This window comes from Aethalodelphis obliquidens, unplaced genomic scaffold, assembly GCF_003676395.1.
Source record: "Aethalodelphis obliquidens isolate GAN/ISIS:26980383/991018 unplaced genomic scaffold, ASM367639v1 scaffold46, whole genome shotgun sequence".
Lineage (NCBI taxonomy): Eukaryota > Metazoa > Chordata > Mammalia > Artiodactyla > Delphinidae > Aethalodelphis > Aethalodelphis obliquidens.
In genome coordinates this window covers 10,644,819-10,716,907 of record NW_020837990.1, presented here as the reverse complement: position 1 = coordinate 10,716,907, position 72,089 = coordinate 10,644,819, and the positions used below count along the sequence as shown (strand labels likewise).

The 72,089-nt window shown below is 45.3% G+C and overlaps 1 protein-coding gene across 2 annotated transcripts; it reads left to right on the top strand.

Moving 5' to 3' along the window:
• The first annotated feature begins 24,978 nt into the window (after window positions 1–24,978).
• TTC12 (tetratricopeptide repeat domain 12) lies at window positions 24,979–71,436 on the top strand. 2 transcript variants are annotated; one of them, XM_027082280.1, is made up of 21 exons: window positions 24,979–25,049; window positions 31,082–31,245; window positions 31,809–31,830; window positions 32,469–32,546; window positions 33,376–33,497; window positions 37,787–37,846; window positions 42,142–42,213; window positions 47,152–47,212; window positions 47,642–47,830; window positions 48,968–49,037; window positions 49,781–49,869; window positions 51,981–52,149; window positions 56,630–56,722; window positions 57,793–57,853; window positions 58,642–58,779; window positions 59,237–59,335; window positions 59,811–59,879; window positions 67,669–67,770; window positions 69,101–69,200; window positions 70,058–70,283; window positions 71,302–71,436. In XM_027082280.1, the coding sequence occupies exons 1-21, from the start codon at window positions 24,992–24,994 to the stop codon at window positions 71,375–71,377; spliced, it is 2,118 nt and encodes a 705-aa protein (XP_026938081.1). In that variant the 5' UTR covers window positions 24,979–24,991; the 3' UTR covers window positions 71,378–71,436. The 2 variants fall into 2 exon arrangements, with proteins under 2 accessions (XP_026938081.1, XP_026938080.1); XM_027082279.1 differs by having other exon boundaries at window positions 70,058–71,419.
• The last annotated feature ends 653 nt before the right edge of the window (window positions 71,437–72,089 follow it).

Below are 72,089 nucleotides of genomic sequence, written 5' to 3'. Positions count from 1 at the left end.
TGTCGAAGCCTTGCCGTTTGCTCAGGATCTTCCTCTCCCCTGGAGCTCCTCCGTCGCCCTGGCTGACTTCCGTGCTTTATGCAGACAGCCCTTCCAACACGCAGCTTGACCTCCTCGTCTCTGTTCCCTGGTCCAGCACGTCAACCACTCGTTCCCAAAATTCCAACACTCCTTCGCCTTGATGTTCTCACTTGGCGTCTCTCTTGAAAAACTCCAGCCCCAGAAAATCATCTGGCTGCCGGCTCTTTGCTCACCCCCGGACGGCTGGCCGCCTTTGGAGAGAAACCAGGTAATCAGTCACAATAGTACCACTAGGTAAGTCCCTCTCAACTAGACTCTGAGACTAGCTTTGCTGGACAATCTTACGGATACTTCTCAGCAACTCGTTGATAGGTTACAAAACGTCTTCACTTTCCCCAAACCAACCCCTCCCTCAGCCACGCCTTCCATCTCAGCTTATGGTCTTGCTTCCTTCTCCTAAAGGAAAAGTACAGTTGGCAGGAAGGAGCAACCTCAAGCACCCACACAAAACCTACAACCCCCCGTGCCCTTCCCCTCCCCCCCACCATCTCTTGGCTCCCGTATGAGGAAGCAGCATTTCCCCTTCCTAAAGGCTATCTCCATCCCTGGGTGCTGGCCCTTCTCTCCGCCTCTCATGGGGTCTTTCTTCATCCATTCGAGATCCATTCCACAAACGTCACTGAGCACTGGCCCCAAGGCCATGACTGTGGTAGATGCTGGGGAAACAATGACCCCCGTTTCACGGAGCTTACACCTAAATAAATATATGAGTCCAGGCTGAGTGCGGTAAGAAATATGCAGTGAGGAAAGGATGCCAGCAGGTCACGAAGGAGGAAGGGCTGTTTCATATGGATATCCTCAGGTCTCTGAGGATCTGGCATGAAGCAGAGACCTCAAAACATGAAGCAGCACGTGTTCCATGCACTCAGAGCCTTTCTCGGCTGGCAGGCTTGCGTCTTGGGTCAGACTCTCGAAAGAATATGAAATGAATTTTTTTTTCTAATGTTGAACTCAATTTCTCCTTCAATGTGCCATGCCATGGGGTGGTAGAGATGTAATCTCCAACAAACTAAGACCTCAGCCCTCTCAGTGCTGCTGACACGACCCCTAATCGTGTTAATCTCCAAGCCCATCACAGTGATTTTCCCTTCATGCTCCATGTGCCAGAGTTAGTGGAAAAAAATTGTATTTCCTTAATTATGCCAGGCTGTTTCTCACTTACGGGTCCTGGCATGTCCAAGCGTTTCTTACTTTCTCTGGAATCCCCTCCAGCACCCGCAATGCCCACTAATCCTTTACTTTGACTTCATCCTCAGGTCTCGGCTTAAATATCTCCTGATCAGGTAAGTCTCTCCTGACACCTGATCCAGGTTGCATACTCCCCTGTTCGATGTTCTCTCCAGGGCCAGTATACAGCTGGCACTCGCAAGCACAGTTGTATCAGGTTGTTAAAATATTGAAATGCTTCTTCGCTATTGTAAGCAGCTGCTGTCACCCAGCCCCTCACACAGGATCTTTCAGATGCCCCCAAGATCTCACAGCCCACGGGGTTGCACCTGACCCTGAAGAGGGTCTTCAGGGTTCTATTCTCGTGCTTTAGCTGGTGTCCATAGCTAACATAACCCCACACTTTTTTAAATCTCTAAGTTAATGCTTCTCTTTCCCTCTGGTTCTAAACTTCTCCAGGGCAGGTTCTGTGTATCTTATTCGCTACTTTATCTTGGCACCTCATAAAGCACCTGCCACAAAGTAGGAGGTTGGTACTGGTCTGCTTCACGAATCATGGAGTGAATGAATGCATGAATGAAGCGAACATATCTATATGGACACGAGCCATGGTTCCCTGCCCATGTTCGTGTGTATGTGAGTGTGTGTGTGTGTGTGTGTGTGTGTGTGTAAGTGCAGACAGGGTCTGTACCTGGCCAGGGAAGATGCCTTTGAACTTGAACCACACAGCAGTGCCACTCAGTCTTGAAGAAGTCCACCCTAGGGACCAGGGAAGTGTCTGGTCAAAGGGCTCACATGTGGCTGGAAAGGGTCTGATCTGCCTGTCCCAGTCCCTGATCACCTTCCTCCAGGTTGGTAACCAAGTCCAGCCAGTGAGCAGCCCCTCCACGATGGAGCCAGGCTGGGAAGACTCGGGTTAGGGGATCATGAAAGGCAAGAACATCGCAGCTGGGTCGACCCCATCCTGTTACTCAAACCCACGGTTATCTGACGGGCAGGACTGACCAAGCTAGCCCAGGAACCTCCTTCTGTGGAGTTTCCTCTAAGGGGAGAATCTCTGGGCTGGGAGGCTGGGAAGAGCAAACAGAAGGCTAGAGAACAGGCTGGTGTGGTCTGTGAAGGCCTCCCGGTCCCCAGGTCCGGGTGTCGGTGTGTTGGCCTGCCAGGGACAGCGCTGTGCAGTTGCGTCTTCCTGAGCAGGTGAGCCCAGGCGCTTGGCTGTCAAGCCTAGCCCAGAACAAGGAAAGCCACAGGGTTTGTCTGCTTAGAGCACTTCTTGTCACGATGGCCATCAGCAGCCTGCCGGAAGTGCGACAGTGAGCATGAGGAAGAAGCTTTGACGAGCTCTTGGGCTGAGAGGGGGTGAAATTTCTCAGGGGTCCAGACTTTGGAGCCCAGGGATCCAGCCCACAGGTCCCGCCATACTCTGTGTCTTCATGATGAAGGACGAAAGAAAGTGGGTCCGTAGAGACAAGGAGAGGGTCTTCCCCGGGCAGCCACCCCCGCCCCACCCCGTCCAGGCTGGGAGGTGAGTGGCGGCACTCGTCCGCAGCCACGCTTGGCCGAGCTCCTCCATCATCCCCTTGGACAGCCTTCTGGGTCTCCTGGGACACCGTATAAACTGCACATTACTGGATCCCAGATCCTGAGGCTGCAGGTCTGGAGTGGCGGGATTCCATTGTAGCTGGCCCTGAGACCGCAGGTGGAGAAAGGCTGGAAGGCGGGTGTCTGGGGACCATCTCGCTTCAACATCCCCGCCGTGGGCGCCTGGCCTGAGGGCCCAGCCCGTCCCGCTAAGGGCAGGGAGGAGCTTCTTCAGGAGGCTCTGCGGTATCGCAGGGACAGACAGGAAGGGCTGCAGACACAGTCGGGTGTCTGGAGTCAGCAAGACACTGCCCACGGCTCAGCACACTTCACACATGCTGGAAGGCAGAGTTAGCATCCCAGCAAGCCAGCCGTTTGAGACAAGGAGCAACCAACATGATGTCGTGTCCGAGGAATAGATGTGAACTCCTGCACACTCCCTGAAATCCAACTGCTGAAGCATGTGCTGACAGGATGGGGCTTAGCAGCAGAGCCTGTGTTTTGAGAAAGAAAGAAAAAGACAATGGATTTTTAATTGGCTATAAAGTCAGTATGAGAGGTGATGCAGTGTAGACATTCAACAATACTTGTGATATTGACACTGACTCTTATATTCGTTTTTGCTTTACACTTCTCGGACACTATGTCAGCTGCTGTTCTAATTAACTTAAATATTTACTCTGTTAGTCTTTATAATAATTCTATGAAGTAGATTTTATTGTTATAAACCCATTTTAAAAATGGAGAAACTGAGGCACAGAGAGGTTTCCTAACTTGCCCAAAGTCACACAGCCAGTAAAAAGCAGAGTCAGAATCTGAACCCAGTCATAAGGTACCCATAGCGAGGAACACGTGAGCCAACACTCCACCCGGCCCTGGGCAGACCACACTGGTGGTACAGCTTTCATACCACAAGGTCCCTCATCACATCCGAGAAGAAGCACAGGCCAGTGGGGTATGTCTAGGGCAGAACCACTGGGGGGGGGGAAGGAATGCAAATCCATGGCTGAGGAGGCGCATGCGGAGGAGGTGTATGTGTTTCACTTGAGGAAGAAAACCTGGGAGCAAGTGGGAGGGCGTGGGACTGAATACAGGAGACTTCAAGTGGCTGCCTTCACACATCTGAAGGCTTATCAATTAAAAAAGAGAATGGGGGCTTCCCTGGTGGCGCAGTGGTTGAGAGCCCACTTGCCGATGCAGGGGACGTGGGTTCATGCCCCGGTCTGGGAAGATCCCACATGCCGCGGAGCGGCTAGGCCCGTGAACCATGGCCGCTGAGCCTGCGCGTCCGGAGCCTGTGCTCCGCAACGGGAGAGGCCACAACAGTGAGAGGCCCGCATACCACAAAAAAAAAGAGAATGGGTCCTGGGCCTATAGCCAGAGAAAACTCTACTTTGAAAAGATACATGCACCCCAATGTTCACTGCAGCACTATTTACAATAGCCAGGACATGGAAGCAACCTATATGCCCATCAATAGATGAATGGATAAAGAAGATGTGGTGTATATATATATATATATTTATATTTATATTTATATTTATAAAATGGAATATTACTAAGCCATAAAAAAGAATGGAATAATGCCATTTGTAACAAAATGGATGGATCTAGAGATTATCATACTGAGTGAAGTAAGTCAGAGAAAGACAAATATCATATGATATTCCTTATATGTGGAATCTAAAAAAGTGATACAAATGAACTTATTTACAAAACAGAAATAAGCTCAGAGATATAGAAAACAAACTTATGGTTACCAAAGGGGATATCGGCCGTGGGGAGAGAGAAATCCCAAACTCTCCGTGGGGAGAGTTTGGGTTTAACATATGCATAACATTATATACAAAATAGGTAAACTAGTACCTACTGTATAGCATAGGGAACTGTACTCAATATATTGTAATAAACTGTAATGGAAAAGAATCTGAAAAAGAATATACGTGTGTGTGTGTACGTGTGTGTGTGTATAACTGAATCACTTTGCTATACACTTGAAACTAACACCACATTGGAAATTAGCTATACTTGAATTAAAATTTTTTTAATTAATTTTTTTAAAAAAACTAACAAGTAAAAGAAAGGGGGGGTGGAGTGGGCGTCACATGTGATACTCCTGTGGACTCAAGCAGAACCAGCATTATAGGGAACCTGGCTTTACAAACCAGAGGAACACTACTGTCTCAGAGTAGCCCTAGAAGTGGACAGTCAGGTCCTTAATAGAGGCTGGGCAGCCACTCCTCAGGCACGAGGAGAGAAGACTGATGCATCAGAGGCACAGATGATTCTGTTCAAATTCTCGATTCCTTTGATAGCAGCGACTCTGCGCTCCTGCCACCACTGAATGTGGAGGAAGCAAACTGTCAACGTGATCGCAGCCATCGTTCGAATTCACCTTTGGGGATAGACAGTTAAGTTCCAGATGGAGGAGAGGGGCTGGAGCCAGGAGGAGCCAGGGCTCTCAGGAGGGTTGAGACTTTCCAAGATAAGTTTCACCTGGCATTTTACCAGGACTTGTCTCCACCCCAAAGATGCTCCAAGCTCGACCACACTCCAAGAAAAAAGACTGTGGCATTTTCATTTACTCATTTGTTCAGTATTTATTAAGGTCGGATATTTATTGAGCACCTACTATGTGTCAGGCACTGAGCTGGGTACTGGAGGTACTGATAATGTCCCTGACCTGATGGCAAAGAGCCTGGCACAGTGGAAAGATCATGGACTCCAGAGACAAACATACCTTACATTGGACTGGAGGCTCTGGTATGTCCATGCTGTGTGAGCATGGGCAAAGCACTTAACCTCTCTGAGTATGTTTTGCTTATATCTATAAAATGAGAATTCCTACCTCATAGAAGTATTTGCAATTTAAAAGAGGTCTTGCAGTTGGCATGTGATACATCAGTGTTAGCACTTACATTAGTCTGGGTTCTTAGCTACAAGCAACTAAAGCTGATTCTGGTGGATTAATCTCAAACAGGATTTTACAAAAGGAGACTGAATGACTCACACCATTGTGGGAGGCCTGGAGAACAGGGCTTTAGACCAAGCTTCCAAAAGCAACGCCCGTAACGAAACTGCAGAGCTGGCCTGATGAGAAATCTGCCACTACCCACTCTCCCCTAAGCAATGCCACATCCAGGTCAGGCACCTGGCCTTCAGCTGCTACCATCTGCCCCCCCGTCTCACCCCCACCTCCAAGAGAAAGCCAACGCCTCTGTACTCTCTGCAAGAAAAATGGCAGAACTTCTCTCCTCATGCTGTTCTCATCTCCAGACTGGGTCTCACGTCCGTGAGTCTGGTCACAGGGCTCTGGGTCTCACGACCAGTTGGTAGCGACAAAGAAGCCTGGGGGTTGAGTTCTCAGGCTTCAACTTTTGGGCGGGTTAGGACTCAAGGCTAGACCTTCCTCCAATAGAGCAAGGATGCGCGACAAGTGCTTGGCAACCTGAACATGACAAACGTCCACTGGAGTCCCTTACCCAGGCTATTCACCAAATACACACCGAGCCTCTTTTTTTTTTTTTTTTTTTTGCGGTACGCGGTCCTCTCACCGCTGTGGCCTCTCCCGCTGCGGAGCACAGGCTCCGGACGCGCAGGCTCAGCGACCGTGGCTCACGGGCCCAGCCGCTGCGCGGCACGTGGGATCTTCCCGGACCGGGGCACGAACCCGTGTCCCCTGCATCGTCAGGCGGACTCTCAACCACTGCTTCACCAGGGAAGCCCCACACCCAGCCTCTTGCCAGTCCTGGGAACTCCTGGTGGAGATGCCCCCAATTCCCAAAGCTTCCCTGCCCTCACACTGCAGCCCTGACACACCAAGGAACCATAGAGATCCTTTGTGTGCATCGCATCTATGTACACGTGGCCGCCATCTCCAGCACAAGGGAGAGTCTCAAGCAGGAGGTTTGAGAAGGGCTGGGGACCCTGAGGTTCCCGGGAATGCCCAGATGAGCAGGCTAGTCAAACTGGGAAGGTGCTGGGAACGGGAGCAGTATGGGCTAAGGCTGCCACCAAGTGGCCATCCTGAGAACCACAGGAGGACCAGCCTTCCCTCCAACCCTGCTGCCCAGACAGAAAACCCCACCTCCCCTGGGGCATGGGAAAGGAGCCCTTCTGCTCTCCTCCGCTCCTGAACTGTCTAAACCCAAGAACTCCGAAGGAGATAATGACATCCAACATCGGTTTGGTACCCTGAAGTGTACAACATGCTTTCACGCAGCAATAATAATTACATGACAATATTATTGTTGTAGTAGCCATCATAACTGAGGGCTTACTACATGTCATAAACTTTAAAATATCATCTCTTGATCCTCACAACAAATCTGTAGTGAACAAATGTATCTGCCCAGCTGGCTTTCATTTTCCTTCCTTCTCTCAACGGCACCTTTTTGGGGATGGGGGCCGGAGTCAGAGGGAGGATTCCCCTCCTGCTCTCAGAACTTTCATTGAAACTACTGGCAAAAAGAAACTCTGTTCTCACTGAACCCATGAGAAAAGGTGCCACCTGAGGAGAAAGCTTGCCCGAGATGGAAACCAAAGCACAAGAAGCACAGCGAATCTCAGTGACATGTGAGCACCCTGGATCCAGCCGTACCTGAAAGAGTCCTGGACTTTTCCATTCCACGAACCAATATATTCCCCTTTACTTAAGTCTAAGTAAACAATTTTTTTTACTCTAAACCAAAAGAATTCTATTAATTCCTATTTAATAAAAGAAATCAGCATGTGGAAGTAGGGTGTTGTAACAGATCCAAAAATAAGGAATTGTCAAAGGCAAGGTAGTGAGGGACATTTATTCAACTCCATGTGCTACTCTGTTCTAGGTCCTGGATATCAAGTAGGCACCGGGACAGATAAGATCCATGCTCTCCTGAGCCACCTTTCTAGTGGGGAACTCCACAATAAACAAATTAGACAACAGCAGCTGGTAATACATGCCACCCAGAGAATTATAATGGGGTGATGTGACAGAGTAGGACCAGGTGAGAACTTTAGATTGGATGGTCAGAGGATGTCGTGATGGAAATGCTTTCTGTCCACTGGGTTACTGTTTCGCAGAACTCCCTTCTATATATAGTTCCAATTAGAGTTGGCCAAAAGAAGAACTTGTATGAGATTTGAAGGCAGAAGTGATGCAGTGCTCATTGCTTTATTGAGGACTTTTTGCCATCAGCTGCAGGGATGGACAAATGCAGAGAGGCTGGGCGAGTTCATCACGTCTTTTTTCTCCTCCACTCAAGTCCAGCTGACCGTCGGTGTCCTTCTGATCAACCACAGCCTCAAGCCCATTGCCTGACACTTGGCTGTAGGATACACAAAGGTAATAGCCTCCCATTGACCTCTCTATGAACACCTCCTTCACAGACCCACAGACGTGGTGGCTTGTATTAGAGAGGTGGTAGCAGTAATGGAAAGTGAACGGGTTTAACATCTGCTCCGGAGGTGGACTTGCTAGGACTTTCTGGCGGAGAGAAAGAGAGGAATCGGGATGACTCCTAGGCTTTTGCCTTAAGCAAGAGGGTGGATGTTTGGGGCCGTTTTCTGAGATAGGAGGGAGCATATCTAAGGAAATAAGAGTTCTATTTTGGACATTGTGGTACACTGAAAAAAAAAACAGCCATGATATTTTATTTGATTGAAAAAAATGGCCACAAAAAAATGGCTGCAAATTCTCCCAATCATAATCACAAACTTATACAGAAGTTACAAAGAACTTTCTCTTTACTGTAGCATTTGAAGATAAGCTTCTGACCCGTACCCCACTATCCGCATATATTTTACTATTTCTTACAATCAAGGACTTACCTTGCCACAATCAAAACAGAAATCAAGAAACGAATATTTATACAACACTACTATTTAATCTGCAGTCTTTATTCAAATTTCTCCAGTTGTTTCAATAATGATCTTTATGGCAAAAAAATAATAATAATTTTGGTGTGTCTACCATTCACTCCAGAAACACACATCTCATTTAGTTTCCAGCTTCTCTAGTCTCCTTCAATCCGGAATATTCAACCTTTATTGTTTGCCATGATCTTGACATTTTTTAAAATATAAATTTATTTATTGATTGATGGCTGCGTTGGGACCTCGTTGCTGTACGCGGGCTTTCTCTAGTTGCGGCAAGCAGGGGCTACTCTTTGTTGCAGTGCGTGGGCTTCTCATTGCGGTGGCTTCTCTTGTTGCGGAGCATGGGCTCTAGGCACACGGGCTTCAGTAGTTTCAGCACGCAGGCTCAGTAGTTGTGGCGCACGGGCTTAATTGCTCTGTGGCATGTGGGATCTTCCCGGACCAGGTCTCGAACCCGTGTCCCCTGCATTGGCAGATGGATTCTTAACCACTGCACCACCAGGGAAGTCTGATCTTGACATTTTTGAAGAGTACAGTCCATTTCTCTTGCAGAATGTCTCCTGATTTTGGTTTGTCTGAAATTTTCTCACAATTAAATTCAGGCAGTCCCTCTGACAGGAACATCACAGAGGAGGTAATTGGTTTTCTCATTGTACACTATAAGGTGACACACTATTTCCATTCTCCTGTATCTGATGGTATCCACTTTGATCACTGGATTAAGAGGGTGTCTGCCAGGATTCTCCACTGCAAAGTTCCTCTTCTCCCCTTTGTAATTGATAAGCATCTGCTCATCCTTGTGGTAAATATCATTAATTGAGGGCTTAATATGTGGAGAGGTACTTTAAACATTTGTAAATATCCCATGCCCCATCAAACTTTCTATAGGTTTATCCTTTATCTGTATCCATGTAGACTAATGGTTTTCTTTTTTTCTTTTTTTTTCAGCAAATTGTTGCTCTCATTATTTATTCTGATGCTCCCTTGTCTGGGAGCGCATTCAAGCTAGCTTCTGTATCAGTTTTTACAAGATCCCATCATTTTTTGAGTACCTCATTGCTTTCTGGAAAAAAACGTTCCAGGATCATCTTGTACTTTCTCCACCTGAGAATGGGAAGCAGCCATTTCTCCAAGGAACCCTGGTTCCCAGGTCTGTAGGCAAGAGGTGCTGCTGTTCCCAGGCCTTCTCAGTGGACACACGTGCATGCTCGCGTACACACACGCACACAGATGCCTTCCTCTCATTTCTCCAGCGCCACCTCCGCATGTGGACGTCCTCCTTATCCTGCTTGGAATGTAACGTCCCTCACCAGGCCACACCGATCCCCACCACACCCTCTTCACTCCGCACAAGCTCTGATACCCTGCACTGGCCCATCCCTCTGCCAGATGCCCTTGACCTCACTTAGGCTCTGACACCCCAGGCCAGGCCACTTCCCGCAAGCAGCAGGGACCCTACTTCTCCATCCGACTTCTGCTTTCACACTGTCAGGTCATCCCTCGACCTGGGGTGGATGCCCTTTGCGTGCCGCTGGTGCCATACCTTCTTCGTTCAAAGGCTGATTCCCTACTTCTGGCTGCTTCTTCCCAGGGATGCCTTCCTCACAACTGCTGGGGCTCAGACACCTTTCTCTGAGCCACTGCAATGGGTCTACCTCTAATGGCTTCAGCAATGAAGCGTTCAGGAAGGGAGGGGAAAGGGTAAAAGCCCTTTGGAAGTTTCCAGAATGTTGCTTTGCTAGAGAAATTTCAAGTCCAGAAAAAATAAAGGCTTGTGATTGCTGAAGCCCTAGGCCAATTCTAGATTCCCCAGCCCCAGCCCCATCCCTGCCCCACCATAACAATGGCTAATGAGCTGCTAATGTGCACGGACCCCAGGAAGGAAAAGTCCTCTGATGCCCTTCCCAGATGAGGTCAAGGTGCAGAGTTGACAAGGGATAGCTTTCCACGGGGTGTGACTGGGGGCTTGTTGAGGAACGTACTCCATTCCCCAGGAAGGGATGACATCACATTTCCGAACTGCAGGATGGGATATAGTGTATGGACCAGTGACCACAGTGGGGTCACACATTATCAATGAGGGTTTTCAGTTGCAGTTACCCGATGACTTTCCGATCATTGTGACACACCAGGTACACAGGGCTGATGACATTTATTATTTAGCTACAGGTTGTGTGACCAGGAAGACTCACACCTGGACCTGACAAAAGGGTGCATACATCACTCAGGGAGCCCTTACCTGGGCTAAACCCAGAAGTAGTTGGCTTTGGACCATCTTCCTTTGGGCAGAAGTGAATGAGTTGGTGTCTAGTGGTACAAGGGGGAGTATTTTTAAAATTACTACTTGGGAAGAAAGACGTGTAGAGTGCTGGGTAGACAAATGATGAACTCTAGCGGAATTGTTTTTCCTGCTCAGCATCTGTTTCCCTTTCTTATCATAACAACACCTTGGTTTCCTTTGGGGGAATTCACCCTTCCTCACTTTCTGTCTGTATGGATTGGGTAGGGCGGACCGTGGCTCTGGGGATAGCCATGTAACCCTGGCCTGGCCAGTCAGCATGTTCCATTCCTGACCTCATGATTATTCAGGTGTGGACAAGTTACCCCATCAAGCCACTGAGAGACAATTCTGGGTTTTGAGGGTTGTTTTGTTTTGTTTTTCTGGAATGATGCCAACAGAGAAAAGCAGGGCCAAAATGGGAACATAACCTAAGCCTTAATGATGTCATTTGAGACCTAGAATCTTATCATGACCACAGACAGAGTTTTCATTTATGAGCCAGTAAATTCCTTATTTAATTTGAATTCTAAATGGATTTCTGTTACTTTCATTAAAAGAGTCCTAAGGCAAATTCTTTGGGGAGCAATTTTTACAGTATTTTACAGATGAGGAAACTGAGACCCAGAGAAGCTGAGTATTTGCCACAGGTCACATAGATGATGTGGCAACTTGGCTGGGCCGCAGTGCCCGGTTAACCTAATGCTAATCTAGGTGTGGCTGTGAAGGTATTTTGTAGATGTGGTTAACATCTATATTCAGTTGGCTTTTAGTAAAGGAGAGTCCCTTCATCCCATCAGTTGAAAGCCCTTTGAGCAAAAACAGAAGTTTCCTGAAGAAGAAAAATTTCTGCCCCCAAATGGCAACATCCACTTCTACATGAATTTGCAGCCTGCCGGCCTGGACGTGAACTTGCAAACCCCCAGTTGTGTGAACCAATTCCTTAAAGCAATACCTATCTATCTATCTATCTATCTAATCTGTAATCATATCTATATTTATATCTATATCTACCTCCTATTGGTTCTGTTTCTCTGGAGAGCCCTGATACAGATGTTAAGTGGCAGAACTGGAACTTGAATCCAGATCCATTTGACTCTAATTCCAGTGCTCTTTACTTCTCACGATTAAAGCTGCTTAAGAGAAACAGTCATGTGGGAATGTAGATTGTAGTCATGTGTAGAATGTAGATTGATACAGCCACTATGGGGAACAGTATGGAGGTTCCTTAAAAAACTAAAAATAGAACTACCATATGACCCAGCAATCCCACTCCTGGGCATATACCCTGAGAAAACCATAATTCAAAAAGACACATGCACCCCAATGTTCATTGCAGCACCATTTACAATAGTCAGGTCATGGAAGCAACCTAAATGCCCATCAACAGATGAATGGATAAAGGAGATGTGGTACATATATACAGTGGAATATTACTCGGCCATAAAAAGGAACGAAATTGGGTTATTTGTAGAGATGTGGATGGATCTACAGACTGTCATACAGAGTGAAGTAAGTCAGAAAGAGAAGAACAGATATCGTATATTAACGCATATATGTGGAATCTAGAAAAATGGTACAGGTGAACCGGTTTGCAGGGCAGAAATAGAGACACAGATGTAGAGAACAAACATATGGACACCAAGGGGGGAAAGTGATGGGGGCGGGTGGTGTGATGAATTGGGAGATTGGGATTGACCTGTATACACTGATATGTATAAAATAGGTAACTAATAAGAAACTGCTGTATAAAAAATAAAAAAATAAAATTAAAAAAAAAGAAAAACAGTCATACATATGTATATGGATGCCTACATGTAACCTATTGATACAGGATGCTGAAAGTATGATAATAATCTCGCATCTTTATCTCCATCCCAAACTTTTCTTCCAGAGCCCACGTGTGAATAGACAGCTCTTTCCCCAGCACCCTGAACTCAACCCATCAGAGCTCCTTGTTATCCTTCCTTCATCTCTCCTCCTCTTCCTCTTCCTCTGTTCCCTCTTGCAGAGGAGGACATGGTCATCCACTCGCTTCCCTAAATTCCATAGCTGGCATCATCCCCAAATCCTTCCTCCTCTCCCTCCCTACTTCCAATGAGTCAATGTTCTCTACTGATTTGCCCTACTAAACATCCCTTGTATGCATTTTCTCCTCTCCGTCCATACAACCACAGACCTAGGTAGGCCCTCATCACCTCCCGAATATGCTTCTGCAATTGTACGTACTTCCTTCCCCACAAGCAAAGGCCTGGAGGCTCAGCACCGGCTGCAGGACTAAGTCGGGAGGTGAGAGTTGAGTAAAGAACATGAGTGTTGTGTCTACGGAGTCATCCCCATGGGAAAGCGCCCAATCCGAGGCTCTGGATATGCTCTGAGGTAGCAAGGCAGAGAAGGACAGTGAGGGTGTGCAGACCACAAGGCCCAGAGCCAGCCGGAGGATAGACTCAGGAGGAAGAACCCAGGGCTGAAGAGCCTGGGTCATTTCTCTGCCCACAGTGAGGGAGCCGCACCTCGGTCCGATCCTTCCTGCACAGTAACAACTATCTTTCTCCAGCGCAGACCTGGGACTGACTTGCTCAGAACATGCCAGTTGTTCCCCTCCACCTACAGGATAAAAGCTAAGTCCTTAGACTGGTTGCATCTGACCTCCCTCTCTGCCTTCACAGAGAACAACCCACCCTTGCACTACACGCTCCTGCAAGACTGAAGTGCTCGTGGTTTCCGGGTGATGCCACACTCTCACACGTCCGCCCTTCACACCTGCTCTCCACTCTGCCCACAGGGCCTGGTTCACCTGGCACATTTCTGCTTCTCTTTCCTCCCCTGCGCTTGTGTTGCACACTGTGCAAATCCCCACTGAATCATCCGTCCCACTGCACCTTAACTGCCTGCAGGTCTTGGAGGTTTGCGCGAAAGACTACAAGCTCCTGTCCTCTCATCACTGTCTTCACACTGCTGCCCGATCCCCACGCCAGAGAGGCTGCTCAGTGTGCGTTTGTTGAATGGATGAATGAACGGATGGGTGAGCTGGAAATTGGGAGGAGAGACTGGTTTGGGCTAGTTCTATAAATTAGATTTACAGGACAATTGCAAAGATAGTACAGAGAATCCCTGTAAACTAGAATAGGTTTACCAAAACTAGAGAATTAGCATTGGTACGATGCTACTAACTAAACTACAGGCTTCATTTTTGCTTGCTTGGTTTTTGTTTTGTTTTGTTTAGTTTTTTTGGACAGGAAATTTAGTCAAATTATAAATACAGATATCAGTTCCACTCCTGGTTCTTAATCCCGAAGAGTTCTCATATAAAGGCCCACAAATGAGGATGTACATTGAAACATTCTTTGTCATGCCAAGACGGAAACAGGCTTCATTTAGATTACACCGGTTTTTCTACCAACATCCTTTTTCAGCACTAGGATCTCATCCAGGGACCATCTTACACTTAGCCATTATATCTCCGTAGTCTCCTCCAGTCTGGGCAGTTTCTCAGTCTTTCCTTATTTTTCATTACCTTGACATTTGAAAAGTACCTTTTGGTTATTTTGTAGAATGTCTCTGAATTTAGGTTGTCTGTTGTTTCCTCATGGTTAGACCAGGGTTATGGATTTGGGGCAAAGAATGTCACAGAGGTAAAGTGACTTTCTCATCGCATCAGGAGTGCACCACATCTGACTTATCTACTGGTCGTGTTGACGTTTGTCAGTTGGGTAAGGTGGTGTTACAGGCTTCTCCACTGTGGAGTCACTATTTTCCCTTTCCTGGTGCTGTTCTTCAGAAGTGAATCACTTAGTCCAGTGGATATTCAAGGGGAAAGGAACTGAGTTCTATCCCTGGAGGGGTAGTATTTACATTTGTTATTTGGAATTCTTCTATAATGAAGATTTGTAGGACAGGAATTTTAAGCTTTATTTTTGCTATGACACCACTGTTAGTCAAGTGAAGCCTACAGACTCCTTCTCAGAATAGCATTTTTAAATTTAACTTTTTTATTTTAAAAATAAAACATACAGGGCTTCCCTGGTGGCGCAGTGGTTGGGAGTCCGCCGGCCGATGCAGGGGACACGGGCTCGTGCCCTGGTCCGGGAGGGTCCTGCGTGCCGCAGAGCGGCTAGGCCCGTGGGCCATGGCTGCTGGGCCTGCGTGTCCGGAGCCTGTGCTCCGCAGCGGGAGAGGCCACGGCGGTGAGAGACCCACGTACTGCAAATAAATAAATAAATAAATAAATAAATAAAAATAAAATAAAACATACAGCATTACAAAGGAAAAGAATTATACTGAAATACAACTATCAAAATATTTTGTAAATGAATGTGTGGTATGTTAACAAATGTGTTTGTTTATTAACACATCAAAACACAAGTTCTAGCAGCATGTCTAATAACTAATTTCAAATTGTTGCTGAGCATAAATGATGACACACTACTGCTAATACCACTGAGATTTGCTGCCTATATTAACAATGAAAAGGTTACTACTTCAGTGACAGGTGTGTAAAAATAAAGGTATCATTATTTCCCAGACAAGTTCACAGCCCCCAGAATTCTATCCATGGACCCCGGACCCTAGGTTTAAAACTCCTGGTTCAGGAGGGTCCAAGACCTCAGAGACTTCTTGGACTGTGCAAAACGAGGTAGAAAGTACCTGTGCAGGTGGTAAAAAGTAAAAGTGACTTCACCTTCTCTGATAATAAATGACAGGCAAAACAATCCATTTATCACAGATTTATTTATCAAACCATTTATCATCTTTTAGATTGGAAAAAATTAACACTCAGTGCTGGTGAGGATGTTGCAAAACTGGCACTCTCCTACATTACCCATGGTAAGGCTGATGTGCACAAACTTGCCCAACCCCCCTGAGGATCAATTTGTAAATACCAACAGCATGAAAAGATTCAACATCTTGATTGAGAAACCCACTTCTGAGAAGCCACCCTAAGAAATTCATCCTAGCTATGTAAAAAGATGACTTAGAGATGCGTGTTGCAGCAAAGTTTACATCAGCAAACAATATTAGCAGCAAGTAAAGATCTAAAATGATGGCAAGTAGATAGGCGAAGTGCAGTGCATGGATAAGTGGAACGCACTGCAGAGATTAAATGATTGTTACTAAAACAATGCATAGCATGGGACAGCCTTATGAGAGGCAAGAGCTATATCGATCCCCCCTGAGCCTCAGTTGTCTTTTCTATTAAAAGGGGGATAATAATACCATCTCCTAAGATTGTTATATGGGCTCATGAGATGACACTTAAAGCCCCTGATAAAGGGCTTAGGACATCATGGGTGATCAGAATGTATCAGCTATTATTATGATGATGATATTGTGCTATATCAATAAAGTGAAATACATAATCATATGCAAGCATGGTTATATCGATGCCCAAAAATGCAGAAAAAAAATTAAAAAGGAAATATATCAAAATGTTAATAGTGATGGTGTCAGGATAAAGAGATCATGAATGATTTTCTGTTTTTCTCTAGTTTCTGTTTCTATGGTATGCTTTTAATATGCTATTGAACTGTTAAGACAAAAAGAAGCAAAGGTGTTTGCTAGAAATACATATTCGCCTTTCATAACCATCATCATAGAGTAAGTCACTCTGGAGCCCTATATTTCTCTGCATCCTCTTGTCTCCAAAACCTTGGAGGCAAAGAAAATCGCCCCGCACAAATCGGGTGTGTCTATAATTTCTGAGTGGTGCAAATCAGCCCTAGATGAAAGTACCCCCAAATAAATGATGAATAAATGTTAAACATTCACTACAGCCTAAATCGTTGACATCATTTAATTTCCTACCCAGAGAAGGAACCTCCCCACAGCAGGAGCGGTAGCAGCAGTAGAAGGAGCCTAGCCGAGCACGTGGCAATATTAGGTGCTCAACAAACATCAGATAAATGCCTGAACAGGGGCTGACTGCTCAGGAGTTCCCCTGCTTTCTCTACCACCGCGTTTGTCCAGGCGCAGCCAGTCTTTCCACACGGTGGCAGTGCCGCTCCACACTAGGTAGAGACGGGCGGACACACTTTCCATCTGGCACTCAACTCCCCTTCCATTTTCAGGCAGAGATGTCCCACGAGACACAGAAAAGGCTCCAAAGAAGGACACTGTTGGAGTCACCCTCTCTTTCTTAACGGACTGGGAGACATGGCCCTCTGGCTACAGAAAACATGCATCCATCACCTGTGGAGGGTTGGACCAGCCTGTGAAGCACCTGGAGGACCCTGTCCCGAGGTTTACACATCCATGAGACAGAGCTAGGGCCTGAGGCTTCCGGGGTGGTCCTTGACGATACAAGTTTAAAACAGCTCTCCAGGGACTTCTCTGGGGTCCAGTGGTTAGGACTCTGTGCTTCCACTGCTGGAGGTATGGGTTCGGTCCCTGGTCAGGGAACTAAGAGCCTGCAAGCAGCATAGCACCGCCAAAAAAACCCCAAAAAACCCAGCTCTGCAGGGGAGGCTGACACCTGGGGGTGTAGTGAGATGGGATAGTATGAGCTAGGGGGCCACTAAGACCAGGTTTCACATCTTGGCTCAGCCTCTGGCAAACCACACAACCTCCCTGGCTGCATTTCTTGTCTGTGAAATGGAAATAGGAATTGTATGGCTATTGAGAGATTGAAGTTCGATAATGCCTACAAAGGATTGAGTGAGATGCCCGGCACATTGCAGCTCAGCGAGTGTCAGTTACTATCGTCACTGCTGTAATTGCTGTTGTTAGTAACTGTGATGTCATTAATTGTGCATAGAAATCCCAAAGAAGACTCTTGCTCCCTATGGGCACACAGACTAAATCTGTGACTAGATCCTGAAATGATTTCTTCATCTATAATAAGGTGGGAACTGAGAGAGCAAAGGGTGTCCAAGAGGCAAGAATTTTAGCTGTTTTTCAAATAAAGGACATAAGTTTGAGGGAAAAAAATCAAATGTGATTTTTGAATTCTCTTTAGGGAGGGAAGAGACAAAGTAACCAAGTGAATTGGTTACTTGAAGCCAAAGTAACAAAGTGAATTGTAGTCCCAGCACCCATGGTGATGGGGTTGCCCAACAGACATCTTTGTGGTCTGTCTGGCTCCTGGCTCCAGGCTGACCTTGTCTGCAACTTTTCTATCCAGCGGGCAAATGTACAATTCCTTTTATTCCTCACGCAGTTGTCCTCAGGAAAAAAAAAATTTTTTTCTTCCTTATTTCTCCTAAGTTTATAAATTATGATTGATGAGAAAAGGCAAACAGCTAGAATTATTTACACAAAAGGAGAGCAGAGTAAAAGAGAGGAGAACCAGCTTAAATGATCTCCAAGTCCAGGTTTATTATACAGTGGAAAGTGACCAAATGTTCTCCAACTTTTTACTGAGGACATAAAGAAAAAGTAAAATTTAAGTACCTCACAAGGGATTTAGGTAGGATGAAAATAGCAGGTTCTCTAGGGGGAATATATTTGAAATGTGTCACACACAGTTTAAGTCTGTTTTCCTGAATATTGGCAGACATTGACACTTAAAATATAAATCACAGTGATCATAATCTATGTATGTTCATAAACAAGGTCCCTAGATTTTGTCATTGTAGCAAGTGAAGAACAATGGTCTGAGTGGGCCTATTAGACATGAAGGGCTATGTTATGCTGTGTAACAAGCAGGTCCAAAATGTTTGCCAATCACAAGAAAAGTCTATTGCTCACTTGAGCTGCATGTCCATCAAAGGTAGATGGGCAACTATGGTCCATGTCCTTTCACTCAGGGACTCAGGCAGACACAGACTCCACCAGACACAGACTCCACCCTCTAGTTGCGGGGCAGGGGAAAGGGCTGGCTATGTATGGTGAGTCACACTCTGGCCCCTAAAGTCTTCTGCCCATTTCATTTCTTCCCACCATGGCACTGAACAAAGCAAGTCACCTGGCCACAGGGAGGTGAGATCCTACTGTGTGCCTGAAAGGAGGAAAACTGGCATCTTCGTGGACAGTTTATCACCACCCAGCCTTACTAGGACTTCTGACTTTAAAGTGATCAATCTGTCAAGTATGAAGTTCACCCTAAGATGTATTTTGTGACTGCCGCAATGTTTGTCCTCTGGATGGACTTCTCCGGGAAGCCTGGGGTAGGGAAACTATAAGCACTCGTAATCCTTTTCCATCTAGAATAACTTAGATTTGAACCTTCCTCCATGCAGGGCAAGAGATGAACTCACTTCCACAACACATCTTTTCTTTTAGGCTCCAACTAAGTGCCAGGTGCTGGGGAAAAAAGATAAAAAAAAAATCCCTTCTCTCAAGAGATTCATAGTCTAGTTATCCTGTTGGATTTATCAGGATGGGGCTTAGAGTGAAGTGTGGGCTTGACAGACATCCATGTAGGAGGCATTAGGACGGAAGTGACTTCGAAGATGCCACAAGTGTCTGTGCCTGCTGAGTCCTGTTATTCCAGCCTGACCTTAGAGCACACACATCTGCCCCCTCTCTTGTATCCCTCCTGCTCAGGTATCTCGCCCTGAGCCTGGGCTCTTCCTGGGCTCTTCCCTTGTCTCTTCCCTGCTTCACACTCTTCCTGTGGCTTCCCTCCTTGATACCCTGTGCCCTGCCCACACCTCTGGGCTCATCTCTTACCACTCCCGCCTTGAACTTATCTATTTTCTCACACACAGCACAGTGTTTCCTGACTCCAAACTTCTGCTCAGTCTGTTGCCTGTGCCTGGAGCACTCTGCACACTCTCAGCTTCCACATTAACTGTGCCAATTCCTATTTCTAAGGGAACTTGCCTGACACCATTTCTTCCTCCTTCCTTCTTCCTTAAGCGCTAGACTGTCACTGTCCTTATCACATGGTTCTATAAGAATTTGTTTATGGATAAACAACAAGGTCCTACTGCATATCACAGAGAACTACATTCAATATCCTATGATAAACCATAATGGAAAAGAGTATATAAAAAAAAAGAATGTAGGGCTTCCCTGGTGGCGCAGTGATTGAGAGTCCGCCTGCCGATGCAGGGGACATGGGTTCATGCCCCGGTGCGGGAAGATCCCACATGCCGCAGAGCGGCTGGGCCCGTGAGCTATGGCTGCTGAGCCTGCGCGTCCGGAGCCTGTGCTCCGCAATGGGAGAGGCCACAACAGTGAGAGGCCCGCGTACGGCAAAAAAAAAAAAAAAAGAATGTATATATGTATAACTGAATCACTTTGCTGTGCAGCAGAAATTAACACAACATTGTAAATCAACTATACTTCAATTAAAAAAATACTGAAAAAAGAAGAATTTGTTTATGCATCTATCTTCCTCATTGGGCTGTGTGAGGACTGGGGCTGGGCCTCTGACTTATGGTATGGTATCTGGTTAAAGCAAATACTCCAACAATATTTGTTGATACTACTGTGGCAGAGAATTATGATGAGATGATCAGCGAAAGACATTCAGGCATAAAAACATCCTATATTAGGATAGTATTCTGAGTGTGGGTGTGTGTGTGGGGGGATATAAAATGGAAATATGACTGAAGAGAAAAAAATAACTTCTAACTACAAAAATAACTTCTGACATAAAACATTATTCATGTGCTTTTTAATTGTGTGATCTCAGTGTCAAATTTCTCTGGTGTTTAGAGTCCTTCGGACAAAAGTTATTTACAATTGACATGTTTATTTTAAAATATCAATATTTCTATTTTTATGCATAACATCATTTGGACTATTTGGAAGGACTTATCACCAAAAAAATTGATATCAACTTGAAAACAGTTACTTGAATAAATGAATAGCGTCTTCCATATCAGTTAACGTTAGGTTTGGCTGGGAGTGACCGAAAACCCAACAGAGCAGTGACTCTAACAAGATAGAAGTCTTTAGATTCCCAGAACCTGATGTACTGTTGGGGTTGAACAGCTTTCCTATACAGAAATATGGAGTTAGGTAGTCCAAAATCCAGTATGCTAACTCCATGATCATTAGAACACAGGCTCCTTCTACCTGTGGCTTTCCATCCTCAATATACTGCTTCTACTTCATGGTCCAAAATGGCTGAGCCAGCTCCAGCCATTGTGTCCACATTCCAACCAACAAGAAATAAAGGTAAGAAGAAGGGAATCCTTTTTTAGGACACTTCCTAGAAGTAGCACCCACCACTTCTGCTTATATTTAATTGGACTGTCATGTGTAAGGAAATAGTCATATGTAAGGAAAGCTGGGAAATACAGTCTATTCTAGGTGACTGTGCTTTGCTAAAACTTGGAAAATCTGAAGAAGAGGAGAGTAACTATTAAAGAGCAATTAATTTATTCAACATCTCCACTTGAATAACTCACAGGCATCTTGAACTGAATATAAATCTGAACTCATCACCTTTCTCCACACCTGATTCTCCTCCATCTCAGCCAACGGAGAGCCCTAGTCTGGCTCAAGCCAGAAACCTAATGTCATTGTTAATATTTCCCTGCTGTCAATTCCCTCTCCAAAACACATGGCAAATTCATCTAATCCTCTCTATTCCCGCTACCAATACATGCTGTCGACAATCTCTAACTTGTCTCCCAGTGTCCCTCTGGCCTCGGTCCAGATCATTCTCCACATTGCAGCCAGAATGATTTTCTAAAAAGAAACATCTGAGCATGTCACTCCTCTCCTAGAACCCCTCAAAAGCTGCTTGTGGCACTTGGGAGAGAGACCCAGAACTTTTCAAAGGCCCCGTGTGACCTGGGCCTGGCTTCACCTTGTACTACTTACTTTTGCTCTCTAGGCCGCAGCCAAGCTTGGCTTCCTGTTGGTTCCTTGTCCTTGCCAGGCTCCTTCCTGACTGCCCATCCTGCCCCCTCTGCTTCCACCTCCCTCTCCATGGGCTGGTCCATGCCCACTCATCCCTTAAGTCTCAGTGTAAGCATCACATCCTCAGGGAATATCTCCAAGGTTTGAGACTCCGCTTTCATGGTAGCCTTTGCTACTTTTGTTTTTCACCCTTTACTTCTTATAGCACTTACCACAGTGAGAACTGAAGTGAGTATTTGTTTATTGACCTTTTACCCCCTCACGTGACAAGCTCTTTCGGTCTGGATACTCGTGATGGTTAATTTTATGGATCACTGGCCCAAAGGGTGCTCAGATACTTGAATATTATTCTGGGTTTGTCTGTGTGTCTGGATGAGAGTAACATTTGAATCCATAGCCTGAGTAAAGCAGATCTCTCTCCCCACTGTGGGTGGGCCTCATCCGATCAGGGGAAGGCCTGAATAGAATGCTTTCTCTCTGCCTGACTGTAGTAGCAGGAACATTGGTCTTCTCCTGCTTTTGCACTCAGACTTGGACTGGAATTTACACCATCGTCAGCTCTCCTGGTTCTCAGGCCCTTGGACTTGGACTGGAACTCACACTATTGGCTCCTTGGGTCTCCAGCTTGCCAGCTGCAGCTGGTGCACTTCTCAGCCTCCATAATCATGTGAGCCAACTCCTTACAATAAATCAATCTCTCTCTCTCTCTCTCTCTCTCTCTCCGTAAATGTGTCCATTGTCTCATTCTGCTCTAAATGCTATGATTCCCTGGATAATAACCATCACTTACCCCTACTGACTAGGTGCCTGGCACCCTAACCGTAAATCTTATGAGAAAGTACCATTTCTCCATTTTTTATATAAAAGACAACTCTGAAGATCAGAGAAATCACATAATTCTCCTCTCCGAAGGTCTCGCGTATACTAATAAGTAAAATCGGATTCACACCCAAGCCTGCCTCTCCCAAGTACGCTGCAGACCTTCCCTCTTCCAGGCCAGGGATATTAAGCTAATGCAAGCGACACACCCTCCAACCCCAGAAAACGAAGAAGCCAAAACCTGGCGCTGATTTAGGGATCAGCGCAGGTCACTCGGGCTTCTTTTGCTCCCCCCAGCTTCCCCGGTCCCCAGCGGGCTTCCCCGGTCCCCAGTGGGCTTCCCACGCTCCAGCTCGGCCTTGAACTTGGCTGCCCGCTCCGGAACTAGAACGCAGGGCGCGTCGGAGCACGGGGCCAAGTCAGCCCCTGGCCTTTGGCGCCGCCCCTCCTCAGCCTAGGTCGGTCACCGCCCGCCCACAACCGCCATTTCCTGTCCAGCTCTGGGCGCGTCAGGTCAGTGCAGCGGGGTGGCCCGGGGTCTGCCCTGGTGCTGGTCCTGATCTGGCCGTCAGAGCCAAGCAGAGGACGCTGGTTTGGGCCCCGGTGGATGGGACGGTATCAGCTGAGGGCCGCGGGGACCTCCACGGCGGGCACTCAGCCGATGGACGCTCTGGAGCGGTTGCCCGGGCAACGGTGCCGCCGGCCCCGCCCCTCTGCGCCGGCCGGGGAGGGGGCGTTTGCGGCGAGCGGGTCTTCTGGCTCCAGGCGGGGCGCAGGCTCCTTCCCGGTGAAGTGGATACCGTCGGACGCCTTGGGCATCACCGTGCCCTGGCCTTCTCGTCCCGTCGTGGGTTCGCTGCCCGGGCATGGCGCGCCCTTAGACCCTGGCCTGGGAGCAGAGGGCTTGGCGCCTGCCGGCGGGAGTTCTGAGCCTGCCTTCTGCCTCTCCTAACCTTGGGCAAGTCAACTCACTTGACTAGGCCTCAGTTCCATGGTAGCCTGAATTGTTAAGAGCTGGAAAGAAACCTAGCGATCATTTAGTTAAGCCAGAGGTCCCCAGCCCTGTTTTATAGATAAGGATGTCTTGCAGTAACCACTCATTGCCAACCTGGTGCTTTAAATTAATCCCCAGATAGCCCTCTGTTTTTTAAAATTTATTTATTTATTTATTTTTGGCTGTGTTGGGTCTTCGTTTCTGTGCGAGGGCTTTCTACAGTTGTGGCAAAAGGGGGCCACTCTCCATCGCGGTGCGCGGGCCTCTCACTATCGCGGCCTCTCTTGTTGCGGAGCACAAGCTCCAGACGCGCAGGCTCAGTAATTGTGGCTCAGGGGACCAGTTGCTCCGCGGCATGTGGGATCCTCCCAGACCAGGGCTCAAACCCGCGTCCCCTGTATTCGCAGGCAGATTCTCAACCGCTGCGCCACCAGGGAAGCCCCAGCCCTCTGTTTGTATTATAGTTTCCATAGAACGAATGAGGCCTCTGAGGGTCAGAGAGGTTGTGACTTTAGCTGAGGTAGCACAGCTTATAACTGGTGGAGTCTCAGAGGGATCAAATAACTCACAGCTTGTTCCTGGCAGATTTCAAATTTCCAGTTAAAGGTGCCTTATTTGGCTACACTGTTATTAAACCTAGCTGTAAATCAGAATCACCTGGAGGGTGTTTAAAACTATACATTCCAGGGTACTCTCTCAGGCTTACTAACTGAGGGGCTCTGGGCTAAGGCTGAAGAATCTTATGCTAAACCAGTTTTTGGATGATTCTTATGGTCTGTGGGTGGACCTTTGAGAACCACTGGCTGTAGCATGAGGCCTTTCACTCAAAAACAACAGAGTGGTGATCCAGCTAAAGTACTTGGAGAGGAGAAGAGAGGCTGGCGTGCAGGGCTGTCAAGTTCGAATCCCTCCATGCAATTTGCAGCTTCTCTTCACTCCTCAGAAATAAGCCAGAGGCTTATATTTTAAATAGTTTGGACATTTAGATGTAAATTGTCCCATTTTTGGTTACCTGTCACACAGCCAGGTCCAAAGCTTCTGGCTGGGCCAGCCTGTCATGATCAAAGTCAAGCGTTAGTGCCCTCCTCCATCTCTGGTGGCGTGTCAACTGCTCTCCACCTGGCCGCCTTCAAGCCGGGTCCCTGACTCACAGCAGCTTATGTTGGCTTTGTAGGGACATTTTGCAGAGCACTTTCCCCATTGGAGGGAGGCTGGCAGCTTTCCAGAAATATCGCCACACATAATGAGGGTCCCTTGGCCTTAACAGCAGTCAGAGTGTAATAGATCACCCTGCTTGTTATTCATGACTTTTATAAACACAAATCCATCTTGAAAATAATTACCTGGCTCTTAGTTTTAGAAGGCTAATCAGTCTGACAAATTCTGTTTAGAGTTTTATTATTATTAATTTTCATCATTTATGCTGCCTCCCTCAGGGATTCTGGTTCACAATGGCTGACTATCAAGAGGAAGACTTGCAGAAATTTCTTAAAAATGTAGATGAAATCAGTAAGTACCAGTAAATCATATACTAATTAAATTTTACTTTAGGGAGGTGGAGAGGTTAAAGAGAGATGATTACTATAAGTTAGTTCATGGGTTGCCTGACAGGTTTATGACTCTTAAGGAAAAAAATGTTCTTGAGATTAAACAGAAGGGGTATTGAGAAGCAAGTAATATTGGAGCCTGGGGGTAATATTTTTTGGCTGTTAATTGGTATCAGAGAAGCTGCTAACATTCTGATTGAATTCAGGCTGACAGCTCTTCCTTGTATGTTCTCCCCTTCTGTGTAGAATCAGGTCAAAAGGAGCTTCTATTTCCCCATCACCAATGAGCCTACTGTTCCCTTGGAGAAGATCACTCAGGAGCCCCACTGATCGGTCTGAAATCCCTCTTGTTTTAGGGGAGAGCCGTTCCTGGTTTTGAGCTGCAGAGGCAAAGTCAGAAGGCTTTCCCTCAGGGTCCATCACATTACATAGATGGCTGCTGGCTGTCATACTCCTGTCTCTCTTCCTCTAGGCAGGAAGACCCTTCCCCAACTTAGACAGGTGGGATCTCAAGGGACATACTCTGACCACACAGATCACACACAGGAGATTCCAAAGCACTCAGTCCCTGCTCAGACTTCAGGGAGCTTGTTTGAGGATAGAGACAAGAAAACCAGCAGCGAAACAAACCTTACATATCAAATAGAAATATATTGAAGTTGCTGCTTCTCACAGGCTGTATGGGTCCAAAGAATAAAATAGTTCAGGCAACTTCATAGATGGTACATCCTTAGGGTGTTCTTTGGGTTTGTCATGGGCTTCTTCTCCTTGGCCCATCCCCCAAATGTTGTTCTGGCCTGGCCCACTGCTCGCCTTTCTCTTCAGGTGATCGAGCCCAAGCACGTGGTTTTAGCTACCACCCTTGTGATGACCCCACATCTCAATTGCTACCAGCCACTTTTTTTTTTTTTTTTTTTTTCGGGACTCCGGGCCCCTCCCTTTTTTGCCCTCCCCCGCCCCGGCGCTCAGGCCCCGGATGCGCAGGCTCAGCGGCCATGGCTCACGGGCCCAGCCGCTCCGCGGCATGTGGGATCCTCCCGGACCAGGGCACAAACCTGTGTCCCCTGAATCGGCAGGCAGACTCCCAACCACTGCGCCACCAGGGAAGCCCACCAGCCACTTTTTTTGAGCCTCAGCCTCTATGCCAACTGTCATACCCATTGTATCCCTCAAGCACCATGAACTTAATAAGTCCGAAGGTTAGTTGATCATCTCTTTCTCTGTCCCCTCCCAGTGCCAAATAAAACCTTCTTCTCCTACTCTTCCATTCGTTCTAGTCTCACTTGGTGGCACTGCTGTCCCCAGATTTACAAGTCACATTGGCCTCCTCTCACCTCTCAGCCCTTAATTTAATCAGCCCTCAGGTTTGCCTTCTCCCTCCAGCTCCCACCTCTCCAGCCTCCCTTTGTTCTAGTTCTCTTATCCAGACGATTTCAACAACCCCCTGATTGTTTTTCCCGGCCTTCAGGCTTACACTCCCCACAGGGTAATGTATCTAAAATGCAAATCTGACCCAGCCACTTCTCTGCTTGCATTCTCCCCGCAGTCCCAATAAATTTCATGCTCTCATCAGGACCTAAGTCCTCCCGTGACCTAGGCCTTACCTCTCACCTCCCCCTACCTCACACTTGAGCTACAGACTGCTTCCGGGTCCCCACACACCCCCTGACCCTTCATCCTCTGCCTGCTGCCTTTGTCCTTCCCTCTGCCTCCCGGTCTTTCTTTACCTGGCTACCATTCATTTGTACCCCAAGTTCATTTCCATATCATTTATATCAGTGCCGTCTGATAGAGCATTCTGTGATGATAGAAATGTTCTATAATCTGCACTGTCCACTGTGGTACCCAGTGACCACAAGTGGCTATCGAGGGTTTGAAATGTGGCTAGTGCTACTAAAGCAGTGAATTTCTCTATTTCGTTTATAAGTAATTTAAATTTATATAGCCACATGTGTATAGATTCTACACATTCATTTCTTGGGCTCTTGCTGTGTACTGAGCATTGCTAGACCCTGGAGAGTACAGTAACAATGAATAAGAATTACTTTCCTTCATGGTACCTACAGTCTGGTGGGGAAAACAGATACTAAACAAGTAATTTCAAGGGTGATGTATGCTACAAAGAGAGATTGGTAAAATGCAAGAGACTCTAACTCAGATTAGGGAGTTGTCTGATGGGCTGCTGTAACAAAATATCACAGACTGGAGGGCTTAGGCAACAGAAATTAATTTTTGTCACAGTTCTGGAGATCAGAAGACCAAGATCAAGGTATTAGGTTTAATTTCTCCTGAGCCCTCTCTCCCTGGCTTGCAGACAACCCCCTTCTTACTGTGTCCTCACATGGTCTTTTTTCTGTGTGTGCACATCCCTGGTGTTTCTTCCTCCTCTTATACGGACATCAATCCAATTGGTTTAGGGCCCCACCCTTATGACCTCATTTATCCTTCATGACCTCTTTAAAAGCCCTGTCTCCAAATACAGTCACACTGAGGGGATTAGGGCTCCAACATATGAATTGGGGCAGAGGGGCACAATTCAGCCCACAAATAAAGGCTTCCCTAAAGGATGAGATTTAAGCACAAATCTGAAGTCTGAGTAGGAGTTGGCCACTGGGGAGAGGGTAGGGGAGTATTCTAAATGGGGAGAAAGTACGTAGGAAAGATGGAAGTTAAGAGCAAGTGTGGTACTTTTGAGAAACGGAAAGATTAAAAAGCTCAGTATAGCTGGAGAGAATAGATCAAGGAGAGAAGGGTCCCATCTGAGTCCAGAAAGGCCAGATCAGGAAAGACCTTGGAAGCCACAGTAAGGAATTCGTGTTTATCCTGAGAGCAATGGGAATCCTTTGGAGGGTTTACTCAGAGCAGAAACATGGTCAGATTTACACCTTAGAAAAGTCACTCTGGCAGTGGTACACTGGAGGGGAGAAGCAAACAGGTGCTGAGAGACAGCTAGGAGGCTGTTACAGTGCTCCAGGGAGAAGAGACTGTGGCTGGAATGGACACAAGTAGACAGATTGGAGACATAATTCAGAACTTACTTGACAGGCTTTAGTGTTGATGGCTGTGAAGGTGGAGGGAGAACAAAGGCTTAAGGATGAGCCTGAGAGTCTTGATTGAATGACAAGTGGATGGTTGGACCATCTGCTGAGATAGGGGCATTTGAAGGAGGAACAGTCTGGGGAGAAAGAGGATAGGCAGATGAGTAAGGCATCCCAGTGAAGATGTTCAGAAGGCAGTTGGCTTTGTGAGTCTGAGCCTAAGCGAGAGAGAGTGGCTGGGGAGGTCAACTTAGGAGACACTGGCATCTGCATGGTATTTGGAGCCGTAGGAGGGAACAGGAATTCCTGGGAAAGGTGTAGAAAAAGAGAAGAGGGCTCGGGCAGAGAGTCTACAGAGAAAAATTCAAAAAAATCTATAAATAAATTATTAAAGTAAAGAAGGAAATCGAGCAAGGTTTTTGGATACGAGATTAATGTATAAAATTCAGTTGCATTCTTATATACTTCCTATATACCAGCAGCACTTCATTTACAATACCAAAATAAATCCCTCAAAATATATGCAAGACCTTTATGGGGAAGGTTATAAAATTTAATTGAAAGAGCTCCCAGTGGTCAAAACTAGAACAATTTGAGCAAGAACGCAAACAGTATTGCATTATAGCCCAAAGTATAAAATAAATATCCATGAGTCTATATGGATATAAATAAACGATGAATAGATAAATAAGTAAATAAATATGTAAGGCAAATCTCCCATACAGAAGAATCTCAAACAATTTATGTAGATATTCCTGCGTCTAGAAGGTAGAGCATAACACTCCACCCCTGAAAGTGAGATACATTTACTGACTTGCTTCCAAAGAGTACAGCACAGGAAAAGAGGAGAAAAGGTAGCTTTAAGATAGAAAAAGCTGACAAACTCTTCCTTAGGTGGTCAAAGTTAACAGCATGATAAATCATATTGATAACGTGTACCCTTAATATGTGCTATGGTCTTCCTCCCCAAATCTCGAGAACCTCAGTCTGACTGTGACAGTAACATCAGGTAAACCCAAACTGAAAACTATTCTACAAAAAATACCTGACCAGTAATTCTCAAAACTGTCAAGGAAAACAAGAAGTTGTCATGGCTCAGAGAATTATAAGGAGACATGACTAAATGTAATGTGATATCCTAGATGGTATCCTGGAATGGAAAAAGGATATTACAGAGAGATTAATGAAATTAGAATAAAGTTCAGAGTTTAGTGAATAAAAATTTTAATTAAAAGACATAAAATATCTAAATAAGTGGAGGCATATTTTATCATGGATGGGAAGACACATTTGGTAAGGAAATCTGTTCTCAAATTATTTTCTACATTCAACACAATTTAGATCAAAATCCCAAAAATGTTTTGTTTAGAGTTCAACAAGCTGATTCCAGAGTTCACACAGAAGAGCAAAGGGCCAAGAATTAATCCAGAAAATTTTGCAGGAAAATAAGAAGGTGGGATCTCCCTATCCGATGTTCAAGACTCATTATAAAGCTGTAGTAATTACGCACGGAAGGTTTGGTGCTGAAAAAGATGTCATCCAGTAGAATGGAATAAAGAGCCTAGAGCAGGTTCACGCATGTAACAGGGATGGCACAACGCATCGGTGGCAAGGCAGGGACTCTTCAACAAATGGTGCTCGTGCCCTATGCGAAGTCAGCTCCAGGGGACTTCGCTGGTGGTCCAGTGGTTAAGACTCTGCACTTCCACTGCAGGGGGCACGGTTGCAATCCCTGGTCTGGGAATTAAGATCCCCCGTGCCAGGCGGTGTGGCAAAAAAAAAAAGTCAGCTCCAGGTGGATTAAATACCCTAATGAGAAAAACAGAATGTTAAAACATAGAGAAGACATATAAGAGTATATTTGTAAGCCTAATATACACAAAAGGCATAAAGCATAACGGGAAATATTGGTACATCTAACACATAGAAAATTTCTTCAACAAAAGCTTCCATAAAAACAGATAAAAAGACAAACCATACACAAGGAGATGTTCACAAATACATATCAGTCCAGAATATATAAAGAAATCATAATAAGAAAAAGACAAACAACCCAATAGAAAATTGGCCGAGGATAGGAGCAGGCAGTTGACATAAAAGGAAATCCAAATGGCTTACAAACCAATGAAAAGATGCTCGATCCCAGTCATGTTCAGGAAAATGCAAATGAAAACATTGAGGAGATAAATGCATTATAGTGGCAACAACTTAAAAGTTTGACAACAAGCGTTAACTAGGATGTAGAGGCATGGGAACTCTTGTCACAGCTTATAGGAATAAACCTTGATACAGCTGTAACCTGAGAAATATGTCACATGTGTGCATGGGGAAATATGTACACAGATATTCGATTCGTCATTTATTCACTAGCAAAAAATTTAAAAACACCTGGATGTCCATCAATAAGAGAATGGATTACCTATGGTATATACAGTGATTAAAATAAATCAACTGCAACCATTAGTATCAAGAACAAATCTCTAAAGCATATTAGGAGAAAAAACTAGGTTGCAAAAGAATGCACATTTTGTAAAAACCATTTATTTAAGATGTTTAAATACACACATATACACAAATTCTCTAGTAGGTGAATAGGTTCTGGGGATCTAATATACAGCGTGGTGACTATTGTTAACAGTACTGTACTATACACTTTAAAGTTGCTGAGAGAGTAGATCTCAAATGTGCTCACCACACACACACAAAATGAAATTATATGAGGATATGGGTGTGTTAACTAACCTTGGTGTGGGAATCATTTCTCAGTGTATACGTGTATCAAATCACCATGTTGTACACCTTAAACTTACACAATGTCATGTGCCAATTGTATCTCGGTAAAGCTGGAGAAATAAAAGTCCTTCCCCATGAAATTTTCTACACCACCTTTTAAGTGAATGGAGTCTTTCTTTTTGAAGACCTTGCTTGAATGATTCACCTCTGATTTCTCCTCTAGCCAATTTAATTCAGGAGATGAATTCTGATGACCCAGTCGTACAAGAGAAAGCTGTTCTCGAGACAGAAAAGAGACTGAAGTTTACAGAGGAAGACCAAGAGGAGGACGAGTGCAGGACCACCGTGAACAAGACCATGATCAGTCCTCCACAAGCTCCCACAAAGGTGCCCTTTCCCTATGGTGGAGTTATCTAAGTAGACAGAGTGAGAAGGTCTGCATAAAGCAGAGGAAGTAGTGGTTTAATCTCAACTGCCTGGTGAGGCTGAAATAGCCTTTTGATTTTTAGATTCACTTAGATTTATTTTCCACAAGGAAGTATAAACTCTGATTTCTTTTCTTGATCTTTCTGGGTCATCCTTAAACAACCCTTTGGGTTTGTTTTAATGAAAATTTGGCCTCTCTACCCACTGAGCTTGTGACCATTTTTAAGCCACTAAGTAATATATTCTACTAACTCATATTTCCAGCTCATACAGCCACAGCGGCGGTCCCATGACCTGCTCGCCCTTGTTTCTGCAGATGCGGCCCCATAACAATTGTGCCCATAACTAGATCTCTGATTTACAGCAAGCCCCCTGAATTTTGAGCCTTTCAGTATCGATGGTTAAAGGAAATGACCCTACTCCCCACTTGTAATTGATCTGCCTTCTTGCTTCATAGATGTATAAATGAGGGAGTGGTTTTTGAAATTTGTGTCTTTGTTTTTATGATAACCTGTGCCCTGCAGCATACAGATGAAATAAACACAGGTAAGTACAGCATCTCTCTTTCCAATGTGTATTATTCCTTTAGGATCAGTGCTTATTGACTGTAGCTTCCAGACCCTTAAATTATAGCCTCTGGGCTTACAAACAACCCATGAACAAAAACCTACTGATCATTCAACTCTGTTACTAGTAGTCAGAGGGGACAGTACTCAGAGGGTTTTTCCCATGTTCTCCTGGCCAGTCTTTTGTAAACTGAATTCAGTTATTCTGTTTCATCCAATTTACTCTTAGCTGCTTAAAGGGATCCAGAGTTTCTCAGTTGCTCAGCTCAGAAGCTCATTATGCTAAGTGGAACAAAAAAGTCTGTCTTCAAAGAAAAACTCTTTTAAAAGAGGCATAATTCAAATTTGAAGCACAGACATAGTCACCGTGTATAATAATACATCACACAGATTACCATTTACTGTCAAATTAAGAAAATGTCATTTTAGTTGTCTCCAAATCGGTGTGTGTGTGTGTGTGTGTGTGTGTGCGCGCGCGCGCGTACATGTGCCTACATGTGAATGCATGAAAAGTGTGGCTCTAAAACTCTAAAGTAGCTTTTTTCTGAATTTGAGCTAAAGAACTGATTATAGTGTTTGGATTTTTCTTTTTAATATTTGAAATTACGCTGTTGTCAGAGGCCTTCTTGGCATCTGTGGAGAAGGATGCAAAAGAACGTGCCAAAAGAAGAAGCGAAAACAAAGTCTTAGCAGATGGTAATTGTCAGTCTTTTCACTTTTCAATAGCCAGGGTGATTTGTGCTAGAAAGAGCAAGGAAGTCTCTATGCTAATGTCTGAGGACATCAAGATTCCCAGTGGGTGGGTCCATGATGGGCCTGAGGCAGTAGGACGTGGCCAGGCAGAAACTAGTCTGTTTCCTGTTCCCACAGGAGCAAGCAGGGAGTCAGACACAGCCCTGAGTCAGCCTCCACAGTCAGACCTTTCTAAAGCACATGGATGGATGTAGCAGCACTAAGTGATGCTTGGAACGTAGGGAGGGATGGGAGTGAGGTACTACTGTCCAGCCTGAGGCACAGATGAAGGAATGAAAAAGAAAAATGAAACAAGCAAACAAAGCTGGGAGAAGGGAGAGGAGAAATAAAGGAAAAGAAAGAACTGGGGTTGTGTGTGTGGTGAGGAAGATACACATGACAGAGGAATGCTTTCAGCACTTACTTTATACCACTCAGTGGTGTGTGTGCGGCAGATCTGAACGATTCCGTATTTGCTAGAAAATTAGTTGTTTGAATCTCTTTATGAGACGTTTGAATGTGTAGACTTGCCCTTTGTGGCAAGTTTGGGGTGTTCTGAGCCTTGAGGCAGAAACCTTTACTTGTTCTGAGAAGCTGCTTAGAAGACTTCGGGTAGATTGAGAGAACAGAAACCGACCTGGAATTATCTGCAGAGAGAAGTAAGTGACAGGCCCCCTCTGGATGCATGGAAGCTCTGACCTTCAAAGTAGAGTTGGAAAATCAGGACAGTGAAGTTTGAAAGAATTTTCCAGTGTGTGGGGAGAGCTCACCTGTGTAACTTCTATTCTCACAGCCCTAAAAGAAAAGGGGAATGAAGCATTTGTCAAAGGTGATTATGAAACAGCCATCCTGTGCTACAGTGAGGGTTTGGAGAAGCTGAAGGACATGAAAGTACTGTACACCAACCGAGCCCAGGTGAGTGATCCAAGGATGTGTCCACGGGCTTTCCTCAGGGAACAGTAGCCACTAACCTTGTGAAAGCAGAGAAAGATGAGCCCAGACGGCGCCAGCGTTGTGCTCATAACTGTGTAACGGCTGGCTCTGGCCGGGTTGGGGGTGGGGGCTGATTTGTGTGGAGCATTTGCCAATTTCCATGGTGTAGGTGCTTACACTGTGGTTCAATCTCAAGCTACCAGCTTGGAATCATTGAAGGAGAGCTTGGGAACAGCTACACATAATCAGTTCTCTCCGTAGTAGAAGTCAGCTCCAGCACATCACTGATGGTACCCAGGCACTTTCCCTCGTGTATAGACAAGAAATCTAGTGGAATGAGACAGTCTATGAGACCTTGGAATTCTGCCACCACTGAAGTTGTTCAGCTTCTTTTTTTGATGCCAGTCTACGCTCCTAAGGGTTACTCTCCTGTTAATTTCTTACCCATCGTTTCAATCCCTCCTTGATTAAGCTTCTGTGGCTGGGGTATACTGGAGAGCTAATGGGCCTAGAGCCAATTTCTCAGAAATTTTGAGTTTCTGAAGTCCCTCATACCTCCGTTTTATATCACAGACGAGCTCAGATTCCTGGAACACCAGGTAAAAACCATCACCCAGATGTTTATTATCTACTACTTAATGAAGGGCAAAATTAATAGTTCTCAGTTGAAACAAAAATGTCACCTGTGACCTTATCTTTGAAAACTACTTGAGTTTGTGTATGGAAGAGCTCTCTGCTGCTCAGGCCTGAAAAATTGGCAGATTCGTGGACATGATTATCCAATGATCAGGATATGTCAGCAGGACCTGGGTGAGATGAACTTGACACCATGTCATTTACAAGAGGGAGAGATTCATCAGCTCCAATTTCTATAACTCAAGATTAAGAAGATCCTGCTGTGGTATGTTGAGGAAGAGTGCAAGAAACAGGACGTTAGCAGTCCAGAAAGTCTGGGCAGTGACAGTGATTTAATGATAAATAAATCCAAGCACAACATAAGCTCATTAGTTCAGCAGTTTGGATAAATCGGACTCGAGTTGAGGTGTCATTTACCTAGCCCCATTTGTGGAGAAAAATTGTAATAAAGAAGAGAATCAGTAAATAAAATGGCCAGAGGTTGATTTTGCCATGTACTTCTTATCCCCCTAACAAGATTATAAACTTTTTGAAGGTAAAAACTGCCATGTACTTTTCCCCCTAATGCTTTACTTATAAGAGATGTTCAATAAATCCTTGTTAAGTTACATAACACTGGGTGGAGGCATAATAAGTCCATTTAAGGGAATGGAGTTTCTGTTGACACATCAAAAGGAACATTTAAATGCAAACAATTAATAGAATAATCACAGTTCCTTTTTATTTATCACCAAATTTGGTCTCCAGAACATTTACCTACTGATGCTTATTCAGTCTTGTTACTCTGAAGTTATTTGAAAGCTGTAAAATTGAATTGCCTTTAAAATGTTATATAATTCAGACTTATACTAATTCAGATGGTCTATACCCTGATTCATCTAAATTAGTTACATTTTTACTGTACTCAAGTTTAAGCAGCACTTCGATTAGTTCTGGAGAATCACATTAAGAATGACTGTGGATAAAAATAAGTAAATGCAATGAAAAGCTTTGGGAAGGCAATTCCTCCCACTTTTCCCAAAGAGAAAGCTTATTCAGAGACAAATAAATGCAAAATGTGCTGCCTGGTGTTAAGAATCATTTGAACCGTTGACTATTTTTAAAATGCCTCCCTGTTTGCACGCAGTGTTAGAAAACACTTAATAAGGACCCTGTGAACTGAGAGTTGCTGCTTGCTGGAGAGAAAACCTACCCTTTCATCGCCGTGTTTTTCTCCTGGAGCTAATGTTATGATCAATAAATTGCTGGTGTAATTTAGATAAATCAAGAGTTTAACTGCCATTTGGAAAAGTCATTCTTTTTAAAATGTGGAAAAACAAAAGAGAACAGGGAATTTATAGGGTGTTGGGTCCAAGCTTTAAAAAAAGAAAAAGAAAGAAAAGTGAAAGGCTCTGTAGAAAAATTGTTGAAGCCCATATAGAATTTTTCAGAGTCTGTATCCTGAATAACAGTGTCGTGAAATTATGACTACGGTTGTCTAGAAGGATGTTCGTTTCTTCCTCACATCCTCTGACTTTCTAATGAAACCCCACACCCAGAGGAAAGGGTGGTGCTTTATAGAACAGAGGGCTCAAAGAGGCGTTGCCTTCAATTAGTACTGAAGCCCTGTTAATGAAAGCACTGCATAGCAGCTTCCTATGTATTGGTGCGAAGAGCTGCCCGGCAGAAATCCCACTAGCTGGCTATTGCCTGCTCTCTCCTCACTTTGGTTGAATGCTTAGATTTCTCATGAATTATAACACTAACCTCATATTTGGCCTGTCCATGTAAATATCTCATCAGATTTATTGTTCAGAGTGTCACAGTGCCCTGGTACAGTTTTGATCATGGGCAAACCTCCATGGGGTATTGGGTCTATTGTTGGTGACCGGTGGGACCCTGGTGCCTGGTTTTCCTTTCTTCCAACAGGGTGATCATTGCTGCTTCTTAGGGAACTTTCCAAAAGAAGAGCCCTTAAAGTCTACTTTGTGCAACTTGATAAGAATTTATTAAGCACCTTTCATGTCCAGTAATTAAATACAGAGGATATAGTAGCCATGGTGCTTGCTGTTAAATGACTTCATTTGTTTATAGATCACACCTCTTTGAAACTATAAATGAACTAGATTCTTAATTCGGTTTAGTTTGAGTGGATCACAGAATTCTGAGTTAATTCTTGATTTTCAAGATTTTCCCCAATTCTAGGAGATCCCGGAAGAAAGCCCCAAGGCATTTGAGACCGAGGGCTCCTGGGGGTGGTCTGACTCTTAAATGTCAGCTCATTTCCTATTTCTCTTCCTTCTTGCTGCACTCATGAGGAAAGAAGGGGAACTTTTTCTTAAGCGTATTTCCATAACAGCTTTATTGAGATACAATTGATATAACCTACAGTCACCCATTGAAAATGTACAATTCAGTGGTTTTTGGTGTATGCAACCAAATAGGCTGTGTGCAACCCTCGCCCACAGCCAATTTTAGAACAGTTTCATCATCCCCCAGAGAAGCCCGTACCCTTTAAGCAGTCGCTCCCCAGGCCTCCCCCCTCCCCCACCCCAGCCCTAGGCCACCACTAATCTACTTTCTGTCTCTATACATCTGCCTATTCAGGACTTTTCATATAAATGACATCATACAATGTTTATCCTTCCACTTAACAGTGTTTCCGGGGTCCCTCCATGTTGTAGATGCGTCAGCACTTCATTCCTGTTTATTGCCAAATAATATTTCATTGCCTAGATCTACCACATTTTGGCTATCCATTCAAAAATTGATGGACATTTGAGTCATTTCTGCTTTTTGGCTCTTATAAATAATTCTGCTATGAACACTGGTGTGCAGCGTTTTGCGTGGACATATGTTTATAGTCCTCTTGGCTATCTACCCAGGGGTGAAATTGCTGGATCCTATGGTACCTCTGTGTTTTACCTTTCCAGGAAATGTCAGACTGTCTTTCCAAATCGCTGCACCATTTCACATTCCCACCAGCAGTGTATGAGTGTTCTGATTTCCTGCATTCTCACCAACACTTGTTATTACCTGTCTCTTTGATTCCCTTCCTCATCTGGCTTCCTTCTGGAACATTCACAGCAGGGTAGCCTCCAGAAGCTAGCTCTTCCTTTGTAGGGGTGGTCAGTGCGCTGGGTACTGTCTGTTTGCCCCTCCACATCCTCCTCTGCCCTGCTCTGTGCCCTGGGGGATTGACCTCTGCGGACTGCCCTCTTGGCTTCCCAACTTTCTAACTGCCATTTGGGTTCAGCCAACGAGCTGAGAAGGAAGGAGGAAAGTGAACTGCGGCTTTACTCTCCCAGCTTCTGCTCTACCAACTCAGCTCCTGTTGAGCGGCACTCTTCACAAAGCGACCCTCTCCCGTTTTGTTCATTGCTCCTCCCTCTGCCTCTTCAGGTCTGGCAGTGGTGATGGCTATCCACTGCTGGTCTCCCTCCACCCTGCCCTCACCCTGTGAATAGTCCCTTTATTAAACTCTCCCCGGTTACCCCTTGTGAGTGGCGTCTGTTTCCTGCTGGGACCCAGACTGGTACAGGTAGGGACGAGTTACTTCTCATCACCACTCTCCTGCCCGACTACTCTTTCTGTGTTGACGGAAGACTGCCGGCTACAGAGCTGTGTATGAATAGCAGCTGTTTGTGTCCTTACAGGCTTATATCAAACTTGGGGACTACCAGAAGGCACTGGTGGATTGTGACTGGGCTCTAAAGGTAAGAAGATTGTTTCCTCTTTCACATGATGGAGCTGGGCTTGCTGGGGCCAGATGTCCCAGTCCTGAAGTGAATAGAGGGGAGCTGCCAGTGTATTATGGCAGGAAAGGGTGTAGGCTCTGCAGTCAGAGTCTCAGTTTCCTCATCTGTAAAATGGGAACGAATAGAATTGTCGTGAGGGCTATGATAACGCACTCAGTGCCTTGCCCGTGGGAAGTACTCTGGAGAAGCTGCTGTTAATATTGGTTTTTCAGGGTTTTCTCACAATGGCTCACCCTTCACTGTTGTGTTATCAGGAGCTTTGCTCCACGTGGTAGTGGAGACGCCTCCTTCTCTTTCCAGAGCTGACCTTGGGGGCTTCTTTCCACAGTGTTGCCATTCTTCCTCATCAGTTCGGGCTTTTCCTCTCCGGTTCTGATAATTTGGAAATGTATCATGGCACCCCCTCTCTGTAGAGGAATAATCAAAAGAAAGAGTTCCTGTCGTTCAGCTCGGATCCTAGTCAGGCCTCAGGCTGATAGCCTAATACTGTGCATGGTATTTCCTCTGAAACCTGACAGAATAGATAATCAGAGGTGGAGAGAAGGAAGGACTGTTGCTAGAAATATTAGAAGGGTTTTAAAAGAGAAATGTCATGATCACTTCATAGGAACATTATTTCAGATGACTAAATATTTAAATAACCCTTAATCCACATTCCCCCAAGTTACTCTGTCACAGGGGCTTAACTAAATAACCCAAAACAGTGCTTCTCAGCCTTCCTTGCTGCAGTGCTAACAGAATAAACATGAGCCCCTGGGGGGTCTAGAAGCAGAGAGCATGAAATTTCTTTTTAGACACATGTTTTATCTTAAAAATCCTTGCAAATTTTGCATTGCATGCCATAAGATGTTATCTATTTGTCTTAATATAGCCATGTTATTTTAAATAATTTATAATCAAGTAAAGTTGAAGTGCCGGGAGAACGTGCCAGGTTTATCCTATGGCGTAGCTTCCCCTGGTCCAGCACTGCCTACCCCAGCTTAGTGAGCGTGGCCCCCAGACAAGAGCACATCGCAACAGCAGCACATTGGCCACACCTGCTTCCTTACTTTTTATTGAAAGGGTATGCAAGAAAACAGGGGAATTCGAAGCTCACCTTTACTAACAACGGTTTATAAAACACGAGCATCCCACCAAAATGGATATCTGGAGTGCCTGATTTCTTTACCCCCTAGAAGATACGGTGTGGGGGACACCTTGTCCCAATGCATCGTGACAGTCTTAAAGTGATGAGAACTGCCCCAGACTGGCGCCATTAGGTTCTCCACAGCTCCAGTGGAGATCCATTAGCCTGCTTTGTCACCTTATATGATCATGACTTTTTTCTACTATCATCTGTAAGAGAAGAAAGAGGCAAGGGCGTTTTTCTCTGGTGTTTCAGCAATAACAGCAAAAGCTGCCGTTGGCTGCACGGTGGCCGTGAGCTGTCTCATTGGAGCCTCATAGCCTTCTTTTCTGTTCTGGTCAATTCCACAGTTATCCTCATCTTTCTGACAAGGAAACAGAGCCTCAGAGATTAACTAAGTAAACTGTGTGGGATCACATAGCTAACGTTGGCCTAACTGTAGGCTGGTGCCCTGAATTGTTGACTATAAACAGCTTCTCCACAGAATCCAGGAAACCCCATCATCCCTGGGTGTGGCTTTCATTCCTTCTGTGGTAGAAACAAGATCTCCTTGTGGGGCTTCCAGGAGCATCTTTTCTGATCTGAAAAGGACCAAAGAGGTAGTCACAGCCTCGTGCTGATTCAGGACGACACACTGGCCCATTCCCAAGTGTTCACTGAAACACGATGTTATTAACGGTGAAACTGAGGCAAAGCAGGCCCAGCACAGCTGACATTAAAAAATGCTGACACCCAGCGGCCAGCCTTGTTAAACGCCCAGCAAGGCTCCCGTTGAAGACGATTGGGTAAACACTTGGAGGGATGGGAAAAAAATGTATAAGGAATTCTAAAAACTGACAATCATTGGCTCTACGTGGAAGCTGTGAATTAAAAGAAAAAGTTTCACTCCTTTTAAATATGAGCAGTGAATGTCAGCGGCACTCCATTATTCGTAGTATTAGTACTTTCATGCCGGTTTAATATTTTTGACACTTGTGAATTGGCAGAGACAAGCCCATGTGATGACATTTCAAGACTGATCTTCCTAGTCAGGGAAGATAAGGCAGCGAAGCTGGTTTTAATTAGGATAAGAATCATTTATTTCTTGGCAGAACTCTTCCTGCACAATAAACTGCACCTTCCTCTGAAGGCAAGATTCCTTTTGAGGGGACCTGGGGTTCAACTGAGAGAATCCTGGTGAGGGTTGGTACCTCATCGAAGGAGAAAGGGCCTATTAGTGAGAAAATCCATTAGTGGCCCTTTGTGTTAGTGTCTGAGTAAATGTGGTCACGATGCACCCCTCGCGATGGCACAGTGGGACGTGGACGCGATCTGGGGCTCCTTTTCCCCTGTTGGAACCCTGCCGCCCTGCCGGTGAAGGTGCTGTGAACAGGTGGCTTCTGCGAGCTGCGGTGCCAGAGTTTCCGTTCCCTTTGACAGTTCCCTTCCTGCTTCCTCAGTTCCATCCTCTGTGAGTTCTCCAGGGTTCACTCCACAGCTCCCTGCCTTTCTTCCTCCTACAGTTTCTCCCTCAAAGCTCTCGTCTCCTCTGTCAACTGTCATTCTTGCAAATGGCTCTCACATCTGTATTTCAGCTTCCCCCCACCCCGCAGGTTTCCATGTGATTGTCTTTGCATCCTCTGAAACACAGTATGTCTTTGTTAGACTGTATGTCTTCAGAGTGGATTTCCTTCTACTCAACTGCTGTAGCACTTTTCTGAGGGAGATCTGGTGTAATTTTTAAGCCTTTGGGTCTTGGAGTCAAATGGCTAGATTTTAATCCCAGTTCTTCCACTTAGTTATCTATGTGACCTTGAACCTCTCCAACCCCTAGTTTCCTCATATGTGAAATGGGGTTAATAATTATCTCTACTTCATAGAGTTGTTATAAAGTTTACATGAGGTAATTCATGTGAACCATATGGTCAGGACTGAACAATAACGCGCTAATATTATTACCGTCATTCACTTAGCAACGAATCAGGAAACGATATTCATGAAAATGCATCTATAAAGGCCTCTCCAAATATAACAATTATTGTTACCCCTTCTATTATTCTTTAGCTTTTCTTTAAATTTTCCTTTTTGCCCTGAGATGGATTGCCTTTGCTGTAACTGCAACAACAGCAGCTAATCCTCTATTACCTGGTACCACAGTGTTTTACACACATTCCCTCCTCACAGTAGCCCAAGAGAGACACTATTATGATCTCCACTTTGCAGATGAGGAAAATGAGCCTCAGAAAAGCTGGGTGGCCTGGCCAGCGTGCCACTTCTGGTGAGAGGCAGACAGGGCTTCACCCAGGACTTTCTAGACGCCTGAGCTTGGACCCTTAACCTCTTTACATCTATACCCCTGATGGCATCCAACCAAGCACAATGCCTGGCACATAAAAGGGATTCAATGAATTAACTGGATGCTTTAAATTATACTTTATGTCTTTGTGCCACATAATTCCCTCTGGAGTTATAATAATTCGAAGCAGGCAGGTGCAGGGCCCCCTGTGCAAGTGGTATCGTTTCAGCCATAAGTTTCATAAGTTTTGAAGGGGGCATCCCTCCTGATCGTAAGTGATAGGAACGCAAGTTCTTAGTATATATGTCATGGTTTATTTCAAGGAAGGAACATAACTATATAATAGTAACCTCAGCTGTTTACCCAGCGTAAATTTTCCTCCCTTTTAATAAACTAGTGGTTCTCAAACTTGGTTGCACATTTATATCACCTGGAGAGTTTAAAAAATTATTGATGCCTGGGTCCTACCCACTAGTATAATTTAATCGATGTGAGTTTCAGCTGGGCCATCAGGACTTTCACAAGCACCTGGGTGATTCTAGTGTTCAGCCAAGGTCAAGAGCTCTTCCGAACTAAAGGTTTCTGGTTTGTGTCCTAGTTGTCTCATTAGATGGAAATGAAAACTGGCAAGTATCGTGAATTAATTCAATAGAGAGCTTACTTGTGCATCCAGGCTCCTTGCAGGCATCAATTAGTTTGGTTACAGATGCACAGAAAAGTCTTAATTGTCAACTCTGGTGGCTGTCCTGAGAATCAAAGCACTGCCCTATCCCTATTAGCTGGGCAGTTGGGGGAGGGGCTGATAACTTCAAATCTTCCAGAACATCTGATCAGTGATTCTCTGTTATGCAGTGTGATGAAAAATGCACAAAAGCATATTTCCACATGGGAAAAGCCCACCTGGCCCTAAAGAACTACAGTGTGGTAAGTGCTAGAGGAACCTTAAGTGGCATGTTTGATCTCGGAGCAGTGCTTCAGATTGTCTCAGAGAAGAACCACATTCCTCCAAGTTGATGAGATATTAATCCACTTCTTAGTATTTTCCAGGGAAAATCTTAAGATCTTAGAGCTGGGAAGAATGTTGAGTGTCATCTGATAATAGCCCCACCTGCTGTAGAAATCTCTTCTGCAGTATCTTCTACCAGTGTCCGTCCAGTCCCGGGATGAGCATCTCTGGAGAGAAAAGACATAAGCAAGAAGATGAAAAAACAAAATTCACTTGTAATCTCATCTCCTGAAAGTAACCATACAGAGAGATATACACACTAAGATATTGGATATTGTTAATAGCAGCTTTATTGAGATATAGTTCACGTATCAAACAATTCCCCTATTGGAAAGTATACAATTCAGTGGTTTTTAGTGTATTCACAGAGTTGCACAACCATCACCACAATCAGCTTTAGAACATTTTTGTCACTTTGTCAAAAACACCTATACCCATTAGCAGTCACTCCCCTCCCTTCCACCCCACCCTCAACCCTAGACAACTACTGATCTACTTCTGTCTCTATACATTCGCCTATTTTAGACCATTCATATAAATAGAATTATACAATATGTGGTCTTTAGTGACTGGCTTCATTCACTTAGCACAGTGTTTGCAGGTTTCATCCATGTTGTAGTATGTACAGTACTTTTTTTTTTTATTGCTGAACAATATTCTGTTGTATGGATATACCACATGTTATTTATCCATTTGTCAGTTGATGAACATTCAAGTTCTTTCCACTTTTGGTTATTATGAACATCCATGTACAAGTTTTTGTGTGGACACATGTTTACAGTCCAGTTGGCTATACACCTAGGAGTGGAACTGCTGAGTCGTGATAACTCTATGTTTAACCTTTGGAAGAACTTCCGTCTTGTTTTCCAAAGTGGCTGCTCCATTTGACATTCCTGCCAGTAGTGTATGGTTCCAGTTTCTCCACATCGTGAACAATACTGGTTATTTATTTTTCTTTTCTGTTATACCCATCCTGATGAGTATGAAATGGTATTTCATAATTTTGACTTGCATTTCTCTGATGGCTAATAATGTTGAGCATCTTTTCACGTGCTTATTGGCCATTTGTGTATCTTCTTAGGAGAAATGTCTCTTCAGATCCTTTGTCCATTTGTTCTTTAGGTTGTCTTTTTATGTTGAGTATAAATATATTCAATATAATATAAATTGAATATTTATATAAATATTCAATATAAAGTAATATAAATATTATATATAGTAATATAATATTCAATATAAATTCTGGATACAAGTCCCTTATCAAATAAATGATGTGAAAATATTTTCTCCCATTCTCTGCCATTCTCTGTGTTGTCTTTTCACATCATAGCACAAAAGTTTTTAATTTTGATGAAGTCTAAATTACCTATTTTTTTCTTTGGTCGCTTGTGCTTTTGATATCAAATCTAAGAAACCGTTGCCTAATCCAAGATGTAAGAGTTTTATGGCTTTAGCTCTTTCATTTAGATCTCTGATCCACTTTGAGTTAATTTTTGTATATAGTGTGAGGAAGGGATCCAGCTTCATTCTTTTGCATGTGGATATCCAGTTGTCCCAGGACCATTTGTTGAGAAGACTGTCTTGTCTCCCACTGAATGATTTTGGCACCCTTGTCAAAGATCAATTGATCATAAATGCATAGGTTTATTTCTGGACTCTCAATTTTATTCCATTTGTTTATGTCTACTCTTATACCTATGCCACATTGTCTTGATTCTTACAGCTTGTAGTAAATTTTGAAATTGGGAAGTGTGAGTCTTCTAACTTTGTTCTGCTTTTTCAAGATTGTTTTAGCTATTCTGGGTTACTGGAATTACCATACAGATTTCAGGATCTGCTTTGTCAATTTCTGCAAAGAAGCCAGGTGGAATTTTTTTTAATTGAAGTATAGTCGATTTACAATGTTGTGTTAGTTTCAGGTGTACAGCTAAGTGATTCAGTTATACACATATATATATACCTATTTTTTCAGATTCTTTTCCCTTATAGGTTGTTACAAAATATTGAATAGTTCCCTGTGCTATACAGTAGGTCCTTGTTGGTTATCCATTTTATATATAGTAGTGAGTATATGTTAATCCCAAACTCCTAATGTATCCCTCTTCCCCCTCTCCCCTTTGGTAACCATAAGTTTGTTTTCTGTGTCTTTGGATCTATTTCTGTTTTGTATATAAGTTCATTTGTATCATTTTTTTTAGATTTTACATATAAGCAATATCATATGATATTTGTCTTTCTCTGTCTGGCTTACTTCACTTAGTATGATAATCTCTAGGTCCATCCGTGTTGCTGCAAATGGAATTATTTCATTCTTTTTTATGGCTGAGTAATATAAATAATAAATGCTGGAGAGGGTGTGGAGAAAAAAGGAACCGTCCTACACTGTTGAATGTAAATTGGACAACAGTATGTTAAAAAAACTAAAAAAAGAGCTCCTTAAAAAAACTAAAAATAGAGCTACCATATAATCCAGCAATCCCACTCCTAGGTATATATCCAGAGAAAACTCTAATTCAAAAAGATACATGCACCCCATTGTTCATTGCAGCACTATTTACCATAGCCAAGACATGGAAGCAACCTAAGTGTCCATCGACAGACGAATGGATAAAGAAGATGTGGTGCATTTATACAATGGAATATTCCTCAGCCAGATGGAATTTTGATGGAGATTGCTTTGAATCTGTAGATCAACCTGGGGATTATTGCCATCTTAACAATATTAAGGCTTCCAGTCCATGAACATGAGATATCTTTCCATTTACAAGATATATTATTTTTAAAAAGAAATTGCCCCCGTTGTACATTTTAAAAAATTATTCTTTGTTGGATTTTAATTCTAAAAGTAATACAGACTTATTGTAATAAGGTCAAATAATAGAGAAGTAAAAAGGAAAATATTAATCTCCCCCCTCCACCAAGTTCCATTTACTTATTCATTCATTCAGTTAATTAATTCACTCAGCACATATTTAATGCATGCGTCTATGTTCCAAGCACTGTCCTAGGCAACAGGAATACAGTAGCAAACAAGACAAAATCCTTGACTTAAGGGAACTCACATTCTTGTGGTAGGGGTGACTTGTCCCAAGATAGAAGCCAAATAAGTAGATGTGTAATATGTTAGGTAGCAATAAGTGTTACTGAGAAAACGAAATCAGGAAGTGGTGAAGGTGAGATTGGTTTTACAGAGAGTGGTCAGGGAGGGCTTCTCTGGAGGAAGGGAAGGAGTGAAGTGAGCAAGCCATGTGGATATATTATACAGTGGAAGAGTGGTCCAGATAGAGGGCTAGCTAGAATGGAGTGAGCAAGGAGGGGAGTGAGAGGAGATGAGGTGAGCAGGTTGGGGGGGATACGTGGGGGACTGATCCCCTAGGGCCCTACAGGTTTTTGGAAGGACCTTGGCTTTTATTTTGAGTGAGCTGGGAGCCATCAGAGGGTTTTGAGTAAAGGAGAGAAATGATCTGACTCATGTTTTAAAGGATCACTCTGCTGTATTGAGAATATATCTTGACATGTAAGAAGAGAGAACCAGTCAGAAGGCTATTGCAACAAATTATCCAAGTGAGAGATGATGATGGCTTGGACCACGTTGGTGATGATGAAGGTGGTGAGAAGTGCTAGGGTTCTGCTTATATACTGACAGTGAAGCCAACAAGAATTGCTGATAGATTAGAGCTAGGGTTAAAAAGAAGCTGGATACAGGGTTACTCTCTTAGACCTTTTGGGCTGCTATAACATAATACCATAGATAGGGTGGTTTATACAACAAAGGTTTATTTCTCCCAGTTCTGGAGGCTAGGAAATCCAAGATCAAGATGCCAGCAAATTCAGTGTCTGGTGAGGACCTGCTTCCTAGTTCATAGACAGCCAGCAGGGGTGAGGGAGCTCTCTGGGGTCTCTTTAATAGGGCACTAATCAACTCATGAGGGCTCTACCCTCATGACTTAATCACCTCCCAAAGTCCCCACCTCCAGATACATCACATTGGGGGTTAGCTTTCAACATCTGAATTTTGGGGGGATGCAAACATTCAGTCTATTACAGTTACCATGTTTGATATCCTGCAACACTATTCTCTGTTTTAATGTGATGCTTTTTCTTCAGTTCATTTCTTAATCCTAATCTTCTAGATGAGCCTTGAGCTTTTAAGCTATCTCAGAATGTTTCTTTGTTTTTTGTTTTTTTTGGATTTTTTTTCTGAGCCTTTTCTTTCAGTGACTGGTCGCATTGATAGCCCTGAGGACTGTACTGCCCTAAACCCATCATCATGCCCCATTAACAAGAATCTTTCTTTTCCAGAAACTTTCTATCTAACAGTGTCCTCAGTGAGCCTCTCACGCTCAAGTGTTGTAGTTGACTCTTCCATGGCCAGTGAACAGACCCCTTACCAGCTCTTTGCAGCCTGTACGTTTAAATAGGCAGTTCTCGCTTCCTGTTCCCAAGTCTCTGTCGACAGTGTTTCTAGCTTCATTTATTTCCTTATTCCCTGTGAGCATATCTGACAGGTAGCCTCCTGTTCTTTCTCAGTGCAAATATCATATCTGAATTTTGCATTTACCTTATGATTATTCTTATCCCAGCCAGACATGAGCCACGAGAATTGAGGACTGGATATTTTCCATCACAGGCTGTATCTGACAACACTATTTTTTAAAATAAAATTTGAAATAATACCTGTTGCCCCACAGAACCAAAGAAGCCTAAACAAAATGTCAAATGCATGCTGCGTTCCCCATGCCCGCCTCCGACGCGGGTAGCGGGGGAGGCTGGGAGGAGATAATGATACCCTGTGCCTTTCTTATAATCACCGTTCGCCCCTAACCACTCTTCAAGACCTTGTTTCTTTCTTCCAGTCTAGAGAGTGTTATCAGAAGATCTTAGAAATAAACCCCCAGCTGCAGACACAGGTGAAAGGTGAGACTTCCTGCCGATGTCCTTGTTCAAATTGCACCTTCCCTCTGTGCCCCGGTCCTGGGGTGTCCTCCATGCCTTCTCTGCACTTGGCCGCAAGCACAGCCACGCCCAGCCCTGCACAATCACATCCTCTCATAACAGCCCAGCCTTGCTCCTCTTCCTCTGTTCTTGGCCTTCCTCCTTTTCTCCACCATCCTCCCTCCAAGCCTTCTAGACAAGGAACAGTGTTGTCCTTGAATAATTCCCAAGATGTTTTAAGATTCCTGGTAGAAACTGTACACGCCTCCTAAAATTTTCCTTGCTGAAGATGAGTCTGAATTATTTTAATGCTTTCTGCCTTTCAGCCTCCCATCCTCAAAAACAGGTTGCTCCATGTGTGGACATGTTGATTGTTAGGGTTTTGTTGTGTTTTCCTTCTTGTTTTGCTAGACTACCTGAATCAGGTAGATCTTCGGGAGAAAGCAGACCTTCAAGAGAAGGAAGCCCAGGAAGCACTGGCTTCAGGCACGAATACGGCCGTGACGACCAAGAATCTTCTGGAGATTCTTTCCAAGCCTGATCAGATCCCCTTGTTCTACGCAGGGGGGATTGAAATCCTGACTGACATGATGAAGGACTGTAAGCCAGCGATGTGTGTGATCTCATGAATATTGTCAGTATAAGGGGACAGAGTTTAGAGGTCTGTCCTCACGAGGCAAAGAATCCGTTCCTCCCTTCCTTCCACCAATATTGATTGAAGGTCTACTATAATGTAGGTGCTAGAGGGGGTGCTTAAGAAACATAACCCATCCCAGCTCCATCCCCTCCTCAGAGCATGCTGACACATGACACACATGCTGTAAACACCACACAATACGACACAAAACACACAGACGGCACGCACTCCATATATACTCACAACACACACACACACAGCATGTGCTCACTATCATGTATACTTATATCACATACATCACACACACACATACACACACACACACCACGCGTGTGGGACAAATATACCATATATGCTTATATCACATACAAGCACACCACACACATTCACCCCTCACGGGTGTTCCCCACGTGCTGCACATACCCGCACACCCTTTGCATACCCGACACAGACCCCATATACACCACCAACACCCTGTACCAGCCCCACAAATTTCCCCCCAACCATAGAGGAATGGAAGACAGAATTTTGTAGGATAAACTGTAACGTTCATCCCAGTTACACTTAATGGCTGCTTAGGATGTAGAAACAGTTTCAGAGCAAACATCAGCTGTGCTCCTGCTAACGAGAGCCACAGTGCTCTGTTTTATAGTTTCTGTAATTACTGATCCCAGGGCTGAAACCAGTGTTGTTACTCAGTGACAGAATGATGTTTGTACAAATGGATGGAGTCTGATTTCCCTCAGTGTACAGTGGAGGGTGCTCAAACACCCCTGCAGTAGTTTCTTGGAGATTATAGGTTCCTCTCTAGAGCCTGGAAACAGCTTTGAAATAAACATTTATTAAGAACAGATGGATATGCCTGTTCTTCTAGGAGGTTAAGCGGCTCCTGGAGACTCTCTAGAGATTACAGAATGATGAGTTGTCAGATCACTCTTGGGGCCCCCCGGGCTCAGCTCTCCTTCTCTGAACAGGACTGTGGATTTTGTGATCTAGACATTCCATATTGGGTTTCTGTTATCATCTGGCTCTGTGACAGTTAGACAGCAGCCAGACAGTTCAGGCGTCTGATGACACGGTTTTCTCTGAACTTGTTTCAGGCACGGAACGAACTTTATTCAGAACACACAATGGATTCAGTATCATCAGTGAGAATGAGGCCGTAAGAAGGTAGGGATGTTTGTAAAGACAACCTGGCATCAAAGCAAAGGAAAGACAACCACTTCCCATGAAATCAGACACTCACCACACAGGCAGCGTGACCGCTGGGTGGCGCTACCTTCAGTCAATACTGGGTTAGGAAAACTTCCCAGCGTTCCTCCAAGCACTTCAGAGTCAGAGAAATGGCCACTCTTGCTGGTTTCCCACCAGTTTTTGCAAGATTGCTCTTTGTTCTTGTCCTCTTTTGGACTTTGCTGATCATAACAGGAAATGAGATCAGCTGGTTCCTGGCTGATCTCATCTATCATTGTATCTGAAGAAAGACCCCTATGGCAGGAGGTAGTTTGCTAAATTTATTTTGTATTTCAACTGTTCTGGTGCAGTTCCCATGGCTTAGGACACTGGTGTGGGTCGGAGTCACCGGCACACGTTTGTGTGTGTGATGAGGCTCACGAACCCTAAGTGGTCTGCTGGCCCATCACAGTTCATTGGTCCTGCTGCAGCCAACGCCCTGCCCCCTGGCTCACCACCCTCCCTCTGTGCAGACCCAGCTTCCTCGGCTGCATCCTTGTCCTGGAGCTCTCAGCTGAGGTCCTAGCAGTCCCTTTTGGTCCTGGTGACCTGCGGCTCTGGATTAGGAAGTGACTTTCTTAAACCCACATTTGAGGAGTCTGGAGGTGAAATAAAACCAACTGAAAGGAAGATCAAGACTGATTTGCAGTTTTAATATTGCTCTCCCTTGCCCATTGTAGGTGCTTTTCCACAGCAGGAAAAGATGCAGTGGAAGAGACAGTATGCGTGTCTGTTCTCAGGCTCTGGCAAGCGGTGTGCAGTGAGAACGGTAAGCCAGGGAATAGCCATCGATCATCGTTAATGCGCTGGTAATGGGAGGGCTACGGGGCGGGGGTGTGGGCAGGCAGGATTGTTCCTCTAGGACAGGCCCTGGAGATGGCGGTCTAGACCCTCCCCTGGAAAAGCATATGGATCAGAAGCGAGACCTGCGCTGCAGTCGTGTCTCCGGCAACCTCGCAGCCGTCTCCTCGGTGGGCAAGGTCACGGTCAGCATCATGCGTGGCCTCATCACCTGGGCACTTGCCCTGGCTCTTTGCAGACTAGTGATTTCAGCTCGTGCGCTGGCAGTGAGGCAGGCAGAGTTTTTCCTTTTCTGTCTGCTGAAAAATAGTGCTCCCTTTTTGCTGACCACAGTACCAGTTTCAGCATCATGAGATTTACAACCATCCCTGCCGGCCTCTTGTGACACTGATTAATTAATGCATAATATTGGGACAGTAACACGCTATGGGGAGTTATTTACCGTAACTCTTCCTTTTTTGCATATTAGCCTCTTCCGGGGTTCACTGAGTTTTTGTACAATCTTATCACTTTAGTGACCTCAATAAAAATTTTAGGTATTTCCCTCATTTTTTTAAAACAATTGTATTTTTTTTTTTTTAATGAGGGGAAAATGTTTGACTTTGGACACGAAACAGTGAAAATGGGAAGAGTGGTAGCTGTGTGTGCCATGCACAGGCTTCTGTGGGGAGCTGTCGAGAGAGCTTGTAAATGCCGCTTGTAAACGATTAAATGCTGAATATGAGGTAATATGATTTTTTAGTAGGGTGGAGGAATCATGTTAAATTCTAGAATTCTTAAGTTCTAGAGAATCAGGGGGACTCTTCCCTGCAGGGAATTACATTCAGACTAATATCCTAACCAAGGTGCCCTGCTACTTGTAGAACACTGCACCAGCTCCGAGCAGTGTTTTTGCAAATCGCCCTGCTCAAGGGTTAGGGAGGCAGGCTTGGTGACCGGGTGTTTCCTCAGTATGAATTGGACATGCTTCCCTCCGTGCAGCCCAACTTCCTCACCCTGCAGCCCATTTTGGTTTCTGTGAACCTTGGGGTCACATCTTTCTTTAGTATCTGGAAAAATACTGTCGGACACAGCCTGTGACATACATGCTGTATCTCAGATCAATGAAATCTTGGTATATCCAATTCAATAAATACAGAGCAGTTTTTAAAAAGGGCAAAGGAATGCTTAAAAGTAAAGACGTGGAAATATGTCTGTGATATAGTGCTGACTGAGAGAGAAAAGCCAGTTTCAGGGTAGGATGTATCATATTTTAACATTGTTCATAAGAAGGGTGAATACTAGCCCCCTTAGGGAAAGGGCTTACCTGGAGGGGATATGGACGAGAGAAGAGGACTTTCATTTTCAGCTGTATACACGTTGTGTTATTTGAATTGTTTGCACTGAGCTACTTTTCATTTTTATGTAAACTAAACAAACTCTGCTCTGTTTCATAGCTTAGCCTCATACCCCAGCCTGTACCTCTGCCTGCTCTCAAATTCACGTACCTCGTTAGAAAATGCACCAGGCGAAAGTGGGGTGCGGGCAAATCTGATGCCACCGCCCTGGAAATAGCTCATGGCCTAGGAAGGGGAGCATTCTTTATTAATTAATGTTCTCATGTGATCGTTCTAGTTTCCTAGAAAAAACTCAAATAGTTGCTCTGGCCATTATGTGAAAATCGATGGTCTAAAGCTCTCCCACCATTTAGCTAATTTCTTTTCCTTTCCTCACATTTCTGAACACCGTACACCGAGAGGCCTCTGGCCAGAATAGTGGTAATAGCTAATGTATGTGTGCCAGCCCCTGTTCTCCGCACCATCACGTATTAACTCACTTGATCCTCACGACAACTCTGTTATGTTGGTCACCTTCCTCGTCCCACTGATAAGGAGCACGGGGGTTGATGACTCGGCTAAGGTCGTTTCTTGGTCATTCAGACCCTGCAGTCTGGTTCTAGAATCCATGCTCTTACCCTTCATTATCCTGCCTCTCAAATGCATGGGGAAGAGTTGGGTTTCCCATTGAGATGTGGGGAGACAGAACTGGTGTGACTGCTGTCATGGTCTGCGCTAGACGGACGTGCCCTGTGTTTTGCAGAGGAGAACCAGCGCCTACTTGTGCTGCGCCCCGGCATGGGCCAGCTGCTGCCCTCCCTCTTGGCCTCCAGGGTCCCGAACATCCGGCAGCAGACCCTGGCCCTGCTGCTGCAGCTCGCCCAGACGGAGAATGGACGGAGCCTGATCATGGGCCACCTTGACCTGACCGGGTAAGGCTCTGCACTCTGGGTGGGAGCTTCCCGGCAGCATCTCAGACCTTACCTGCCACATTAACACCTGCCTGGCTCCTGTCTCACATCTCTGATGTGAGAGGTACCAGCCTACCAGATTAAGGATCAGAAACAGACTTTCTGAAGAGAAACCTTTGAGAAGAACACTCCCTCATGAGGACCTTCAGGACACTCCTGTCTGAACTTGGTACCATGGACAGTGTCACTTCTCCTGAGCCTGTTTCCATCTCACAGACATTGCAGGCCTTGTAAATATGGCAGCACTTCCAAAACCAGCAATTGGGAACCCAACTGTAAAATAGGCTATTTGTTTCTGCCCTTTTAACCTCAGTCCTGGCTCTACCCTGTTCCTGTCCTTACTTTTCTTCATTTATTCCTGTTTTAGGTAATACCATCCGATTTTGCATATCCTTAAACCCTTTCTGGAGCAAGGTAGGGTATAAGTAAATAAAACACATTTCAAACTGTTACATGTAGGTCTTTCCAAGGCTTAAGGTGATAGGAATGGGATGCTCCTCTTTCCTAAGTAAACTTTTTTTAAAAATGGCTGAAGCACAGTGATTCTGCCCAGTGCTTTTCCTTCGAAAGATTATTAGTTCGAATATGTGAAATTGCCGCTTTTTATGTCACAAAAGGCTGCACGTTGGCAATTTCATGTGGTTCAACCGAAAAGAAATAGTAGCAATGATTCTACCTTTGCTTTATAAATGCTTCCCATGTAACCTAAAAACAGAAGTTGGCTTCCGATTCTGTTCACTATCATGTCATTGGGAGGGAGGCAAGATAAGTGTCATTACCCCATTTCACAGATGCGGCAGGAGAAAGTGCAGCTAGTGACTCGGGACATCTCAGCCAGCTGTCTCCCAGGCCTTGGAGCCTCTCTCCTGCTCTCTGTTCCCCAAAAGGAAAGCAATCAAATATGAAGCTGTGTCAGACCTTCTTGGACCACAGCGAGGCCTCTGGGGCTGGTCCCATGTCAGTGAGGAAGTCCATGTGCGCTGAGGACAGGATAAGCCTTGGCTGTGACTCTCCCCTTCTCAGCCCAGCTCAGCAGCCCCATGGCTCACAGGGAAGGCCTTGGCAGCCCCCGAAGCTCAACCTACACAGGCAAACGGATCGTTAGCAGAGTTAAATCCTCAAAAGCGCATTTCACATTTCAAATGACTCTGCGGTCATTTCCTCAATACCTTCATCATATGTTTTTTCATTTGGTTTTGGTCTCTTTGAGTAAATGTAGCTATAGTTATCATAAGCTTTCTCCCCAGCTATCTTTGAATTGCTTGAGTTTCATTTGAACTTTTCCAGTGTCTTGGCATTTGTGATCATCTTGTGTAGTCCTGCCTACTTTCCTTAGACAAAGAAACCTCAGTTTGTTACCTGTGTGCCCACTCTTCTCATTAATGTCCATCTCCAGTTAAACCGGAAAGAGATGGAACATGTTCTCTGAAATGAAATGAGATAGTCTGAAACAGGACAGGGCTGCACACAGGTTCCATGACCCTCACATTCCTCTCCAAATGAGAAAGTGAAGGGACAAGTGTGCAAGGACAGGAGCCGAGTGAGGGCCAGTATCCCTTTGTGAAAAGCTCTGGGGTTTTAGATTCAAGCAGTCAGGAGCCCACATCCCCTGCTTGTCTCTTTCTACTTGTGTGACCCAGGAAAGCTGCTTAGCCTTGAAGTGCCTGGTGTCTCACATGTATCACAGACTTATGGTGAAGCTTCAGAGACATGATACCCGTATGCTAGGTAAAATTTTTTCTGCTGCATTTGACAGATTACTTGGCCAAGAGAACTGGTCTTGTTTTTCTCACATAACAAAAAGACTAAAGATGGTAACAGCTGGTTTGGTGGTTTAACGATGGCAGGGTTAAGGTCTCTGTCCTTCTCTTGACCTTTCCCTCATGGTCACACAAGGCTGCTGCAACTCCAAGCATCACATCCCTCTTTAAGACAGGTTAGCACCAACTGGGTCTGTCCCTTTTATCAAGAGGAGCTACTGCTTTTGTTTCTCTTTGGTCAGAATTGTGTCACATGCCACCCTGGTGGGGAAGATGATTCCAGCTTCTGTGGTAGAGGCAGGCAGGATAGAATGCAACTCTCCCACATCCCAGTGTTTGACATGTCTGAAGACATCGATGTTTTCCAGGTCAAGCATCCTGGTTTCCTCAACCGTTCCTCAGGTAGTTCGACTTCCAGACCCCTCCCAGAACAAGCTGCTAAATAAACCCAGTACCATAAATGTGGGTGACTGGAGGCCGTACTCCTGAATCTAAGAGCCCAGTTTGATGGGCTCTTTTCTATCTATAACTCCTGTTACAGCCTGATGGCATCTGGTCCTAATGATATCATTCTTCCTGGCCCTACTCCCACTCCCTGCTGTTCCTTCTCGGCTCCCTTTGCAAGCCCCCTTTATGCTGTCATCTTTCCACGTCAGGGACCGCAAGATCCTACCCTTGGCCCTCTTCTTGTCCATGGCCCTAATTATCCTGTCTAAGTCTCCCTCTCAAATGTTACAAGGAAACATCCTTCTGCAACTCGGCACCTTCATCGCAACGTCACAAGTATCATAAACTTAGTGTTTCAAAAGCGGTTCTTCAAACCAGAGCCTCTAGCTGAATTTTCTGTCTTCACAGATAGCATTTCCAGCCACCCCGTCACCTAGGCCAGAATCCTGAGAGCTCCCTGGTTGGCTCCTGCCCACATCCCTGAGAAAATGGTACTTGTCAGTCCTGTCTCCTCCGCATCTCCTGGATTCATTTCCTCTGGCTCTCCTGCACCGTCTCCCATCATTACTTCTAGGTCATTGTGAGGCCTCTTTCTTCTCAGCTGTGCCTCTTACTCTGCCCCGTCTCAGCGCAGTCCCTTAACCTTTATTGTCTGGAAAACCCCGGTTCTCCCCCCGTTGGATTCCCTGGTTCCTGTACTACCTGCTCTGATCCACCTGCAGCACACCACCAAAGGAATTTGTCCCAAATGCACATCTGTCCTGTTACTTTCCTGCTTAAAATGCCGAAATTACTGCCTCTAAGACTAGTTCTTGAATTTCTGAGAAATATAGCGCTTAGGAGTCACCTGGGGGCTTTATTAGAATACAGCTTCCTGGGGGCTCCTCTAGCTCAGAGACTGAGAGGGGCTCAAGAGCCTTCAGCCCTCCCCATACACCCCCACCAAGCAAGTCGTCCACTGCCCACACTCGGGACACAGGCTAACAGGGGAAAGTACACACATTCCAGAAGGCCCGCCGTGACCCAGGCTGGCTGTGCCCAGCTCCCCAGCCTCGCAGCTCTCTGTCCTCCCCGCTCCCTAAGCACGAGCTGTGAGGAACCGCTAGCAGTCCCCAAGTGTGCCTCTGCGATTTATGCCTCATCACCTTTGAGACGGCTGTGTGCTCTGCCTCAGATGCTCTGCTCCTGTCCCCACGTGCCTGACACTGGCCTACAAGCTCCTTGGAGCTGGGGCCTTGTCTTGTTTCATCCCTGTGCCTCCAGAGCCTACCACGTCACCTGGCACGTAATGCCAGTAAGTGTTGTTGACTGAACGGACAAAGGGACACGTAGCCAATGCTGCACTTTCAAGTGATGTGGAAATGTCACCCTCATCTCCATCCTCCCACAGCTCTTGCCGGGGGGACTCTGTGCCCACTTGACACGTGTCTGTTTCTAACCTATCATCTGACACATGTCCCTGTACGAGACAGGAGCTCAGTACTGTGTCCCAGCACTGAGCATGACACTCAGCACGCTGTAGGTGCTTGGTGTGGGTTTGCTGGATGGACAAATGCCTTCTGCTCTCATTGTCCTGGTGCCGGTCAGTCTGTTAAGGCAGCCTGAGACTGCATTAGCTTTTCGGCAGCTGCACCGGACTGTTTGCTCGTATACCAGGTTTGCCACTGGCTAAAAACTTGTAAGTTTTTTTCACATGAGTCAGGTATAAACCAGGTCTCCCAATTCTGTTACTTAAACAGAATTTCCAGCTCTAAGTGAAAGACTTTGAGTTTAACTCTCTGAAATTTCATCTGGTATATTCAGCAACCTGTCAAAATCTCGTTAAATCTTGATTCCATCCCCCACTTCATTAGGGGGCCTTCCCACTTAGTCCTCAGCAGATTAGTAAGGGTGCCATTTAGATGTCATTTGTGTGATTCAACTTGGCCAAGCCAGAGTCCCAGGGCAGAGGCACCAGAGATTCCTTCCAAGTCAGCATCTGATAATCAGTGAACTTTGGTTCAAACTGTTAATTCCCCTGGGCCCTCACGTAAAGCGGTAGAGCCATTCCCACGGGAGGGTGTCTGCCTCATTGGGGTGGGCAGGGGCTGGGCTTCCTGGTGGGCATGGTAAGGCCCTTTCAGCTTATTTCACTCAGGTGCTGACTCCTTCCTGGCCTCCATGCGAAGCCTCCTTGTTGGGGATGCTGTCAGCTGGAGGTCAGCCCACCCTGAGGGTGTTACGGATTTTTGCAGGTTGTTGGAAGCCCTCGTGTCGTTTCTTGATTTCTCAGATAAGAAGGCCAACTCAGCCATGGGACTGCTCACAGACTTGGCTCTGGAAGAAAGGTAATTTTTGTTTCCAGAAATTGACATTTCTTCTTCAACCTTTGTTGAACTGTCTGATCTTCTAAAACGTGCGGCACCGGCACACGGGAGGCTAGACCAACTGAGCATCACAAGATTCACCGCGTAGGACAGCTGATGTCTTCAGGGGCTGTGGTCAGCCACTCCCGTTCCAGTCCCTCTAGGCGCAGGGGACAACCCGGCCCTCAATGAGCTTGGAAGCAGTAACATACTTAGAACAGTAACTCTCCCAGCAAGCAAATATGCTATGCAGTGAGGCTTCTTCCCCTAATCAGTGCCTAATAGGAACTGCCTGGCAGACATGTGTTGATTAAATGAGAGAGAGAGAGAGGGAGAGAGGGAGGGGGAGGGAGGAGAAACACAGTAACAAAATAGAGCCCTCCCGGGCCGCCAGTGGCAGTATGGGTAACCATCCCCCGCGCTATTTTTTTTTTTCTTTGTTTAGCTGCTGCTGGGGAAGACAGTAAAGGTCTTAGATTTTCATAACTTTTCAGTTTTGTAAAAACTGCATCTTGTTTTGTTTTTAATTTCCTCATCAACTTTGGGGCGTCTTACTTAGGAAGCGTCATACAATGAGAGAGAGCTGTGTGCTGGCAGCCGGCCATCAGCACGGGCTGGGAGGGTGTACTCGCCTCTCTAGCTGGTGGAGGTGTGTGTGCCTCGGGGCCCTCCTCACGGCTGTGACACGTAAACGTGCTTACACCGTGTCTCCTGTTTGCACGGCGCACAGCGTGTAGACTCAAAGCAAGGGGAGGGCAGGGGTGGTGCTAAGTCAGTTCGGCAGAAACCTAAGGATTCCAGCAGCTTCTGCATGAGAGAGCCACCCTCTGAGATCTGTTATTTAACATCAAAAGCAAGTCTCCAGGCTAAGAAAAAGTAAAGCCACATTACCTGCCCAGTGATGACCTTTTTTGGTTCCGAATGAATCATCCATGCAGGGGCAAATCACACGGGCCCAGGGTTGGACGGTCTGCTCCATCACCCAAGATGCTGTATTTATGTTTTAGTTTGCACGGGGTAGAAATAAATCATGGCTGATGTTCTCTCGACAGATTCCAAGTCTGGTTCCAGGCCAGCCTTCCAGATGTTCTCCTGGCACTGACGGGCGTGCTGGTGAGTAAGCCCTCATTTTATCACCTGTGACAGACCCTTTTGGGAGCATGAGCGGGGCTGTTTCAACACAGTTTACACCCCAGAACTCCTGTTGCCTCTCAGGTTGAGTAATCATTTATTCACAGCTGGAATTTATACAAGTCTTGGTTGTTGAAACAGCTGCAGTGGGGGCAGGTGGAGATGGCATACGGGCAGAGCTGGTTACAGCGGAGGAAAGCCTGCCTGGGGGCTGCAGTAGGCGAAGGTGGAGAGTTTGTCAGTCTCCATCAGTCTTCTTCTGAGCCAAGTCCCGTCATAATTACCACGTGCAACCCTGTCCCCTGAATGGCAGTCATCTTGGTCAGGAGGGCAGGTGTGGTGGTTGGAGCTGATGAGGGAGAAAATTGCCAGGCTGGGAGTCCTCCAGGAGAGCGTGCTGTGACTAGACCTGTCCCCAGTGAGCCATAGAAGTTTCAGGGGACCTTAGAGGGCATACTGACACGCCAATATTTCACAGATGTGGAAATGGAAGGTCTGAGAAGGGACAGGACTTGTCCCAGTGCCCCCAGCTAGTTGATGGAGCGACTGGGATTAAGCCCCAGGCCTCCCTATTCCAGGCCAAGGTGGTTTGGGGTCTCCCCCTCTGTGTGCCTCCTTCCTTTCTGGCAGCGTGACCCCACCGATGTCCCCATGTGGCATAACGCTGTCTGGTTCCCAGACATTTTGGTGAGTGAGGGATGCCCCTAGACATTATTCTGGCATCGTTTGCCTGCTCTCTGCAGATTCGCTTTCTCTTCATCCCCTTTTAGAGGAGAGATCCCAAGGTCACCAACACCTCAGCTCTCTGCCAGTGTATTGCCATTATGGGAAACCTCAGCGCTGAGGCTGCCACCCGAAGACAGATGTCTGCCTCTGAAGAATTCAGGGATGCCTGCTTGGGCCTCATGGTATTTCAGCTTTTCTAGTCAAAGTTGGTCTTTTACCTGCTTTGAGGGCATTGGCTTCTTCTTCATTATCTGGCTTTTCCAAAAATTCTGTTTGAGGGTGCTGGGGCCAGTGGCTTACCCCTTCTGTAACAGTAGGTTTGATGGGCAGCTGGCCTTACAGAGTCCTCCAGATCAAGTCTCTTCCACCCCGGAGATGTTCAAAGGGTTTTCTGTGGAGTTGGCTTGAGCACCCATTTCAACAGCTCCATCTGCAGTTTGAACCCAGGGCATACAACATATGACATGAGGCGCCACACACTCTGTGCTGTAAACCGGGCTCAGACCTTCCCACATCACTTAGGTTCATGACACTGACAATTTTAGGGAGTGTGAGTGCTACTGAGACCATCGCCAAGGGGAACAGATGACCATGACAAGCTGCAGGAAGATCATTGATCACCTTGTTTTATTTCCAAAGGCCAAGTGTGAGGAGGATGTGGACCTGTTCAGAGAGGTCATGTATACCCTCCTGGGACTCATGATGAACTTGTGTCTTCAGTCCCCCTTTGTCTCTGAGGTACCGCATTCTTTTCTCCCTACCTTAACCCATTCTGTTGCAAAGAACTGTTCTCATTTCTGCAAAGAGGATAGAAGCACGGCAGTGCTTCTACACTGGCAATGGGAATGGGGAATGCTGGGCGGACGCTCTGTCCCTGAGCTGCCGAGGGATGGATGAGTCGCTCTGTCAGGTATTGATTCTGAAAACCAGTTGAGCATCCAGGGCGCTGAGCACGGTGCTAGGTTCTGCGTTTACAAAGTCAAATACGATGTGGTCCCTGCTCTCAAGGTGTCACCCTGTAGTTAGGGGAGTTGGATGTGGGAAGAAATGAGAGCAGTAGAAGAAGATGTTGTGAAGGAAATGTAGACAGACGTGGTGGTGGCGAGAGGGAGGGAGTGGAGAGTGGTCGGTTCTACTTGAGCGCTCAGAAGGAAGAGGCAGAGGACCATGACCAGGACAGGCAAACTCCTTCTCCTGCTCCTTGTTGTTGTAGGTTTGGGCCATGGAGGTGAGCCGGAAGTGCCTGTCCTTACTGAACAGCCAGGATGGAGGAATCCTCACAGTAAGCTTCTCCCAGGGAAATCCAGAAACAGCTTCCTTTGTTGTTCTCCTTTTGTTTTGTTTTATTTTGAAGTCACCACACATTTCAGATTCTACTGATTCTCTGAGATATGAGGCAGATTATATACTCCTCAAAACAATGCCCATAGCACATAAATACCAAATTTGCCTATGGTTTCAGGGGATTTGGTGACACCCCCGACCAGTGCCCATCTGTGGAGGCCCTAGAGTCCAGGAACCCCAGTTAAGAATCCGTTTTCTGTAAACTGTGGCCCGTAACAGCTTATCCAAGGTAATCTGTCTGATTTGTCCTATATCAAGCCATCTCTGTGCAAATTGGACAGGCCAAATGATTTTATTTGGAATCTTTCTTCCATAGTCAAAAAAGCCAGACACATATTTTGAAGCCAGTGATTCTGAAGGTTGTTTATGCATAATGGTTTTAGCCCCCTTGGAGATATATGCTGGAATGGCTTTCTTCTGTTTCTGACATTTGGCTAAGAAAATTAAGAAGGCCTATGGTTAGCACAGTGTATCGGGAGGAGAATGTTGATATGATTCAAGAGGCTGTTTGCCATTATCCTGGGATGTGTTCTTCACTTGCATTAGGAATCACCCCAACTTTTATGCCTATTAGGTCAGGGCCCTAAACCTAGAGAAATAATTGGTGTCACATCCAGGGCAGGTCTGGGAAACCAGCCCTTCAAGGATCACAGCCTGGGCACAAGCCTCTTAGATAGCCTCATCCACCAGAGGGCAGACAGCAGAAGCAAGAAGAACTACAGTTCTGCAGCCTGTGGAATGAAAACCACATTCACAGAATGATAAACAAAATGAAAAGTCAGAGGACTATGTACCAGATGAAGGAACGAAATGAAACCCCAGAAAAACAGCTAAATGTAGTGGAGATAGGCAACCTTCCAGAAAACGAATTCAGAATGATGATAGTGAGGATGATCCAGGACCTTGCAAAAAGAATGGAGGCAAAGATCGAGAAGATGCAAGAAATGTTAAACAAAGACCTAGAAGAATTAAGGAACAAACACCAGAAGAATTAAAGAACAAGCAGAAATGAACAATACAATAACTGAAATGAAAACTACACTAGAAGGAATCAATAGCAGAATAACTGAGGCAGAAGAACAGATAAGTGACCTGGAAGACAGAACGGTGGAATTCACTGCCATGGAACAAAATAAAGGAAAAAGAATGAAAAGAAATGAAGACATCCTAAGAGACCTCTGGGACAGCATTCAATGCACCAACATTCGCATTATAAGGGTCCCAGAAGGAGAAGAGAGAGAGAAAGGACCCGAGAAAATATTTGAAGAGATTATAGTCGAAAACCTCCCTAACATGGGAAAGGAAATAGCCACCCAAGTCCAGGAAGCGCAGAGAGTCCCATACAAGATAAACCCAAGGAGAAACACGTCAAGACACATAGTAATCAAATTGACAAAAATTAAAGGCAAAGAGAAACTATTGAAAGCAACAAGGGAAAAATGGCAAATAACATACAAGGGAACTCCCATAAGATTAACAGCTGATTTCTCAGCAGAAACTCTACAGCCAGAAGGGAGTGGCATGATATACTTAAAGTGATGAAAAGGAAGAACCTAGAACCAAGATTACCCGGCAAGGATCTCATTCAGATTTCATGGAGAAATCAAAAGCTTCACAGACAAGCAAAAGCTAAGAGAATTCAGCACCGCCGAACCAGCTCTACAACAAATGCTAAAGGAACTTCTCTAAGTGGGAAACACAAGAGAAAAAAAGGACCTACAAAAAAAAACCCATAACAATTAAGAAAATGGTAATAGGAACATACATATAGATAATTACCTTAAACGTGAATGGATTAAATGCTCCAACCAAGAGACACAGGCTCGCTGAATGGATACAAAAACAAGAGCCATATATATGCTGTCTACAAGAGACCCACTTCAGACCTAGGGACACATACAGACTGAAAGTGAGGGGATGGAAAAATATATTCCATGCAGATGGAAATCAAAAGAAAGCTGCAGTAGCAATACTCATATCAGATAAAATAGACTTTCAAATAAAGAATGTTACAAGAGACAAGGAAGGACACTACATAATGATCAAGGGATCAATCCGAGAAGAAGATATAACAATTATAAATACATATGCACCCAACTTAGGAGAACCTCAATACATAAAGCAACTGCTAACAGCTATAAAAGAGGAAATCGACAGTAACACAGTAATAGTGGGGGACATTAACACCCTACTTACACCAATGGACAGATCATCCAGACAGAAAATTAATAAGGAAACACAGTTTTAAATGACACAATAGACCAGATACGTTTAATTAATATTTATAGGACATTCCATCCAAAAACAGCAGATTACACTTTCTTCTCAAGTGCACACAGAACATTCTCCAGGATAGATCACATCTTGGGTCACAAATCAAGCCTTGGTAAATTTAAGAAAATTGAAATCACATCAAGCATCTTTTCCAACCACAATGCTATGAGATTAGAAATCAGTTACAGCGAAAGAAACATAAAAAACACAAACACATGGATGCTGAAAAATATGTTACTACATACCAAAGATCACTGAAGAAATCAAAGAGGAAATAAAAAAATACCTAGAGACAAATTACAATGAAAACACAATAATCCAAAACCTATGGGATGCAGCAAAAGCAGTTCTAAGAGGGAAGTTTATAGCAATACAATGCTACCTCAAGAAATGTCTCAAATAAACAATCTAACTTTACACCTAAAGGAACTAGAGAAAGAAGAACGAACAAAACCCAAAGTTAGTAGAAGGAAAGAAATCATAAAGATCAGAGCAGAAATAAATGAAATAGAAACAAAGAAAACAATAGCAAAGATCAATAAAACTAAAAGCTGGTTCTTTGAGAAGATAAACAAAATTGATAAACCTTTAGCCAGACTCGTCAAGAAAAAGAGGGAGAGGACTCAAATCAATAAAATTAGAAATGAAAAAAGGAGAAATTACAGCAGACACCGCAGAAATACAAAGTATCCTAAGAGACTACTACAAGCCACTCTATGCCAATAAAATGGACAACCTGGAAGAAATGGGCAAATTATTAGAAAGGTATAACCTTCCAAGACTGAACCAGGAAGAAATAGAAAATACGAACAGACCAATCACAAGTAATGAAATTGAAACTGTGATTAAAAATCTTCCAACAAACAGAAGTCCAGGACCAGATGGCTTCACAGGTGAATTCTTTCAAACATTTAGAGAAGAGCTAACACCCATCCTTCTCAAACTCTTCCAAAATATAGCAGAGGGAGGAACACTCCCAAACTCATTCTACGAGGCCACCATCACCCTGATACTAAAACCAGACAGAGATACTACATAAAAAGAAAATTACAGACCAGTATCACTGATGAATATAGATGCAAAAATCCTCAACAAAATGCTGGCAAACGGAATCTAACAACACATTTAAAGGATCGTAACACCATGATCAAGAGGGATTTATCCCAGGGATGCAAGGATTCTTCAAATATACGCAAATCAATCAATGTGATACACCATATTAACAAACTGAAGAATAAAAACCATATGATCATCTCAGAAAAAGCTTTTGACAAAATTCAACACCCATTTATGATAAAAACTCTCCAGAAAGTGGGCATAGAGGGAACCTACCTCAAAACAATAAAGGCCATATAAGACAAACCCACAGCAAACATCATTCTCAATGATGAAAAAGTGAAAGCATTTCCTCTAAGATCAGGAACAAGGCAAGGATGTCCACTCTCACCACTATTATTCAACATAGTTTTGGAAGTCCTAGCCACGGCAATCAGAGAAGAAAAAGAAATAAAAGGAATACAAATTGGAAAACAAGAAGAAAAACTGTCACTGTTTGCAGGTGACATGATACTATACATAAAGAATCCTAAAGATGCCACCAGGAAACTACTAGCGCTAATCAATGAATTTGGTAAAGTTGCAGGATACAAAATTAATGCACAGAAATCTCTTGCATTCCTATACACTAATGATGAAAAATCTGAAAGAGAAATTAAGGAAACAATCCCATTCAACATTGCAACAAAAAGAATAAAATACCTAGCAATAAACCTTCCTAAGGAGGTAAAAGACCTGTACTCAGAACACTATAAGACACTGATGAAATAAATCAAAGATGACACAAACAGATGGAGAAATATACCATATTCTTAGATTGGAAGAATCAATATTTTGAAAATGACTATACTACCCAAAGCAATCTACAGATTCAATGCAATCCCTATCAAATTACCAGTGGCATTTTTTACAGAACTAGAACAAAAAATCTTAAAATTTGTATGGAGACACAAAAGACCCTGAGTAGCCAAAGCAGTCTTGAGGGAAAAAAACGGAGCTGGAGGAATCAGACTCCATGACTTCAGATTATACTACAGAGCTACAGTAGTCAAGACAATATGGTACCGGCACAGAAACAGAAATATAGATCAATGGAACAGGATAGGAAGTCCAGAGATAAACCCATGTACCTATGGTCACCTAATTTATGACAAAGGAGGCAAGAATATACAGTGGAAAAAAGACAGTCTCTTCAATAAGTGGTGCTGGCAAAACTGGACAGCAACATGTAAAAGAAGGAAATTAGAAGACTCCCTAACACCCTACACAAAAATAAACTTAAAATGGATTAAAGACGTAAATGTAAGACCGGACACTATAAAACTCTTAGAGGAAAACACAGGAAGAACACTCTTTGACCTAAATCACAGCAAGATCTTTTTTGAACCACCTCCTAGAGTCATGGAAATAAAAACAAAAATAAACAAATGGGACCTAATAGGACCTAATAAAAGCTTTTGCACATCAAAGGAAACTATAAACAAAACGAAAAGACAGCCCTCAGAATGGGAGAAAATATTTGCAAACGAATCAACAGACAAAGGATTAATCTCAAAAAAAATATCAACAGCTCATGCAGCTCAATATTAAACAAACAACCCAATCAACAAATGGGCAGAAGACCTAAATGGACATTTCTCCAAAGAAGACATACAGATGGCCAAGAAGCACATGAAAAGGTGCTCAACATCACTAATTATTAGAGAAATGCAAATCAAAACTATGAGGCATCACCTCACACTGGTTAGAATGGGCATCATCAGAAAATCTACAAACAACAAATGCTGGAGAGGGTGTGGAGAAAAGGGAACCCTCTTGCACTGTTGGTGGGTATGTAAATTGATACAGCCACTATGGAGAACAGTATGGAGGTTCCTTAAAAAACTAAAAATAGAATTACCATATGCCCCAGCAATCCCACTACTGGGCATATACCCTGAGAAAACCATAATTCAAAAAGACACATGCACCCCAATGTTCATTGCAGCACTATTTACAATAGTCAGGTCATGGAAGCAACCTAAATGCCCATCGACAGACGAATGGATAAAGGAGATGTGGTACATATATACAGTGGAATATTACTCAGCCGTAAAACGGGACGAAATTGGGTCATTTTTAGAGACGTGGATGGATCTAGAGACTGTCATACAGAGTGAAGTAAGTCAGAAAGAGAAAAACAGATATCGTATATTAACCCATATATGTAGAATCTAGAAAAATGGTACAGGTGAACCGGTTTGCAAGGCAGAAATTGAGACACAGATGTAGAGAACAAACATATGGACACCAAGGGGGGGACGTGAAGGGGTATGGTGGTGGGCTGAACTGGGAAATTGGGATTGACGTATATACACTAATATGTATAAAATAGATAACTAATGAGAACCTGCTGTATTAAACTTTTTTTTGAAAAAAAAAAAAAAGGATCATAGCCGGGGGACTGGTTCCCGGGTTGTAAAAACCTTCCAAGTAGACCCAGCATATCCTGTTTGTGGCCAGCAAGCCCACAGCTTCTCTGAAGTCAATCCAGACTTACAGGGCAAAGCTGTTTAACCTGGGCTCCAGGAAGATGTGGTAGGTCTTCAGGTTCCCTGGAACCCCCAGCAATTGTATAGAAAACTCTGAGTGTATGTGCATTTTCATGGGACTGGAGAGCACCACGGCTTTCATCAGATCCTCAAAAATGATACACGACCCCAAAAGTGGTAAGCACCAGTGTTCTTGGGTACTTGGGTCTAAAGCTGGGCCTGCACTCGTTCCACACTGGCCCTTCAAGGACTCTGGGGTAGATGTCCCCAGGACTCTGCTTGGCCACAGCTAGGTGGGTGCTCACCAGCTTGTTGAGCAGGGCAGTAGCCTTAGCAGGGAACCCGGTCCTTTAATACTGTGCTCTCTCTACTGCCTTGGGCCTGAAAAGAGAGCTGTACTGTCAGCTGTAGTCACATCCTAGCCCCGGTAGGAAGCAGATGAGGGAAACAAGATAGGTGATATGATAATACACAGGTTTGTCCATTCTTGCTCTGGAGACTTCATTAAAATGAGACTAAAGACATTAGGGGGAAAAAAGGCAGAAACGCACACTGACAAAGTGAACAGGCAAGAGGCCACCAAAGGGTAAGTTATTTTAGCTAGTTTCTGGAAAATGGAGAACAGCTGCCAGACTGGTAATTATTGCGGCAGGGCTAAAGAAGCCTTCGTGTAGAGGACAGACGAGGGGAGCCCAGCTGGGGGGTAGCGGGTCTGTCTTGCAGCTCCATGGAGAAGATCGAGAATTCAAACCGCCAGCTACAGCAGAGGACAGAAGTAAGAGATGGGGGGACTGCATCTGGCAACCAGGCATCTATTCCTCAGGCATAGAATGAGCCATTTTTTCCTAAAGGAATTGAAAGACCAGAGAAAAAAGTTTTGCTTTCTAGTATTTGAGAGTGCCACCTCTCCACCTGTCAGTGGATAAACTTCCCATAAACATAGTGTACCCAAACATACTGCTTTTTTCATAAATGTGACTGGAGAGCTAAGGGTAGATCTCACCAGGCATATCAGGAAAGCCATTCGAATAAATAGACAAAGCAAGGTAAGCAGAAAATTTTACTCTCAAAAAAGAGAGATGAAGTAGAAAACAGAAGAAAAAATAACTATCACTCGTGTCTTCAGAAAGATTCAAGATAGTGTTATGGCCGTAAAATGGTAACAGAACTACTTTTTTAAAAATCAGAACTGGAAAATAAAATCAGTGAAGTCTCCCAGAAAATAGAATAAAAAGACAAAGATTTAGAAAAGATAAAGGAAAAGCTAAAAGTCCCAGAGGATCCATCCAGGAAGTCCACCATCTAATAAGGGCCCTGTTGATATCAGAGCCCCACGGGTGATACAGGGCAGGACTTTCTTGCCAAGGGTTGAACGCTGGTCCTGTGTGAAGCTGGAATAAACTGGGCCTCTGTGCACCCGGGGGCAATGTTGGCGGCCCTTAGAATTGCCTACTCAGCAGCTTTATTATAAAGGACAGTACTTGACTTGCTATCAATTCCTTGGCCATTGTATTTTTAAAGTCAAGGTATTATTTTGCATCTAATATTAATGATTGTTTTTGCCTCACCAAACTACTCGTTGACTTTAAAAGGTCATCAGCATTTTAAGAAAAAAATTTCCATTGAGGTATAGTGGGTGTACAATATTATATATTTCAGGTGTACAACACAGTGATTCACTATTTTTAAAGGTTATGCTCCACGTATAGTTACGATAAAATATTGGCTATATTCCCTACGCTGTACAGTATATCCTTGTAGCTAATTTATTGTATACAAGGTAGTTTGTGGCCTTAACCCCCTGCCCCTTTCTTGCCCCTCCCCACTTAGGAACGTTTAATCAGCCTTTCTTTCTGCTTCACTCAGAGAGCTGCTGGCGTTCTTAGCCGCACCCTTGTTTCCTCTCCGAAAATTGTTGAGGAGGCCCTCAGAGCGGGAGTGGTGAAGAAAATGGTTAAATTCCTGAAGGTAAAATAACTTCATTGGTTACAACCTCCTGAATTTCCGGGAGTGTCATATTTTATTTGGGGAACAGAACTAAGGAGGGCTTTGTTCAGTTAAGGTTCTTCTGTTTCCCCCCTGCTAGCTTCTAACCTTCTCGAATAGAGATTCCCTTCTGCCTGTCCACCCAGACTCTGCTCTGACCAGCAGTGTAAGATTGTTGAACAAATACTTGTTCATTAGATGCATCCGTAAAAGCTGCTTACCACTTAAACCTCACTTTAAAAACGTATGGCCTCTGTCCTCAAAAAAGATGGTCTGAGTGGCTTCAACAAGGTTTCTCAGGTCCCGGTTTTGTTCATGGTTTCCTGCTCATGACGCTTTATCCAGTTACCTGGAGAAGGTTGGAGATAACTCCATTTATGAGATATGTAGGCTGCAGAGTAACCGTGTGGCTTTTAAAAGGATGTTCAGATTTTCCCCGCAATATGAGTGCAGTGAATCTATGTGAGTTAGTACGAGAGTTAACTAGATTCTCCTGAAGGGGGAGGTGAGTTACTAGGTCGCATCTCTGGGTCCCGCCAGCGATGCATGTGCCCAGTGAGGTTCACTACCCCACGTTACCGTGGTGACCCCACGGGAGACTTACTCCTAAAACCCAGGCTGAGTGGCACCAGGAAGCGTGCTCTGTCGGGGGGCTGCTTCTGGGGCAGGGGGGATACTGAGGGGCAGCGTGGTGGGTGTGAGTTTAGGCAGCCACGTGGATGATGGCCGTCATTCACTCTGTATAACTCTTGCACACCCACCGGAGCCTGCTGGTTGCATGCACACACATGTGCGTTATGCACGCCTTCACACACACATGCATTTTAAAGACCCCACATGGGGTGATTTTAAGGGTTATGATTCGACAGTTGTCACCTCTTAAAATGATCTAGGTTCATAATGTTCTCCATGCAGACCTGTCAGCCTGACAGCCTTCTCAAGTCAACCCTCATTCTCAAACGGTGAAATGACACGGGAAGGCCTTTTCCTCCCTTTTTGGTACATCTGCCAGTCGACAGCACCATTCTGTTCTCAGCCACTCACTCCTAAGCCTTCCACAGGTAATTACTCAGGTGTACATGACAGGCCTACATTCATAGCGGGAGTGAGGGCCACGTTAGGGAGGATGTGAGTGGCACTGCATCCCAGCAGGGACCAGGCCCACTCGCCAGGAAGCACACGCTATTGTCAGCAGAGCTCTGGCTCAGAAGTCTAGGAAGCCACGAGCCCAATCACAGCTGCTCACTGTGGTTTCTGGCCGAGAGCAACCGTGGCATTGATTTTCTTTTCCTAATTTCACTCTGAAATCTAGGCAGGAGGCCAGACTGCGTCACGTTATGCGGTAAAGATACTCGCCATCTGCACTAATAGTTATCATGAAGCACGAGAAGAGCTGATAAGACTGGATAAAAGTAAGTGATAGTTGCTTTAAGTGGAGCCTACATTAACCCAGAGGTTAGTCAAGCCGTGAAGCTGCAAAGGGAGCTGCCGGTGAGGAGGGAGGAAAGACTGAGGATGATGCGTCACCCCCGCCCCGGACTCAGGCAGTGTGTATGAAGATGACGTCACCTCACCTCCAGCTCTGAAAGCTCTCAATTAGCATTTGGCCGCGCACAGGTACCACATCCTTGCTGGAAGACTCAGCTGGGAAACAGCTCAAAGATAACAGAATCAAAGCTGGGAGCTACCTCCCCACTCCAAGTAAACTGGGATTGTTTGTAAAGCATTCTGCTTAGACTGACCTAACACGGGTGCTCTTCCTTCCCAGGGGAAACACCTTAGTGACCAAGGAGAATGGGAGAGGCTGAGCCTGTCTTTAGTCTAGTCACTGCCCTGTCATGCGGGGCAGGGGTCCTGCTAACGCTCTCCTTCCCACCTCCTCTGGGCCGCACAGGCGTGAACGGGGTTCCCCACTGAGTGGGGGGCAGGAACCTTTCCTGTAGAACCTGTTCCTGGCCCCACAGGTACAGGGTGCCAGCCCATAGCCTCCCACTCAGGTAGGGGCTGTCGGGTGGAGCTGAGAGCTTCAGATTGGGGATGTAGAGAGAACAGACCTGTCTGATGCATAGCCTGCATTCCCGGGACAACTGAGTCCTGCCAGGCTCTGCCCCGGGCTCCTGAGGTCCCTCAGAGACACAGCCAGGAGCCAGAGAGCTTCAGAGCACTCAATAGGGATTTGCCGAGTAAGTGACATGTCCATCCACTGCCACCTCCCTGTGCCCCCCATGTTCCACTGCCAGCCTCCTGCTTGTTCTCCTCCACCCTGTAGAGCTCGGTGTCCTGATGCAGCTGCTGGGCTCGGAGGATGAGATTCTGGTGGGCAACGCCACCCTCTGCCTGGGGAACTGCATGGAGGTGCCGCACGTGGCCTCGTCCCTGCTGACCACGGACATCGTGCTGGTCTTGCTGAAGCTCGCGGGCGGCGATGCTCAGAAGACGGCCGTGCAGCTGAACGCGGGCATCGCCCTGGGGAAGCTGTGCACGGCCGAGCCCAGGTGCACGGCGCGGCAGGGAGCCCAGCTGCTTCTGTGGAGGGTGCCCCCCACCCCCAGGGCACTGGGGAGAGCTCAGGCTGCAGCCGGAGAGGGAACCTGGTTATGGGACAGGGATCTTTCCGGGCACCGACGGCCGTCGTCTTCTGTCTGCTCCATTCCCGCAGTCTCCTCCAGCCACTCCTCTCTCCACCCCTCCTCCCTCGCACACCATCTCCCTTTCTCTCTGTCTCCTTTCTCTCTCCTCTGCTTTCCAGAAACAGACCTCCCCAACTTCATTTTTTTTTTTTTTTTTTTTTTTGCTTGGGACCTAAGCGTATGGGAGAATGTCCTATAGGGTAAATTCTTACGCTGGAGAAAACAGACGAGGTTGGGGAGCGGCATGATTAAGACCACCCAACAGGCTTGGACAGGAGCCTGTGCTTGATCTGGGTATCGCGCCTCTCTCAGCCCAGGCTTCCGCCCCGCTCTGCCCCGATCTGAGGCGCTGGAATGCCTGGTCCTCACGTTCCTGGAAGGTGCCCACCTGTGGCTGAACGTGGTGCCCTGGCACAGGAGGGGGCGCCTTCCATGGTGGGGAGGGCCTCTGGCCTGCCTGCTTCCTTCTCGCACAGGCTCCCCCTCCCACCCCTCCTCTGAACGAGAGGGTGGGCCTGGATGACGTCTACGGTCTTTTCGAGTTCTGTCTGATTGTTCAAATGGAAGGGATGGATAAAATCTTTCTTCTACAGAAAGCAAAGCACATCAGCTAGGATGGGCTCGCTGTGGCAACCTGCTGGGGAGCTCCCAAGAGCAGGTCCCGCAGGTCCCTGTCACATCTGCCACTCACACGGCGAGTGTCGCCGTGTTTTGTGGGCCTCCTGAGGGTCTCCCCACTTTGATCTTTAGGGCTCCCCAGGGCGACAGCTGCTGCCCTGTCCTGATTTCCCAGCCGGCTTCTGCCTGAGGGGGGATGCCTCTGGGGGCCAGGTGTCTGCACCCTGGCATTTATGTCCTGGAGTTTGTGTTCTGATTATGACAGGTTTGCTGCTGTACTGAGAGAGCTTCACGGGATGGAGATTCTCAACTCTACCATGAAGTACATGGACAGTTCTTGAGAGACGTGGCGTCCGTGTGAGCTCTGGCTTGCTCCTGTGCCAATAAAGACTTTCTGAATATCCACTCCAGACCTGAATACTGATCTTCAGAGTGCTCGCCTGTTGGTTTCACTGGTCACAAAACTTCCCCAGACTCTCTGGGAAGCAGCGGTTCTAGATAGGAACTAGGTTCTGCCTAACGCCCCGCCTGCCCCTCTTGCTGTTTTCTGCTGGCAACGCGCTAGAAGCATCAGGTCTTTCAGGAGTGGCGTTTTGGCCTCTGTTTTCCAGCTCTGAAGTGCCAAGACACAGCTGCAGCGGCATCTGCGTGGTGAGCCTCCTCAGGCCTGGCTGTGGCGCACGGTCTTGAATTCAGTGGGTTGAGTGGTGGGTGTGGCTCCCCAGCAGGGAGTTCTGTAGGGTCCAGGGGAGTCAGTCCTGGAAGCATCACCCGCTGCCTTCCTCCGCCCCATGCAAGGATGTTGTGACTCCCCCCTTCCCTTAAATTGTCTTCTGCTTCCAGTGCCAGAGCAGGGGGGGATCCGTTTCTGTCCTGAACTCTCACAAATACAGACATAATCTATTTCTCTAACCCACCTTGCTCTTCCACCCCACCCCCGAAAGGCACTGCTCCCTTGCAGTTGCCCTCAGTCCACTCTGAAACTGACAGGGTCTCCTTTGGACCCCAAGTCCCTAAGCAAAAAGTCCAATAAGTGCCACCACTCTTCCACTT

Coding starts and splice junctions, on each gene's coding strand:
- TTC12 (XM_027082279.1), top strand. CDS start 24,992: ATGGCTGACTATCAAGAGGAAGACTTGCAGAAATTTCTTAAAAATGTA. Junction 37,847..42,141: donor ATTGTGACTGGGCTCTAAAG/GTAAGAAGATTG, acceptor TCTGTTATGCAG/TGTGATGAAAAATGCACAAA. Junction 47,213..47,641: donor GCTGCAGACACAGGTGAAAG/GTGAGACTTCCT, acceptor TTGTTTTGCTAG/ACTACCTGAATCAGGTAGAT.